General features: G+C 40.3%; 1 protein-coding gene across 1 annotated transcript; it reads left to right on the top strand.

Annotated features, from left to right (window-relative positions):
- The first annotated feature begins 16,188 nt into the window (after positions 1–16,188).
- Positions 16,189–59,685, top strand: IGSF10 (immunoglobulin superfamily member 10). The gene is made up of 7 exons (XM_060011423.1): positions 16,189–16,216; positions 17,719–17,913; positions 19,282–19,411; positions 22,181–22,571; positions 38,355–42,656; positions 43,129–44,026; positions 54,456–59,685. Exons 2-7 carry the CDS (start codon positions 17,720–17,722, stop codon positions 56,362–56,364), a joined length of 7,824 nt encoding a protein of 2,607 aa, XP_059867406.1. The 5' UTR covers positions 16,189–16,216; position 17,719; the 3' UTR covers positions 56,365–59,685.
- The last annotated feature ends 12,404 nt before the right edge of the window (positions 59,686–72,089 follow it).

Genomic DNA, 72,089 nt, shown 5'->3' with positions numbered 1-72,089 from the left:
AACTCTGAAGTCACTCCATAGATGTGTTTTCTGTATTCCCTGACATTGTTAAATTAAAAAAAATTTTTTTTTAATTTTATTTATTTTATTTTTGGCTGCATTGGGTCTCGTTGCCGTATGCGGGCTTTTCTTTAGTTGTGGAGGGGGGGGCTACTCTTTGTTGCAGTGCACGGGCTTCTCATTGTGGTGGCTTCTCTTGTTGTGGAGCACAGGCTCTAGGCACGCAGGCTTCGGTAGTTGTGGCACACGGACTCAGTAGTTGTGGCTCCTGGGCTCTAGAGTGCAGGCTCAGTAGATGTGGTACACGGGCTTAGTTGCTCTGTGGCATGTGGGATCTTCCCTGACTAGGGCTCGAACCAGTGTCCCCTGCATTGGCAGGCGGATTCTTAACCATTGTGCTTCCCTGGTGGCACAGTGGTTGAGAGTCCGCCTGCTGATGCAGGGGACACGGGTTCGTGCCCCAGTCCGGGAGGATCCCACATGCCGCGGAGTGGCTGGGCCCGTGAGCCATGGCCGCTGAGCCTACGTGTCCGGAGCCTGTGCTCCACAACGGGAGAGGCCACGGCAGTGAGAGGCCTGCGTACTGCAAAAAACAAAACAAACAAAAAAACCCAAAAACTCTTGGTCCTAACAAGGAAAGGTCTGTTCTATGCTTTTACTTTAGCAGAGGACATGTTTAAACACTGTGCTAACTGGTGAACTGTTCTGTGTTAGCCAGGAGTTTCTTATACTATATTATATCTATTAAGTGGAGGTTTTAACTTTAAATAGTGAGTAGTAAGTAGACAACTCAGTTATATTCCTTTGAGGGACAGGGCTAAAACTATAAAAGAGTAGAAAATAAAAATTAATTAAGACATTTAAACTTTGTTTTCACATTAACCAGAAAGAACAACTGGTTTAAATATATGCAGGAGTCACCCAGTTTCTAGCTATTTTCCCCATCAAGACTTGCGGTGAATCTATCCAAGCTTATGAGTGACCAACATCCTACTTTGCTTTCAGCATTGTATTTAAGTTTTATATAGGAAAAGAAAAGTTCATCTATGTGAACTCTTTCAACTTCAGCTCTTTCAACTCTTAGAACTGCTGCAACTAGGATTTCTTTGTTCTGGAGTACATGATGTGGAAATGTCTTGCTGCTCTATATTTGCAGACATGACTTTACTAACTTAAATCAGATTTAGCACAAAAATAAGACATATAAATTGTAAAGAGTATTTGCCTGAGAGCTCAGGTGTTAGGAGATTATAGCAAATTAAATACCGCTTTTTGAATATTTGATTAGTCTTTCCCTTGATATTTTTGGTTTAGGCTAATGTTTCCTGAGTGTATATCAATTTAATTTATTATGAAAGGGCTTTATTTTATGTCATCCAAAGCTGACTCTATGACTTCATTCTATTACTTAAACTTTTCCTCCCATATCACACTCTTTTGAAGTCCCTAAGGATGGGCCTTGGCTATCCTTTTATTTTTTAGGATTTGTCCTTCTTTTCAAATGCAAAATGGTTTCTTCTTATGGGGCACTGGAATTTGATTAAGTCTTCTTGTAATGGTCAGAAGTAAATTCTCCCTTTCCTAAATATAGAATTCCAAGAAGAAAAGGGGCATTTACTTGTGAACTGCAGAGTTTTAAATTATCTGTTTAGTTAGGCCTCATTTAAGCACTATGTCAAAATCTTGACAATGCTGGCATATGTCACTGCTGTATTCTGGCAAGATTATCACAGAATGTTGCATGAAGAAACTCCAAATTACAAAAGAGTTATGATCCATCCAGAAAGTGACTTTTGACTGCTGAAGATAAATCTCTTAAAGCATGTTTGGCCATTCAATCCTAGACTTCCTAGACTTTGAAGTGAAAGAAAGCCCCCAAACCCTTCCCTTTTGTATTTGATATGTTAGATCACATGTGACACTGAATGCCGGTGTTCAGATCACGTCTCCACCACAAAGGACCCAGTGGGAATGCTTAGCTCTAAAGCAGAAGTAGGCAAACTATGGTCAGATCCAGTCCCCTGCCTTTTTTTGTATGGTGTGCAAGTTAGGAATTCTTTTTTTATAGTTGTAAATGATCGAAACAAAATCAAAATAATAATATTCTGATATATTATTTTTTTACATCTTTATTAGAGTATAATTGCTTTACAATGGTGTGTTAGTTTCTGCTTTATAACAAAGTGAATCAGTTATACATATACATATGTTCCCATACCTCTTCCCTCTTGCGTCTCCCTCCCTCCCACCCTCCCTATCCCACCCCTCCAGCGGTCACATAGCACCGAGCTGATCTCCCTGTGCTATGCAGCTGCTTCCCACTAGCTATCTACCTTACGTTTGGTAGTGTATATATGTCCAGGCCTCTCTCTCACTTTGGCACAGCTTACCCTTCCCGCTCCCCATATCCTCAAGTCCATTCTCTAGTAGGTCTGTGTCTTTATTCCTGTCTTACCCCTAGGTTGTTCATGACATTTTTTTTGTTAAACTCCATATATATGTGTTTCTCTTTCTGACTTACTTCACTCTGTATGACACACTCTAGGTCTATCCACCTCATTACAAATAGCTCAATTTCGTTTCTTTTTATGGCTGAGTAATATTCCATTGTATATATGTGCCACATCTTTATCCATTCATCCGATGATGGACACTTAGGTTGTTTCCATCTCCGGGCTATGGTAAATAGAACTGCAATGAACATTTTTGTACATGACTTTTTTTGAATTATGGTTTTCTCAGGGTATATGCCCAGTAGTGGAATTGCTGGGTCATATGGTAGTTCTATTTGTAGTTCTTTAACGAACCTCCATACTGTTCTCCATAGTGGCTGTACCAATTCACATTCCCACCAGAAGGGCAAGAGTGTTCCCTTTTCTCCACACCCTCTCCAGCATTTATTGTTTCTAGATTTTTTGATGATGGCCATTCTGACTGGTGTGAGATGATATCTCATTGTAGTTTTGATTTGCATTTCTCTAATGATTAATGATGTTGAGCATTCTTTCATGTGTTTGCTGACAGTCTGTATATCTTCTTCGGAGAAATGTCTATTTGGGTCTTCTGCCCATTTTTGGATTGGGTTCTTTGTTTTTTGTTATGGAGCTACATGAGCTGCTTATAAATTTTGGAGATTCACTCTTTGTCAGTTGCTTCATTTGCAAATATTTTCTCCCATTCTGAGAGTTGTCTTCTGGTCTTGTTTATGGTTTCCTTTGCTGTGCAAAAGCTTTGAAGTTTCATTAGGTCCCATTTGTTTATTTTTGTTTTTATTTCCATTTCTCTAGGAGGTGGGTCAAAAAGGATCTTGCTGTGATTTATGTCATAGAATGTTCTGCCTATGTTTTCCTCTAAGAGTTTGATAGTTTCTGGCTTTACATTTAGGTCTTTAATCCATTTTGAGCTTCTTTTTGTGTATGGTGTTAGGGAGTGATCTAATCTCATACTTTGACATGTACCTGTCCAGTTTACACAGCACCACTTATTGAAGAGGCTGTCCTTTCTCCACTGTACATTCCTGCCTCCTTTATCAAAGATTAGGTAACCATATGTGCCTGGGTTTATCTCTGGGCTCTCTATCCTGTTCCATTGATCTATCTTTCTGTTTTTGTACCAGTACAATACTGTCTTAATTACTGTAGCTTTGTAGTATAGTCTGAAGTCAGGGAGCCTGATTCCTCCAGCTCCATTTTTCGTTCTCAAGATTGCTTTGGCTTTTCGGGGTGTTTTGTGTTTCCATACAAATTGTGAAATTTTTTGTTCTAGTTCTGTGAAAAATACCGGTGGTAGTTTGATAGGGATTGCATTGAATCTGTAGATTGCTTTGGGTAGTAGAGTCATTTTCACAATGTTGATTCTTCCAATCTAAGAACATGGTATATCTCTCCATCTCTTTGTATCATCTTTAATTTCTTTCATCAGTGTCTTATAATTTTCTACATACAGGTCTTTTGTCTCCTTAGGTAGGTTCATTCCTAGATATTTTATTCTTTTTGTTGCCATGGTAAATGGGAGTGTTTTCTTGATTTCACTTTCAGATTTTTCATCATTAGTGTATAGGAATGCCAGAGATTTCTGTGCATTAATTTTGTATCCTGCTACTTTACCAAATTCATTGATTAGCTCTAGTAGTTTTCTGGTAGCATCTTTAGGATTCTCTATGTATAGTTTCATGTCATCTGCAAACAGTGACAGCTTTACTTCTTCTTTTCCGATTTGGATTCCTTTTATTTCCTTTTCTTCTCTGATTGCTGTGGCTAAAACTTCCAAAATTATGTTGAATAAGAGTGGTGAGAGTGGGCAACCTTGTCTTGTTCCTGATCTTAGTGGAAATGCTTTCAGTTTTTCACCATTGAGGACGATGTTGGCTGTGGGTTTGTCATATATGGCCTTTATTATGTTGAGGAAAGTTCCCTCTATGCCTACTTTCTGCAGGGTTTTTATCATAAATGGGTGTTGAATTTTGTTGAAAGCTTTCTCTGCATCTATTGAGATGATCATATGGTTTTTCTCCTTCACTTTGTTAATATGGTTTATCACATTGATTGATTTGCATATACTGAAGAATCCTTGCATTCCTGGAATAAACCCTACTTGATCATGGTGTATGATCCTTTTAATGTGCTGTTGGATTCTGTTTGCTAGTATTTTGTTGAGGATTTTTGCATCTATGTTCATCAGTGATATTTGCCTGTAGTTTTCTTTCTTTGTGACATCCTCGCCTGGTTTTGGCATCAGGGTGATGGTGGCCTCGTAGAATGAGTTTGGGAGTGCTACTCCCTCTGCTATATTTTGGAAGAGTTTGAGAAGGATAGGTGATAGCTCTTCTCTAAATGTTTGGTAGAATTCTCCTGTGAAGCCATCTGGTCCTGGGCTTTTGTTTGTTGGAAGATTTTTAATCACAGTTTCAATTTCAGTGCTTGTGATTGGTCTGTTCATATTTTCTATTTCTTCCTGATTCAGTCTTGGCAGGTGGTGCATTTCTAAGAATTTGTCCATTTCTTCCAGGTTGTCCATTTTATTGGCACAGAGTTGCTTGTAGTAATCTCTCATGATCTTTTGTATTTCTGCATTGTCAGTTGTTACTTCTCCTTTTTCATTTCTAATTCTATTGATTTGAGTCTTCTCCCTTTTTTCTTGATGAGTCTGGCTAATGGTTTATCAATTTTGTTTATCTTCTAAAAGAATCAGCTTTTAGTTTTACTGATCTTTGCTATTGTTTCCTTCATGTCTTTTTCATTTATTTCTGATCTGATGTATATGATTTCTTTCCTTCAGCTAACTCTGTTGTTTTTTTGTTCTTCTTTCTCTAAGTGTTTTAAGTGCAAGTTTAGGTTGTTTATTCGAGATGTTTCCTGTTTCTTAAGGTAGGATTGTATTGCTATAAACTTCCCTCTCAGAACTGCTCTTGCTGCATCCCGTTGGTTTTGGGTCATCGTGTCTCCATTGTCATTTGTTTCTAGGTATGTTTTTATTTCCCCTTTGATTTCTTCAGTGATCACTTCATTATTAAGTAGTGTATTGTTTTGCCTCCCTGTGTTTGTATTTTTTACAGATATTTTCCTGTAATTGATATCTAGTCTCATAGCATTGTGGTCGGAAAAGATACTTGATAGAATTTCAGTTTTCTGTAATTTACCAAGGCTTGATTTGTGACCCAAGATATGATCTATCCTGGAGAATGTTCCATGAACACTTGAGAAAAATGTGTATTCTGTTGTTTTTGGATGGAATGTCCTATGAATATCAATTAAGTCCATCTTTTTTAATGTATCATTTAAAGATTGTGTTACCTTATTTATTTTCATTTTGGATTATCTGTCCATTGGTGAAAGTGGGGTGTTATAGTCCCCTGCTATGAATGTTTTACTGTCGAGTTCCCCTTTTATTGCTGTTAGTATTTGCCTTATGTATTGAGATGCCTCTATGTTGGGTGCATAAATATTTACAATTGTTATATCTTCTTCTTGGATTGATCCCTTGATTATTATGTAGTGTCCTTTTTTGTCTCTTGTAATAGTCTTTATTTTAAAGTCTATTTTGTCTGATATGAGAATTGCTACTCCAGCTTTCTTTTGGTTTCCATTTGCTTGGGATATCTTTTTCTATCCCCTTACTTTCAGTCTGTATGTGTCTCTAGGTCTGAAATGGGTCTCTTGTAGACACCATATATATAGGTCTTGTTTTTGTATCCATTCAGCCAATCTGTGTCTTTTGGTGGGAGCATTTAGTCCATTTACATTTAAGGTAATTATTGAGATGTATGTTCCTATTCCCGTTTTCTTAATTGTTTTGGGTTCGTTATTGTAGGTCTTTTCCTTCTCTTGTGTTTCTTGCCTAGAGAAGATCCTTTAGCATTTGTTGTAAAGCTGGTTTGGTGGTGCTGAACTCTCTCAGCTTTTGCTTGTCTGTAAAGCTTTTAATTTCTCCGTCAAATGTGAATGAGATCCTTGCTGGGTAGACTAATCTTGGTTGCAGGTTTTTCTCCTTCATCACTTTAAATATGTCCTGCCAGTCCCTTCTGGCTTGCAGAGTTTCTGCTGAAAGATCAGCTGTTAACCTTATGGGGATTCCCTTGTGTGTTATTGGTTGTTTTTCCCTTGCTGCTTTTAATATGTTTTCTTTGTATTTAATTTTTGACAGTTTGATTCATATGTGTTTTGGCATATTTCTCCTTGGATTTATCCTGTATGGGACTCTCTGTGCTTCCTGGACTTGATTAACTATTTCCTTTCCCATATTAGGGAAGTTTTCAAGTATAATCTCTTCAAATATTTTCTCAATCCCTTTCTTTTTCTCTATAATTCGAATGGAATTATAATTCGAATCCCTATAATTCGAATGTTGGTGCGTTTAATGTTGTCCCAGAAGTCTCTGAGACTGTCCTCAGTTCTTTTCATTCTTCTTTCTTTATTCTGCTCTGCAGTAGTTATTTCCACTATTTTATCTTCCAGGTCACTTATCTGTTCTTCTGCCTCAGTTATTCTGCTATTGATCCCTTGTAGAGTATTTTTAATTTCATTTATTGTGTTGTTCATTGTTGTTTGTTTCATCTTTAGTTCTTCTAGGTCCTTGTTAAATGTTTCTTGCATTTTGTTTGTTCTATTTCCAGGATTTTATATCATCTTTACTATCATTATTCTGAATTCTTTTTCAAGTAGACTGCCTATTTCCTCTTCATTTGTTAGGTCTGGTGGGTGTTTATCTTGGTCCTTCATCTGCTGTGTGTTTTTCTGTCTTCTCATTTTGCTTATCTTACTGTGTTTGGGGTCTCCTCTTTGCAGGCTTCACTTTCATAGTTCCCGTTATTTTTGTTGTCTGCCCCCAGTGGGTGAGGTTGGTTTAGTGGCCTGTGTAGGCTTCCTGGTGGAGGGGACTGATGCCTGTGTTCTGGTGGGTGGGACTGTATCTTGTCCTTCTGGTGTGCAGGGCCCTGTCCAGTGCTGTGTTTTGGAGTGTCTGTGAGCTTAGCATGACTTTAGGCTGCCTCTCTGCTAATGGGTGGGGTTGTGTTCCTGTCTCGCTAGTTGTTTGGCATAGGATGTCCAGCACTGTAGCTTGCTGGTCGTTGAGTGAAGCTGGGTGCTGGTGTTGAGATGGAGATGTCTGGGAGATTTTCGCCGTTTGATATTATGTGGAGCTGCAAGGTCTCTTGTGGACCAGTGTCCTGAAGTTGTCTCTCCCACCTCAGAGGCACAGCACTGACTGCTCGCTGCAGCACCAAGAGCCTTGCATGCACACGGCTCAGAATAAAAGAGAGAAAGTTGAAAGAAAGAATTAGTAGAAGAAGAAAGAGAGAAAGAACAAAAGCAAGAAAGAAAGTAGGGAGGGAGGCAGGGAGGGAGGAAGGAAGGAGGGAAGGAAGGAAAAAAGAAAGAAAGAAAATAAAGTAAAATAAAGTAAGATAAAATATAATAAAGTTATTAAAATAAAAAATAATTATTAAGAAAAAAAATTAAAATCAAAACAACAACAACAAAAAAGGATGGATAGAACCCTAGGACAAATGGTGGAAGCAAAGCTATACAGACAAAATCTCACACAGAAGCATACACATACACACTCACAAAAAGAGGAAAAGGGGAAAAAATAATATATCTTGCTTCCAAAGCCCACCTCCTCAATTTGGGATGATTCGTTGTCTATTCATGTATTCCACAGATGCAGGGTACATCAAGTTGATTGTGGAGCTTTAATCCGCTGCTCCTGAGGCTGCTGGGAGAGATTTCCCTTTCTCTTCTTTGTTCGCACAGCTCCCAGGGGCTCAGCTTTGGATTTGGCCCCGCCTCTGCGTGTAGGTCGCCGGATGGCGTCTGCTCTTCGCTCAGACAGGATGGGGTTAAAAGAGCCGCTGATTCGGGAGCTCTGGCGCACTCAGGCTGGGGGGGAGGGTGGGGCACGGAGGGCGGGGCGGGCCTGCGGCGGCCGAGGGCAGCATGACTTTGCGCCAGCCTGAGCCGCGCCGTGCGTTCTCCCGGGGGAGTTGTCCCTGGATCCCGGGACCCTGGCAGTGGCAGGCTGCACAGGCTCCCCGGAAGGGGGGTGTGGACAGTGACCTGTGCTCGCACACAGGCTTCCTAGTGGCGGCAGCAGCAGCCTTAGCGTCTCATGCGCGTCTCGCGCCGCAGCTCGCGCCCGTCTCTGGCGCAGCGCTCTTAATCCCCTCTCCTCGCGCACCAGGAAACAAAGAGGGAAGAAAAAGTCTCTTGCCTCTTCGGCAGGTCCAGACTTTTCCCTGACTCCCTTCCGGCTAGCCGTGGCGCACTAACCCCTTCAGGCTGTGTTCACGCCGCCAACCCCAGTCCTCTCCTTGGGATCCGACCGAAGCCCGAGCCTCAGGTCCCAGCCCCGCCAGCCCTGGCAGGTGAGCAGACAAGCCTCTCGGGCTGGTGAGTGCCGGTCGGCCCTGACCCTCTGTGCGGGAATCTCTCTGCTTTGCCATCCGCACCCCTGTGGCTGCGCTCTCCCCCTCCGCCACCTGCAGTCTCCGCCCGCGAAGGGGCTCCTAGTGTGTGGAAACCTTTCCTCCTTCACAGCTCCCTCCCATGGTGCAGGTCCCGTCCCTATTTTTTGGTCTCTGCTTTTTCTTTTTTCTTTTGCCCTACCCAGGTACGTGGGGACTTTCTTGCCTTTTGGGAGGTCTGAGGTCTTTTGCCAGCGTTCAGTAGGTGTTCTGTAGGAGTTGTTCCACATGTAGATGTATTTCTGGTGTATTTCAGTTATCTGTGGGCTTCTTCAGGTTGTCCAGGTAACCGTTCCTCATACTATGTAAGTCAATTGCAGGGGAACTGTACATCTCCAAACTCCGGAGCTCCGCACTCCGGAGGTGCCCCTTTCCACGTGCTGCCTCTCCCGTTCTGCACAGGTCCTAAGCCGATATATTATTATATATATTAAAATGATATGAAATTTAAATTTCAGTGATTATAAATAAAATTTTATTGGAACACAGCCATGCTCATTCATTTATATATTGTCTGTGGTTGCTTTCTCTACAATGATAGGATTGAGTAGTTGTAATAGAAATCCTATAACCCATAAAACCTAACATATTCACTACTTGCCCTTTGCAGATAAAGTTTTCTGACCCTGCTCTAAAACCATAGACTTTCCTCTGCATTGTTCCATGGCTGTTCTCAGAGTGTGTTAATTACAGCCTCTATTAGGAGAAGTGGAAAAACAGAGTAATTTCTCTGTGATGATTGTGGTCTTTGGAATCTTTATTGAATCTTTCCACATAACTCTTTGTTCTTTCATAATGTCCTAACATGTCTCTAGCTTATTCCAAGAGAATGTCTAATATATTTTACAACTATGTTCAGTGACTTAAAATAACAATGAAGAATAAAAAGGAAAACTTCTATTTTTTTGTGATTATGATATATGTAAAACAAATCCTAATATTCTAAGACACTGCACTGCTAAGAAACTCCACTTATCCTATCTATGTTTAATGCTGTAAAGTACTTGAAAATGCAGCCGTGTGTGTGTGTGTGTGTGTGTGTGTGTGTGTGTACACACGCATATGTCTTTATTACTTTTCCCTATCATCAAAGAGACTGGATCTGGAAAATATTGCATTTGTTATCTGTGAAGAAAGGGCAAGTTTCTAATAAAACAGAATTAAGTCAAAGACTCAAACTGACCTAAGAGAACAGTAGAAGGGAGAGATAAGAATGTAAGTAGTAATTTACAAAATAGCCAGGACATGGAACCAACCTAAATGTAATTTACAAAATAGTGTAATTTACAAAATAGCCAGGACATGGAACCAACCTAAATGTCCATCGACAGATGAATGTAATTTACAAAATAGCCAGGACATGGAACCAACCTAAATGTCCATCGACAGATGAATGGATAGAGAAGATGTGGCACATATATACAATGGAATATTACTCAGCCATAAAAAGAAACGAAACTGAGTTATTTGGAGTGAGGTGGATGGACCTACAGTCTGTCATACAGAGTGAAGTAAGTCAGAAAGAGAAAAACAAATACCGTATGCTAACACATATATATGGAATCTAAAAAAAAAATGGTCATGAAGAACCTAGTTGCAGGGCAGGAATAAAGATGTAGACATAGAGAATGGACTTGAGGACACAGGGTGAGAGGGGGAAGCTGGGGTGAAGTGAGAGTAGCATCGACATATATACACTACGGAATGTAAAATGACTAGTGGGAAGCAGCAGCATGGCACAGGGAGATAAAAGCTCGGTGTTTTGTGATGACCTAGAGGGGTGGGATAGGGAGGGTGGGAGGGAAGCAGACGCAAGAGGGAGGGGATATGGGGACATATGTATGCATATGGCTGATTGACTTTGGTGTACAATAGAAACTAACACAGTATTGTGAAGCAATTATACTCCAATAAAGTTCTATTTAAAGAAAAAAACCAAGAATGTAAGTAGTGTAGTTGTTGGCTTAAAAAAAATAATTTTTCAAGGCATCATCTGACAAGGATGTGATTCTCTAGAACTCACCCCTTCCAAAATTCCTACCATGTGTGTCAGGACAACAAAAGGATCCCTACTCCAAAACTCAGAATACCTCAGTGTTATGGAAAGCTTCATACAGTGGCCAACAGCTTAACCAGACATTGTGTATGATCTACCCCTAATTATAGTTTTGGATTCCTCACTCCTCTTTCCAGTGGCTGACCTCAGAAACCACCTCGAAGTTGTTCCTCCTCGAAAATCAACTTCTAGGGTTGTTAGTGTGGTTGACTATAGTGCCCTTGAGTTTTCCCTATGTACCAGCTCACACTCTGTTTGCTCTTAGAAAATGCTCATGAAATTCTACCAACATTGTACAACTACCACATTGTACCATCCCCTTTTCACGCATAGGACATTCACCTTCGGACAACCTCTGAGATTTCATCTCATAGATCTGAGAATCCTTAGATGTATCTCCTGCCCGTGCTTAAGAAATCATGACGAATTCCGTACATATCCACCAATGATGGCCTTTGATACAGCACCTGTTAGAAAAGCAACATGTAGCGTTTACAGGGACCAGTGTACAGTGTTACAGTCAGCAAGGGTGCCCTCTAGACATCTCGCAGTCTTGACAGCTGTGGATGCTTGGTTATTATAGCGCTGCTTCTGCCTTGATCTTTTCTCAGGTCTGCATCTATGTGGACTTCTCACTTTTATCTGCTTCCGCCCTATTTTTCCCAGGATCCTTGGAAGTCACTGACGAGAAACGTTAAGATTCATGCATCATTTCTCTTTTATTTCTCCTTGATTCCCCAAATACATTTTTAACAATTCTGGTTCCTACATGCCTCTTCTACCTAACATCTTTCTTTACTCTCCCAACCACCAACTTAGCTTGTCATTTTGAGGCTGTACTGTTACAATTGCCTCCTAAGTAGTTTGTCTATTTCCTATAATCTGGAGCCTATGAACCCATAGGAGAACTATGCATCGGCTTCAAAATGGCTCTAAATCTTCCGAAGTTGTACCTATACATAGCATTCTGAATGACTGAAGGATTAAGAGTGTGGAATATTAATTGTTCATTGAAAAATAAGTGCCTTAGGGTCTGCAGCTTGACTTCCGTGGGCTGAGATGCAATTCTATTGGATCAGGGCTGATACTGACTGATTTTGATACCCTTTTTCTGCACTATTTCTCTTCATGGCACTTATCACTTGCGCCAGTAGGCTGTAACTTCAAAAACAAAAAAAAGTGGCCAGGATTTTAGGTCTACTTCACTGCTGTTGTATTCACTAAGCAGGTGACTTGATTGTTTGGTTAATCAATTAATAAGAAAATTGTGGGGCTGGGAGCTAGTAATGATTGGTCCTGATGAATAGATATGTAACGATTTTAGCATTTGTTTATCGTTGATATGCATATGAATGAGTTTCAAAATACATGAGCTCAGCAGTTCACTTGGTGGCCTAATGGTTAGGATTCCAGACTTTCACTGCCATGGCCTGGGGTTCAATCCCTGGTCGGGGAACTGAGATCTTGCGAGCCACAGGGAGTGGCCAAAAAACAACAAAAACGAAACCTGAGTTGTTATGATTGTCAGGTGATGTATGATGTAAAATCTTAGACTGGATTTATCGGTGTTTATTGCTCTGACTTAGGAGTGAAGTGAACACCAAAAAGGGTAACGAGCCATGTCAATGACAGAGATGGGGGAGATGTAAATTCCCAGGTGTGATGTAAAGGGTAAAAAAGATGTGTGTATATATATATATATATATATATATATATATATATTTTTTTTTTTTTGCGGTACGCAGGCCTCTCACTGTTGTGGCCTCTCCCGTTGCGGAGCACAGGCTCCGAACGCGCAGGCTCAGCGGCCATGGCTCACGGGCCCAGCCGTTGCGCGGCATGTGGGATCTTCCTGGTCCGGGGCACGAACCCGTGTCCCCTGCATCGGCAGGCGGACTCTCAACCACTGCGCCACCAGGGAAGCCCAAAAAGATGTATATTTATTGTCATGTTTACTAGAAAAAAATATCAAACCTGTGAATTTACTGATATTGTTTAGGGAAAGACTTAGAAAAAAGAAGGGAGGAGTGATTTAAAGAAAAATATTAGGTAAACTATAGTGAGAGGTAATTAAAATGGCAAACCGTCCTGAAGGCGTAGGTGAAACACAGTTTATAGTCCAGGAAGCACAGGGTTAGGAGTTCAGGTTAACTCCAGATGTGAGTTTGGCAATTCATATACATAGTCAACCTCAGCTTCTTCTATAAAATAGAATTATTATCATTGAGTTTTACTTATTTCTTGTAAACATTAAATGAAGCCATATTCAAACATGAAAGTGATTTGTACACTGTAAGAATCTATAGAAACAAATTGCATTATTAAGTATGGTTAGAAAGGAGACTGGTCAAACTTTAATCCTTGATATGCTGTGGAGCCTCCAAATTTTACAACAGTGTAAATGTAAACAGAAGTGGAGGAGGCTGGGAAAGGTAGGGCTTAAGAACAGGGGCCTTAGAGGTTTAAAATTAACTCAGTATTGTATTCTGGCTCTTAATTATTTCAGAGTATCACCTGAAAAATGGGTATAATTTTAGTGCCTACCTCATAAGGATATGTCCGAGAATTAAGCAACACATATAACGCTTCTGGCACATATATGCTCTGACTACAATACAGTGATTATTATTACTATTATTATTATTAAATAGGGCAAGTTGAACTAGAATTAGTCCCAACATGCCTTTCGAGTTTCTAATAATTCTGGCAGATTAAATAAAAAGTGGAAAATACAGAGAGAACTCTGACACAAAGCAGTTCTAGAAATATCTCTCATTAAAACCCTTAAAACAAGCAAACATTCCTAACAGGAGTTCTTTTTGAAACTGACAGCAAAAAAAATGACCCCATGTAACCATCCTGGGAAAAAAAAAAAGGAGCATAACATGCTACGGTCATCTTTCTGTGATTCATCCTAGCAAGGGTCTGGGAGTCCAGACCTTGGTTAGAAATTGACAAGAGTATGAAGCCATGAGGTTGATCACCAAGGAGCTTTGGAAGAAAAACTGTGGATGTGAAGAATCCACAAATATGCCGTGTTTCCCAAGCAAGCTTCTAAGTCTAGAGATCCCATGTGAATTTTTAACTTAAAGAACCATGTCAGCTCTGCAGAACTAAAGACCGTGTTCTCATCACACATACTTCTAGAGTTACTTCTGGGTCCCTGATTCTAGAATTCGACCATGGTCACTGACCCACTTATTACTAACTATAAATCACTTGAATGTTTAGCTACTGGATATGGGACATTCCTGATGTTTGGCTGAGCGAGGCAGCTGCAGCTTTGTGGCGAAACATTCAGGCTGGAGAGCCAGGTGCCTGGGTTTGAATCAACTTCGGTTTCTCTGCTTACAAGCTGGCAATGACCTGTGGTGAGTCACTTACCTTTATGTGCCTAACCTGAAAAATGAAAATGACACAAACATTTTCCTTTTAGGTTTTTTGGTGTTTTGGGTGAGGTTTAAATGAGTCAATATTCGTAAAATGCTTAGAGTAGTATTGCCACAGGGTAAACCCCATTGTCATTATAAGAAGTTATTTCCTTAAACCAGCAATCCTCAAAATTTGCTGCATGGGAATCATCTGGAAGACTTGTTAACACGCAGACGCCAGGCCTCATCCCTGCAGTTTCTGATTCTGTGGGTCTGGGATGGAGCCTGAGAATTTGTGTTTTTTAACAAGGTCCAGTGTAATGCCGACGCTGCTGAGCCCAGAACCACAGCCTGAGAATCACTGCTCAAAAACGTTCATATCAAACTTTCATCAAAAGTTTAAACGCAGTGTAACTAAAGTGAAAAGGGTCATTTAGTTATACTAAGTGTTTATGAGTCAAGATATTGGGGGCCCTGTCTCCAGTGCAGGCACTCTTAAATGAGGTCTGAGTTGCTAGGGGCAATTCTGGAGGCTATCTTCATGGATGGCGGGGGTGGAGGTGAGAGAGGGGGATGCAACTCAAACAGAAAAAATAAGAAAAAAAAAAAGTATTTAAACCCAGTGCTCTGGTAATCCCGGAGAGATTTCTCCAGTTGGGTCAAACAGAAAATTCAAACTGCAGGTATCATAGGTTATCATGGCTACCTCTCAGCCTTCAGACAGAACTTTGATGAACCTCAGAACTGAGAACAGCTCGTGGTGATTCAAGCAAGTCCTTAAACCAAAAGATTTACCCATCACCTGTCAACAGGTGGAGGAGGTAAACGTGGGAGTAAAGGCCCCGCGGCTGAAACTGACCTGCCCACCAGCCAGAACGCGCCTGAGAAATACAGGGAATCGGAGAAAGAGGAGGAAATAAGACAGAAGGCGAGCAGACATCCGCGCGTTCTGCAAAATGAAGAGGAGTCTAGTGGTCGTTTATAATCCGCGTGCGATGGAGCCTCGGCGCAGTCCCCAGACACATAAATCAACGTCGCCCCGCCTCGCCTTCCCTCCCTCAGCTCTGGGCGGTCCCTGCGCCCGGGGCAGCTGAGCCCAGCACACGCCGGCGGCGGGAGCCCATTGGTCACCTGCGCTGAGAGGTGAGCGGCTCTGGCAGTCCTTCCCGGGGAAGGGGACAGGACCCATGCCCGGGCCAGGGGCAGCGGAGAGGGGGCTTGGCGTGGGAATGCAGCTAGTCCTGGGGCCCGAGCCAGGGCAGGGCCAACAGAGCACGCGCCGAAGAGGGGGAAGGATTACAGCAAAAATGAGAAGGTCGCTTCTTCGGTGACTGATGCCAAGCAAAAGACAAACTCTGAGCAAAGATTCACCAGTAGGTGGAGACCCTTATTGTGGGCACTTCTGACAGATTTGCCCAAAAAGGATAAGGGAGGAGAAGCTCCTGGGACTTGGGGGCAAAAGGGAGTGATATTAATACATATATTTAAATGACAACTTCAGGGGGAATTTAAGCACACCGTTGAGGGAGGAGAAAGGACATTTTAAAACCTCCACTTTGCTTTCTGTTTCCGTAGCAACAGTTATAAAGGCACGCTGCTGATTCATGTGAGCTCCGGTTATCTAGCTGCGGCTCGGGGGGTGCCTCCAGGTCTCTCTCCAGAGTAATACCCCTGAGCTGCAAGCCAGAAAGACCAAGCCACTGGCTTCACTTTGGAGCAGAGAATTTTTCCTTACTCAGGTTTGGATATGATCTTCCATTTCTTGGGAAGATTTTCAGTCTCTGCCTATGTCAGGAGAGGATTTAGGACCAGGACAGAAGAGCTCAGGTATTGTCAATTTCTATCTATTTCATTATACACATTTTCAGGTTTAAGTTTGTGGGAATCCACTATCCACGTGTTCTTTTAGACTTTTGATTCTCTTTTCAGTAACTCTCAAGTGGGCATACCCGTAACTTCTATTTTTCTAGCTGGATGAGAGAACTACCTGCATCCTATTGTTTCTTTCTTTGCTTACCTAATGATAAGAAGGTGGAAATGCTGTCTCCGATCATACGAAGTTTATTTAAAATGTTTGTAACCAGACGGTTACAATGACAAAATTTGTCATGTGATTAATCCTATAGTAAATTTTAATTTGGCTATATTCTAATAATTCCATTATCTTTCTATCTATATGGAGATACAAGCGATTCAGCATTCATGTTATTTTAAATGTGGTTTATAGCTAAAGGATGGTTGCTGGTAGAATCTAAAAGAAACCATTCTATGAAGGTCACTTTTCTTAGAGAAGCATAACAAAGACGTTATTACAATCTTTGTATATTCTGAATTTCAGGCAAAAACTAGGTTTGGATCCTTGGGCTTCACCCCCATGTGGGTAACAGATACCATTTTTCCAACAAGCTGAGCATATTTCTTCCCTGGTTATGCTCCCCCACCCCCATAGCAGAGGAGAAGGGACCAAGAAAAGAGGCAGAGGGATGTTCTAAGTAGAGCAAAAGCAGACGGCATAATGCCTGCGAGGGGTCAGTGTGGCGCAGGTGCAAGGCTCAAGCCCTCTCAGCCGGTCAGTTACGATTACTTACGGTCATCGTTTGGCAGTGACATGTACAATGTGTCTTTTTTGTCAAGGACTTGAGGACATGTTAGAAAGAGATTTATTCGTCCTTTCAGTGGATTATTACGGCTCTTAAAAATGTTTTTGAAGAAGGTTTGATAAAATGAAAAAACAAACATATGTTCAATGATAAAAATGTGTTATGAAATTTCATTTGATCATATATATGCAGTAACATCCAACCCAATATGTAAAAGGCTGGAAGGAGTACGGCAAAATGTCATTGATTATATCTGGGTGGTGGGAAGTATGAGTGATTTTATTTTCTTTTTTCTTCTTATTTACAGCTTCTAAATTTTCTGTTGCACATGTATTAGTTTTATAATCAGTTTTTTTAAAGTCTAAAAAACTAAAGCATAAACAGGAAACTAAGCCTTATGTACTTCAGTTGTCACAATATCTCCATTATGGTTTCCACTTTTCTTTTCTAATGAATCTCTAAGTAATAGGGATTGCCGCTTTTCGTTAAGAAGTGAAAAGCTGTAAAGGAATTTCACAACCATAAATATCCTGCTTGATCACAAGGATCTATATGAGGCCAGCATACACTATGGCTTTGTGAAGAGTAAGCTTTACCATAAAAGTTGTGAATGAAATTGGCCCCTTACGACCTTTTAGGAAGGTCTCCCAGATTACCAGTTACTGTGTGTGGTCTACTGGAACTTTGCTCAAACCATATTTATAACTCCGAGGTATGATGTTTTTTCAGGATGAAGGTGAAAAGCAGGGGAAGCACCAGCTTACTGGTCTCCTTCGCTGCAGTCTGCCTGGTGGTCTTCCCCGGGGGCAGGGCCTGTCCTCGCCGCTGTGCCTGTTACGTGCCTACAGAGGTGCACTGCACGTTTCGGTACCTGACCTCCATCCCACACAGCATCCCGCCCAACGTGGAACGTATCAATCTAGGGTGCGCAGGGGCCCTTGTCTTGCTTCCTTCTCAAGGAGGGATTGATGACACTGCTGATTTGTCCTCAAAACACTTGTGACTTTGGGAGATTAACCACAATTCTTTTAACAATATTTCTCTTCTGAAATGAATACATGAGGATCTTAAGCTTGCTGGGGCAATAAAAAATTTTTTTCTGTTAAACTTTTACTAAGAGAAAGTTCTTCTAGAACCCATAGTCCCTCATGGTAGGCTGAGAGGCCCATGATTATAGAAAAGCTGCATTCTGGCTACATTTTTGCTGGATAATAATATGGCTCTTTTTAAGAATTAGTGTTATGATATATCAGTAAGAGGTAACAGGACAACTGGAAGCGTCCTCTTACACATAAAAGATATATATGAAAACTCAACTAGATCTTTTTTTAAGGCCCTTGGATTTTTTCTCCATAGAAACCGACTTATTTAAAAGGCTTTAAAAATGTGTAAATTAAATCTGCTAAAAGGCAACTGTATTTTAAAAGTTGATGAAAAACTGTGTGTGTGAATGCACATACAAGCAGACTTAACATCATTTATTGGACATTAGTGGGCGCCTACTGTGGGCCAAACACAATGATGGTACCAGGGATACAATGATGAACAAGATATATTATTCATTTCTAGAAACCATAGTTAAAGGGAGAAGACAGTTGTATAATTAGTACAATTTAATAAGAACTATAATAGAGCATACAAAGTGCCTTGGGACACAATCACTAACACTGTGTCCTGGCATTGAGCTAAGCACTCTTCATGTACGCATTCATTTAATCCTCATAACCCGTTTGAAGTAGGTTCTATTATTTGCATTTTATAGACGAGGAAACTGAGGCACAGAAAGGTTACTGATTTAACCCAGGGTCAGCCCTACTCCCAGGTACCTGAGTTTATACTCATACCCAAAACATTTGGCTTCAGAGCCCAGGTTTCTTAACCATTACTTCATAATGATGAATTACACCTGGGAGAACAAGGGGGCCATGTTATTAGAGAATGGGCTGGGTCTTAACAGTGTTCACAAATAGGGCTAGAGTCAAAGGCATTCCAACCTGCAGGAACAGCATATGTACAAAGGTTTGAAAATGAGAAGGGATGTGGCATTTTCCAGGAATCTGAGTAGGATAATTGTAACTGAGACTGCAAGGGCTGGGTTGGAGGGGCTGACCTTCTGTGGCGTCTGATGAATTTCAACAATATTTCAAGCATTGGATTATCTCCTTAGAGCACAAGAAATAACAAGGGGGCGGGGAGTGAAATTCAGTTCTATGTGTGTGTTTGTTGGGTTTTGCTTTGACATTTGAACTTCAGTTGACTTAGCTTATGCCCAGAATTATGTTTTTCTTTCAGGTACAACAGTTTGGTGAGATTGACAGAAACGGATTTTTCTGGCCTAAACAAGTTGGAGTTACTAATGCTACACAGCAATGGCATTCACACAATCCCTCCTAAGACCTTCTCAGATTTGCAGGCCTTGCAGGTGAGACTGATGTGGGGAAGGGGCAGGTTAATGCTGTGAGATGTGCCTCCAAAAGCTACCTGTTCCTGGAGAACCCCCCAAATCGACACTGTAAATTAGATGTAGACATCAAGGGAAAAGGTCAAATAACTGATTTCTTTTTAAAGGCAACTGTATGTGGAAATTAGAATAAGAAAATTCTGATTTTCTCATACCTCAGGCTCATAGAAAGAAAAAAATTATCAATGCCCAAGGATTACTAAACCTTTAAAATTTAATCCTAAAAGGCCACTTCTAGTCATGTTCATCTGGGAATTGAATAGTTTCTAAAAATAATTGCAGTCTTTACATAGAAGTTAGCTTCACTTTACTTATGCACTGCCTTATTCAAAAACTTTTTTACAGTTACGGGGACTTCCAAGAATGCATCGAATATTGTAAGAATTACCACCCCAGTAGGAAAGAAAGCAAAAGGTAGAAGAAATCTTAGGAACAAGAACAAAGGGAATGCGGGGAACTGCAGGCATAAAGATCAGTATGTCTGCTGTAAGTAGGACTTGAGGCTTTTGAGAAGCTAACTCAATTTTTCAGTTAATTAAAAAATAAAACTACTGTTCAGGAAAAGTACAACCACATCTGATTTTAAATTAGAAAAAAAAATGTTTCCCAAAGCTCCTCATAGAAGAGATACAGTGCAATAAAATAAAGTCAGTTCTATCCTTAGAAAAGATAAAATGCCAGTGGGCAGTGTGAGCCTTTGTACATCACACTAAGCCTCTGTAAAACCATAGATTTAAGTCTAGGTATGTGATTCTGTTGGTTTGGCTTAATCAGGCTTTATTTGGAATATATATCTTCAGAGGATTAGATGGAATACATTTCATTCATGGAATTCACACATATTTGTTTTCTTGACCAGGTTTTCCATAGATATTGATGAACATTGAGTTTGATAATACTTGGGGCAAAGCCGTTCCATGTTGTCAATTTCAATTTTCTTTGCTTATTAGGGAACTTGGCATTCCAGAAAAACATTCTCAACAGAGATGACAGATTAGGTCAAATTAGGATAATATGATGATAAATCATTGTTTTTGCTAGCATTTCTTTTTCTTTTCTTTTTGGGAGAAGGAGCGTGTTCAGTTGGTAACTGGAGAAGGAATTGGAGAATACCCACACACTACTGAAATATTGAAAAACTTTTAATTTCAATTCAAAATCAATTAAAAATCATATTACTCATAATAAAAAATAAAAAGCACCCAAATGTCCATTGACTCATAAATGGATAAACAAAATATATTACATGTATACAGTGGGATACAACTCAGTAATAAGAAGGCATGAAGGACCGATATGTGCTACAACCGGGGTGGGTCTTGGAAATATTATGCTAATTGGAAAAAGCCAGACACAAAATACCACATATTGTATCATCCATTATTTAAAATGTTGACAATAGGCAAATCCACAGAAACAAAGTAAATTAGTGGTTTTCTAGGGCTAGGAGGAGGGGGAGAATGCCTGCTAATGGATATCAGTTTTTATTTTGGGGTGATGAAAATGTTCTAAAATTAGATAGTGGCGATGGTTGCACAACCTTGTGAGTATACTAAAAGCCACTGAATTGTACAGTTTAAAAAGGTGGATTTTGGGGACTTCCCTGGCGGTCCAGTGGTTAAGACTTGACCTTGCAATGCAGGGGGTGGTGCAGGTTTGATCCCTGGTCAGGGAGCTAAGAGCCCACATGCCTTGTGGCCAAAAAACCAAGACAGAAAACAGAAGCAATATTGTAACAAATTCAATAAAGACTTTAAAAATGGTCCACATAAAAAAAATCTTTTAAAAAAATAAATAAAAAGGTGGATTTTTATGGCATGTGAATTATATCTCAGTAAAGCCATTTTATTTATTTATTTTTAAATTTATTTATTTATTTATTTTTGGCTGCGTTGGGTCTTTGTTGCAGTGCACAGGCTTCTCATTGTGGTGGCTTCTCTTACTGCGGAGCATGGGCTCTAGGTGCATGGGCTTCAGCAGTTGTGGCTCGCGGGCTCTAGAGCACAGGTTCAGTAGTTGTGGCGCACGGGCTTAGTTGCTCCGCAGCATGTGGGATCTTCCCGGACCAGGAATCAAACCCATGTCCCCTGCATTGGCAGGCAGATTCTTAACCACTGTGCCACCGGGGAAGTCCAAAGGTGTTTTAAATGTGAAAGATAAAATCATATTTCTTATGAAAAATTCAGGTTCAAGAAATCTTAAGTTTACTTGAAATGTCAAGATACTTTTGTATATGGTTGAAAATTTCCATAATACGTTTTTAAAAAAGTATACCATATACAAAAATAGAATAATATAATGATCCCCAATGCGGCATCACCCAGCTTCAGTAGTTATCAACACATAACAGATCTTGTTTCACCTGTACCTCACCCACTACTTTTCTACTTCATTGCATTGTTTTGAAACAAATCTGAGATATCGTTAGGTTTCATCTATAAGTACTTCAATACATATGTCAAAGTTATGGAATCTTTTAAAATGAACCATAATATCAGTATTATACCTTAAAATTATAGCAGTAATTCCTCAATATCATAAACTGTTCAAGAATATTCTAATTACCCTGATGTTCTCATACTTGATTTGCAACTCGTTTGTTTGAATTAGGATCCAAACAAGGTACACACACTGCATTGGATTAATCTCAACGTATGTTTTACTATGGATATGATTTTCCTTTTTGTGATAATTCCTTTGACAAAATAAGTGTGTTCTTTTTACTCTTAGGTCTTAAAAATGAGCTATAACAAAGTTCGAAAACTTCAGAAGGACACTTTCTATGGTCTCAGGAGCTTGACACGGTTGCATATGGACCACAACAATATCGAGTTTATAAACCCAGAGGTTTTTTATGGACTCACCTCTCTCCGACTGGTGCACTTGGAAGGGAACCAGCTCACTAAGCTTCATCCAGATACATTTGTCTCCTTGTGCTACCTCCGGATATTTAAAACATCTTTCATTAAGTACCTATACTTGTCTGATAACTTTCTGAGCTCCATCCCTCAAGAGATGGTCACCTATATGCCTGATCTGGAAAGCCTTTATCTTCATGGGAATCCCTGGACCTGTGATTGTCATTTGAAATGGTTGTCTGACTGGATACGGGAGAAGCCAGGTACCTGGACTGTTTCTTTCTTTTTTTTTCTTTATTGGAGTATAATTGCTTTACAATGGTATGTTAGTTTCTGTTTTATAACAAAATGAATCAGTTATACATATACATATGTTCCCATATCTCTTTCCTCTTGCGTCTCCCTCCCTCCCACCCTCCCTATCCCACCCCTCTAGGTGGTCACAAAGCACTGAGCTAATCTCCCTGTGCTATGCAGCTGCTTCCCACTAGCTATCTATTTTACGTTTGGTAGTGTATATATGTCCATGCCACTCTCTCACTTTGCCATAGCTTACCCTTCCCCCTCCCCATATCCTCAAGTCCGTTCTCTAGTAGGTCTGTGTCTTTATTCCTGTCTTACCCCTAGGTTCTTCATGACATTTTTTTTTCTTAAATTCCATATATATGTGTTAGCATACGGTATTTGTCTTTCTCTTTCTGACTTACTTCACTCTGTATGACAGACTCTAGGTCTATCCACCTCATTACAAATAGCTTCGTTTCTTTTTATGGCTGAGTAATATTCCATTGTATATATGTGCCACATCTTCTTTATCCATTCATCCGATGATGGACACTTAGGTTGTTTCCATCTGTGGGCTATTGTAAATAGAGCTGCAATGAACATTTTGGTACATGACTCTTTTTGAATTATGGTTTTCTCAGGGTATATGCCCAGTAGTGGGATTGCTGGGTCATATGGTAGTTCTATTTGTAGTTTTTTAAGGAACCTGCATACTGTTCTCCGCAGTGGCTGTATCAATTTACATTCCCACCAACAGTGCAAGAGTGTTCCCTTTTCTCCACACCCTCTCCAGCATTTATTGTTTCTAGATTTTTTGATGATGGCCATTCTGACTGGTGTGAGATGGTATCTAATCTGCCTGGAGGTGTTTCCCCAGTAAGTAGGGAGTGCCAAGGTAATTTAGCTGGAAAGAAAATGAAAGCTCAATAATAATTCAATGAGAATGAACTCTCTTAATTCATTAATGAATAATCTTTCATTAATTCAGGTCAACTATCCAATCATCACTCTTGGCTTTTAGCAAGATTGGGAAATAAGAATGTATTGTGTGTTACTCTCTTCCCTACTTACCACAAGGCATAAAAGCCCTTCCCTCTTCTTATCCTCCCTTCAGTCATTCGATCAATACATATGTTTTGGAGTTCTATTCAAGGCCCTGTGCTCAGTGATGCAACTACCAAGAGCACTGTCTCTGCTCTAACTACACTGCTGGTGGGATACAGATAAGCAGACAATCAGAGTGTAAAACATGCTTTGATGGGGAAAGTAGAATTTACCAAGAAGAGGGCAAGATCCATTCAGTCCCTTAGTTATTGTAAACTTATTATGTACAAGAGGCCAGAGACAACATAGGGATCCCAAAGTGAACAGAACTGATGAAGGTCCCTGCCTTCATGGAGCTTACATTCTTGTTGGGGAAAATGGACAGACAACTAATTGCACTATCGTTAAAATCTGATGAATCATTTCAGTTAATCAGGTCCTTAGGTAGTGACTGAAAGGAGTCCATTGATTTTGGCATCAAAGGGGTGGCTGGTTACTTTGGAAAGATCGATGAGAGCTGGATTGCTGTGCAGGTGGGAGGGGGAGGCAGGGCCACAGTTGACTCTGGAGAGGTTTGGCTTGAGGTGAGGGAGGAATGGTGGCCGCCAGCTGGAAATGTGCCATCGTTCAGGACTCCGAGCATCAGAGAGACGTGAGCATGTTTAAGGTGAGACGAGATTGTTGAGCAGGAGAAGGTAGCAACATTGCAGAAGGAGCATATCATCAATGGAGCAAGTCCCCCGAGATGACTGGAGGGCAAGAGACCCAGCCATAGGGGAGGGATTTTCCGTAGGAGGTAGGAGGGAAAGGACTAGATTGGCACAGAGGCGAGTTGCTGGGTGTAGTGGAGGAGAGTAAGAAAGTTCTTATCTGATGGCTTTTCCTCTTTCGTGACGTTGTAGGAGAGGTGACTGAGGAGGGTGCTAGGAAGGGGTCAAGGTCGGAAGCTTGAGAAAAGTGGGAAAATTTGAAGTTGCTGTGGTAAAATATATATATATTGTGTGTGTGTATATATATATATAGATACACAATTGTATGTATATATGTATGTATATATATGTAGTCAGTCAAAATAATTAGTCAAAAAGTGAACTACTTTAGGCCAGTAGACACCACCTTTGCTCTTCAAGAGTTTGCAGTCTTGTAGGTAAGCATGATGAACACATAAAAAGATAATAAGGCTATGGGTGAAAAACATCAAAATGTTTATATTGAAGATTTAGTTCTATAGGAGCCAGAGTCAGTAAGTTACTTCTGCCTTGACTAAAATGGAGGAAAACTGTGCTGGGGCACAAAAGATATACCGAAAGGACAGGAAGGAATAATAGGGAGCGAGCAGAAAGGTAACATATACTCAGTTTGTGTTTGACATTGTGCTCGATGCTTTCTATTTAATCCTCACAAGAATCCTCAATTTACAGATGAAGAAACTGAGGCTTAGAAAAGCTGGGTATCTTGAGCTAGTCATTTAGACTCTTTTATGCATCAGTTTTCTCACCTGTAACATAGGGATAATAATAATTGGAAAAAATAATTAAAATAATACATATGAAGTGCTTAGCACAGCATATGACACAAAGTAAGCACTCAACACACATGAAGTATTATCATGATTTTCATTGCTACCCAGCTCACACAGCTAGAAAGTAGAAAAGTAGAAACTGAAAAGTCCAGACCTTTTTCTATAATGTATTTGGGATGGAGAAACTGCTTTGTACCTAAAACCAGATAGGATAAGTCTCATGAAGAGGGCAGTGAACAGCCCAATTTGCCTGGCATGGAGTCAGTAGAGACTGGCAAGGTATTCTGGTTTTTTTAAATTGAAGTAGAGTTGATTTGAATTGTTGTGTTAGTTTCTGGTGTACAGCAAGTGATTCAGATTATATATATATATATATATATATATATATATCCTTTTTCATATTTTCTATTAGAGTTTATTACAAGATATTGAATATTGTTCCCTGTGCTATACGGTAGGACATTGTTGTTTATTTTATATGTAGTATTGTATCTGTTAATCCCAAACACCTAATTTATATACCTCCTTTCCCCTTTGGTAACCATAAGTTTTCTAAGTCTGTGGGTCTGCTTCTGTTTTGTAAATAAGTTCATTTGTGTCATATTTTAGATTATCCACATATAAGTGATATCATATGGTATTTGTCTTTCTCTGAGTTACTTTGCTTAGTATAATCTCTAGGCCCATCCATGTTGTTGCAAATGGCATTATTTCATTCTTTCTTATGGCTGAATAATATTCCATTGTGTATATATATTTACCACATCTTCTTTATCCATTCATCTGTCAACGGACATGTCTTGGCTATTGTAAGAAGTGCTGCTATGAACATTGGGGTGCACATACCTTTTTGAATTAAGAGTTTTCTCCAGATATATGCTCAGGAGTGGGATTGCTGTATCATATGGTAACTGTTTTAAGTTTTTTTAAGGAATCTCCAGTATGTTTTCCATACTGGCTGCACCAATTACAACAGTGTAGGAGGGTTCCCTTTTCTCTTCACTCTCTCTAGCATTTATTATTTATAGATGGTTTTGAACCCAACTGTGGGGAGTGCTGAATGCCAGACTAAATTTTAAAACTTTATCCTATTGACAAAAGGAAGATTTTACAGTGGAAGATTTGAACGCAGGGTTTCCCAGTGAAATGCTTTGTAGGGATGGCCAATCTGTGAGCAGTGGAGAGGATGGACCTGGGGAAGGGGGTGAAGTGGGAACCCAACTAGGAAGTGCTCATGGTGTTTCATGTCTGGGGAATGAGAAATTGAATTATGAGGTGACCACACCTGAAAGTAGCTTCACAGATACCTAACAGGCAGTAGGGACTGAGCGGGGTTTTCCCAATACTTTCTAATGCTATGGAGAAATAAAGGAGAATGAGGAATGAGAAAGAACTGCTGGATTTTCATGCAGTTGCTAGCTGGACTACAGGGAGAGAATGGTGAGCAAATGGGGAAACTCATCTGAGAAAGGTAGAAGTGAAAGAAGAAATAAGATTTTGCCCATAGGGAGAAGTGATTCTGTGCTCAGTTCCTACAAAGTGTTAAACCTACTTGCCATTTTGCTAGTTACATGCTCTGGTAGTAAAATCAGGCTAATATATATGGTTAGCAGCTAACATTTCATCAGGTGGAGTATGCCACTGACTGTTAGATATCCAGTTATTTTACATACTAAAGAATTTTTTAAATGACCTAATAGAGCCCGGGAATTGCCAAACTAGAGCCCACAGGCCAATTCCAGCCCTGTACAAGCTTTCGTAAGTAGAGTTTTATTGGAACACAGTCATGCCCAGTTCTTTACATATCATCTACGGCTGCCTTGGTGCTATGGTGGCATAGTCGAGCCATTTTGTCAGAGACCTCTGGTCCACAAAACATAAAATCTTCGCTGTCTGGCCCTTTACATAAAAAGTTTGCTGACCCTGGCCTAGAGAACAAAGCCCAAGCTCGTTGGCCCATCACGCCAGGTGTTCCCAGCACGCTCCTTGCTGGGTCTCAGCCTCATCTCCTTCCTTCCAGCTCTCATCCCAGACACACCGCACACTGTTTTACCACCTCATACCTGCTCCTTCCCTGTCTGGAGCACTTTTCTGCCTGATGGGCTCCCAGCCACAAACTGCTCAGCACTCATCCCTACTAGGAAGGGGTGTTGCCTTTCCTATGTCTCATTTATCTACCTCTGTCCCCTAGAAAGTGCCTAGAACATAGTACTCAGTTTTTGTTAAGATTTTATCAATTAAATAGCCATTTGGCTGGTGAATACAAATGAGTCCACCAGCCACCTATGGTCTTTTTTTTAATTGGGCTATAGTTGTTTTACAATGTTGTGTTAATTTCAAGTGTACAGCAAAGTGATTCAGTTATATGTATACATATACCTATTCTTTTTCAAATGCTTTTCCCATTTAGGTTATTACAGAATATTCAGCATAGTTCCCTGTGCTACACAGTAGGTCCTTGTTGGTTATGTAGTTTATATACAGTAGTATGTATATGTCAATCCCAATCTCCCAATTTATCTCTCCACCCCACTTTGGTAACCGTAAGTTTGTTTTCTATGTCTGTGGATCTGTTTCTGTTTTGTAAATAAGTTCATTTGTATCATTTTTTTAGATTCTGCATATAAATGATAACATGATATTTGTCTTTCTCTGTCTGACTTACTTCACTTAGTATTATACTCTCCATGTACATCCATCTTGCTGCAAATGGCATTATTTCATTCTTTTCAATGGCTGAGTATTATTCCACTGTATATATGTACCACATATTCTTTATCCATTCATCTGTCAATGGATATTTAGGTTGCTTCCATGTCTTGCCTATTGTAATGAACATTGGGATGCATGTATCCTTTCTAACCATAGTTTTCTCTGGATATATGCCCGGGAGTGGGATTGCTGGATCATATGGTAGCTCTATTTTTAGTTTTTTAAGGAACCTCCATACTGTTTTCCATAGTGACTACCAATTTATATTCCCACCAACAATGTAGGAGTGTTCCCTTTTCTCCACACCCTCTCTGGCATTTATTGTTTGTAGACTTTTTGATGATGGCCATTCTGACTAGTGTGAGGTAGTTTTGTAGTTTCAAGTGTACAGCACTCTCATTGTAGTTTTGATTTGCATTTCTCTAATAATTAACGATATTGAGCATCTTTTCATGTGCCTCTTGGCCATCTATATGTCTTCTTTGGGGAAATGTCTATTTAGGTCTTCTGCCCATTTTTTGTTTCATTGGGTTTGTTTTTTTGATATTGAGCTACATGAGCTGTTTGTAAATTTTGTAAAGATTAACCCCTTATCAGTCTCATCATTTGCAAATATTTTCTCTCATTCTGTGGGTTGTTTTTTTGTTTATGGTTTCCTTTGCTGTGCAAAAGCTTTTGAGTGTAATTAGGTCCCATTTTAAAATTTTTGTTTTTATTTTCATTACTCTAGGAGATGGATCCAAAAAGATATTGCTGTGATTTATGTCAGAGTGTTCTGCCTATGTTTTCCTCTATTGAGTGTTATAGAACCCAGTCTTATGTTTAGGTCTTTAATCCACTTCATTTTTGTGTATGGTGTTAGAGTGTTCTAATTTCATTCTTTTACATGTACTTGTCCAGTTTTTCCAGAACCATTTATTGAAGAGACTGTCTTTTCTTCATTGTATAGTCTTGCCTCCTTTGTCATAGATTAATTGACCACAGGTGCATGGGTTTATTTCTGGGCTTTCTATCCTGTTCCATTGATGTATATTTTTATGTTCTGTGCCAGTACCATACTGTTTTGATGACTGTGGCTTTGCAGTATGGTCTGAAGTCAGGGATCCTAGTTCCTCCAGCTGTTTTTCTTCCTCAAGATTGCTTTGGCTATTTGGAGTCTTTTGTGTCTCCATACAAACTTTGAACTTTTTTTGTTCTAGTTCTGTGAAAAATGCCATTGGTAATTTAATAGGGATTGTAATTTAATAGGGATTGCATTGAATCCATAGATTGGCTTGGGTAGTATAGTCATTTTGACAATACAGTAAGTCCCCTACATACGAACCTTCAAGTTGTGAACTTTCAAAGATTCGAACGTGCATTGAAGGCCTGATGGAATTGGAGGACCAGAGAAAGGATGAAGAGAGACAAGAGGAAGAAGAAGGAACTGAAGAACCAAAGAGATTCACAGTGCAGGAGATGGCAAGGGGATTTTATTTATTTGAGGAGGCACTGTTAGTTTTTGAGACACAGGATCTGAATGTAGAATGGTACACGAAGGTTGCAGCAGCCATTCAGGATGTAATCCAGTGCTACCATTATCATCTATGATGAGAAAAAAAGAGCTACTACCCAGACATCACTGGATCATTTTTTTCAATAGGGTAGATAGAACTGAATCCAGCAAGGAACCAGAACCTGTCCCATCAATGTCAAGCATGAGTGAAATTGCAGCTTGCCCTCTATACTGTTGCTGATGATCCTTCAGCTCTACCGTCTCCCACCTCCTCTTCCTCCTCCAGTCAGTAACTCTTCTTGCCTATTCACTCAATGCCAGCCCCCGTATGCCAGCTGTTGTACTATACTATTGTGCTTTTCAAGGTACTGTACTGTAAGATTAAAAATGTTTTATTTTTTGTGTTTGTTTTTTAGGTATTATTTGTGTGAAAAGTATTATAAACCTATTACAGTACAGTACTATATAGATAATTGTGTCAGTTGGGTACCTAGGCTAACTTCGTTGGACTTACGAACTGGATTTATGAACACGCTCTTGGAATGGAACTCATTTGTGTGTAGGGGAACTACTGTATTGATTCTTCCAATCCAAGAACACGGTATACTTTTCCAACTGTTTGTGCCATCTTCCATTTCTTTCATCAGCATCTTATAGTTTTTGGAGTACAGTTCTTTTGCCTCCTTAGGTAGGTTTATCCCTAGGTATTTTATTCTTCTTGATGCAATCGTAAATCGGATTGTTTCTTTAATTTTTCTTTCTGATTTTTCATTGTTAGTGTATAGAAGTGCAACAGATTTCTGAGTATTAATTTTGTATCCTGCAACTTTACTGAATTCATTGATGAGCTCTAGTGTTTTCTGGTATCACCTTTAGGATTTTCTATGTATAGTATCAAGTCATCAGCAAACAGTGACAGTTTTAACTTTTCCAATTTGAATTCCTTTTATTTATTTTTCTTCTCTGATTGCCGTGGCTAGGACTTCCAAAACTATGTTGAATAAAAGTGGCGAGAGTGGACATCCTTGTCTTGTTCCTGATCTTAGAGAAAATGCTTTCAGCTTTTCACCATTGAGTATGATGTTGGCTGTAGGTCTGTTATATATGGCCTTTATTATGTTGAGGTATGTTCCCTCTATGCCCACTTTCTAAAGAGTTCTCCCCCATAAATCAGTGTTCAATTTTGTCAAAAGCTTTTTCTGAATCTATTGAGATGATCATATGGTTTTTATTCTTCAATTTGTTAATGTGATGTATCACACTGATTGATTTGCAGATATTGAAAAAAATCCTTGCATCCCTGGGATATATCCCACTTGATCGTGGTGTATGATCCTTTTAATGTATTGTAGGATTCAGTTTGCTAACATTTTGTTGAGGATTTTTCCATCTATGCTCATCAGTGATATTGGTCTGTAATTTTCTTTCTTTCTTTCTTTCTTTTTTTTGTGGTATCCTTGTATGATTCAGGGTGATGGGGGCCTCATAGAATGAGTTTGGGAGTTTCCGATCCTATGCGATTTTTTGGAAGAGTTTGAAAAGGATAGGTGTTAACTCTTCTCTAAATGTTAGATAGAATTTGCCTGTGAAGCCATCTGGTCATGGACTTTTGTTTGTTGGGAATTTTAAAATTACAGTTTCAATTTTAGTACTTGTGATTGGTCTGTTCATATTTTCTATTTCTTCCTGGTCAGTCTTGGGAGATTGTATCCTTCTAAGAATTTGTCCATTTCTTCTAGGTTGTCCATTTTATTGGCATATAGTTGCTTGTATTGATAGTAGTCTGTTAGGAGCCTTTGCATTTCTGTGGTGTCCATTGTAACTTCTCGCTTTTCATTTCTAATTTTATTAATTTGAGTCCTCTCCCTTTTTTTCTTGATGAGTCTGGCTAAAGGTTTATCAATTTTGTCTATCTTTTCAAAGAACTGAATTTGTTCCATTGATCTTTTCTATTTTCTTCATCTCCATTTCATTTATTTCTGCTCTGATCTTTTTTTTTTTTAAATTTACTAGTGTTGGGTTTTTTTTGAATTTTATTTATTTTTTTTATACAGCAGGTTCTTACTAGTCATCCATTTTATACACGTCAGTGTATACATGTCAATCCCAATCTCCCAATTCATCACACCACCCCCCCACCTCTTTCCCCCCTTGGTGGCTATACGTTTGTTCTCTACATCTCTGTCTCAATTTCTGCCCTGCAAACTGGTTCATCTGTACCATTTTTCTAGGTTCCACATATATGTGTTAATGTACGATATTTGTTTTTCTCTTTCTGACTTACTTCACTCTGTATGACATTCTCTAGATCCATCCATGTCTCTACAAATGACCCAGTTTTGTTCCTTTTACGGCTGAGTAATATTCCATTGTATATATGTACCACATCTTCTTTATCCATTTCTCTGTCGATGGGCATTTAGGTTGCTTCCATGACCTGGCTATTGTAAATAGTGCTGGAATGAACATTAGGGTGCATGTGTCTTTTTGAATTATGGTTTTCTCTGGGTATATGCCCAGTAGTGGGATTGCTGGGTCATATGGTAATTATATTTTTAGTTTTTTAAGGAATCTCCATACTGTTCTCCATAATGGCTGTATCAATTTACATTCCCACCAACAGTGCAAGAGGGTTCCCTTTTCTCCACACCCTCTCTAGCATTTGCTGTTTGTAGATTTTCTGATGATGCCCATTCTAACTGGTGTGAGGTGATAGTCCAGCCATGGCTAGCACTTCCAAAACTACATTGAATAATAGTTGTAAGAGTGGACATCCTTGTCTTGTTCCTGATCTTAGAGGAAATGCTTTCAGTTTTTCACCATTGAGAATGATGTTTGCTGTGGGTTTGTCGTATATGGCCTTTATTATGTTGAGGTAGGACCCTCTATGCCCACTTTCTGGAGAGTTTTTTATCATAAATGGGTGTTCAATTTTGTCAAAAGATTTTTCTGCATCTTTTGAGATGATCATATGGTTTTTATTCTTCAGTTTGTTAATATGGTGTATCATATCGATTGATTTGCATATATTGAAGAATCCTTGCATCCCTGGGATGAATCCCACTTGATCATGGTGTATGATCCTTTTAATGTGTTGTTGGATTCTGTTTACTAGTATTTTGTTAAGGATTTTTGCATCTATATTCATCACTGATTTTGGTCTGTAATTTTCTTTTTTTGTAGTATCTTTGTCTGGTTTTGGTATTAGGGTGATGGTGGCCTCATAGAATGAATTTGGGAGTGTTCCTTCCTCTGCAATTTTTTGGAAGAGTTTGAGAAGGATGGGTGTTAGCTCTTCTCTAAATGTTTGATAGAATTCACCTGTGAAGCCATCTGGTCCTGACCTTTTGTTTGTTGGAAGATTTTTAATCACAGTTTCAACTTCATTACTTGTGATTGGTCTGTTCATATTTTCTATTTCTTCCTGGTTCAGTCTTGGAAGGTTATATGTTTCTAAGAATTTGTCCATTTCTTCCAGGTTGTCCATTTTATTGGCATAGAGTTGCTTGTAGTAGTCTCTTAGGATGCTTTGTATTTCTGCAGTGTCTGTTGTAACTTTTCCTTTTTCATTTCTAATTTTATTGATTTCAGTCCTCTCCCTCTTGATGAGTCTGGTTAATGGTTTATCAATTTTGTTTATCTTCTCAAAGAACCAGCTTTTAGTTTTACTGATCTTTGCTTTTGTATTCTTTGTTTCCATTTCATTTATTTCTGCTCTGATCTTTATGATTTCTTTCCTTCTGCTAACTATGGCTTGTGTTTGTTCTTCTTTTTCTAGTTCCTTTAGGTTTAAGGTTAGATTGTTTGAGATTTTTCTTGTTTCTTGAGGTAGGCTTGTATAGCTATAAACTTCCCTCTTAGAACTGCTTTTGCTGCATCCCATAGGTTTTGGATAGTCGTGTTTTCATTGTCATTTGTCTCTAGGTATTTTTTGATTTCCTCTTTGATTTCTTCAGTGATCTCTTGGTTATTTAGTAACGTATTGGTTAGGTTCCATGTGTTTGTGTTTTTTACGTTTTTTTTCCCTGAAATTGATTTCTAATCTTATAGCGTTATGGTCAGAAAAGATGCTTGATATGATTTCAGTTTTCTTAAATTAACTGAGGCTAGACTTGTGACCCAAGATATGATCTGTCCTGGAGAATGTTCCATGCGCACTTGAGAGGAAAGTGTAATCTGCTGTTTTTGGATGGAATGTCTTATAAATATCAATTAAATCTATCTCATCTATTGTGTCATTTAAAGCTGTGTTTCTTTATTAATTTTCTATTTGGATAACCTGTTGATTGGTGTAAGTGAGGTGTTAAAGTCCCCCACTATTATTGTTTTACTGTTGATTTCCTCTTTTAGAGCTGTTAGCAATTGCCTTATGTATTGAGGTGCTCCTGTGTTGGGTGCATATATATTTATAATTGTTATATCTTCTTCTTGGATTGATCCCTTGATCATTATGTACTGTCCTTCCTTGTCTCTTGTAACATTCTTTATTTTAAATACTATTTTATCTAATATGAGTATTGCTACTCCAGCTTTCTTTTGATTTCCATTTGCATGGAATATCTTTTTCCATTCCCTCACTTTCAGTCTGTATGTGTCCCTAGGTATGAAGTGGGTCTCTTGTAGACAGCATATATATGGGTCTTTTTTTTGTATCCATTCAGCAAGCCTGTGTCTTTTGGTTGGAGCATTTAATCCATTCACCTTTAAGGTAATTAGTGATATGTATGTTCCTATTACCATTTTCTTAATTGTTTTGGGTTTGTTTTTGTAGGTTCTCTTCTTCTCTTGTGTTTCCCACTTAGAGAAGTTCCTTTAGCATTTGTTGTAGAGCTGGTTTGGTGGTGCTGAATTCCCTTAGCTTTTGCTTGTCTGTAAAGCTTTTGATTTCTCCATCGAATCTCAGTGAGATCCTTGCTGGGTAGAGTAATCTTGGCTGTAGGTTCTTCTCTTTCATCACTTTAAGTATATCATGCCACTCCCTTCTGGCTTGTAGAGTTTCTGCTGAGAATCCAGCTGTTAACCTTATGGGAGTTCCCTTGTATGTTATTTGTGATTTTTCCCTTGCTGCTTTCAATAATTTTTCTTTGTGTTTAATTTTTGCCAAATTGATTACTATGTTTCTTGGCCTGTTTCTCCTTGGGTTTATCCTGTATGGGACTCTCTGCACTTCCTGGACTTAGGTGGCTATTTCCTTTCCTATGTTTGGGAAGTTTTCGACTATAATCTCTTCAAATATTTTCTCGGGTCCTTTCTCTCTCTCTTCTCCTTCTGGGACCCCTATAATGTGAATGTTGTTGCGTTTAATGTTGTCCCGGGGTCTCTTAGGCTGTCTTCATTTCTTTTCATTCTTTTTTCTTTATTCTGTTTTGTGGCAGTGATTTTCACCATTCTGTCTTCCAGGTCACTTATCCGTTCTTCTGCCTCAGTTATCCTGCTATTGATTCCTTCTAGTGTTTTTTTCATTTCAGTTACTGTATTGTTCATCTCTGTTTGTTTGTTCTTTAATTCTTCTAGGTCTTTGTTAAACATTTCTTGCATCTTCTCGATCTTTGCCTCTGTTCTTTATCCGAGGTCCTGGATCATCTTCACTATCATTCTGAATTCTTTTTCTGGAAGGTGGCCTATCTCCACTTCATTTAGTTGTTTTTCTGGGGTTTTATTTTGTTCTCTGGTACATAGCCCTCTGCCTTTTCATCTCGTCTGTCTTTCTGTGAATGTGCTTTTTTTCCCACAGGCTGCAGGATTGTAGTTCTTCTTGCTTCTGCTGTCTGCCCTCTCTGCTCTGCTCTTTATGATTTCTTTCCTTCTACTCACTTTGGGTTTTGTTTGTTCTTCTTTCTTTAGTTGCTTTAGGTGTAAGGTTAGGTTTTTTATTTGGGATTTTTCTTGTTTCCTAAGATTGTATTGCTATAAACGTCCCTCTTAGAACTGCTTTTTCTGCATCCTATAGATTTTGGATCGTTGTACTTTTGTTTTCATTTGTCTCTAGGTATTTTTGATTTCCGCTTTGATTTCTTCAGTGATCCATTGGTTGTTTAGTAGCATATTGTTCAGCCTCCAGCTGTTTGTGTTTTTTACAGTTTTTTCTTGTCATCAATTTGTAATCTCATAGTGTTGTGGGTGGAAAAGATACTTGATACTGTTTCAATTTTCTTAAATGTACCAAGGCTTGCTTTGTGGCCCAGCATGTGATCAGTCCTGGAGAATGTTCCGTGTGCACTTGAGAGGAATGTGTAGACTGCTGTTTTTGGATGGAATGCTCTGTAAATATCAGTTAAGTCCATCTGGTCTAATGTGTCATTTAAGGCCTGTGTTTCCTTACTGATTTTCTGTCTGAATGATCTGTCCATTGATGAAAGTAGGGTGTTAAATTCCCCCACTGTTATTATGTTATATATATTCATTCATTATATATAATTAGCCAAACCCATTAGTGCTAACATTTCTTTGTCGTGTCTAAACAATCAAGTGTTCTCCTTTGACTGAGATGCCTTAATGATCATTCTGTGAGACTCATGAATCAGTCACATCAACTTCTGCTTTGACCTTTTTTCCATCTATTCTAAGAGACTGACAGTTTCTCATACCTTCAGTTGCCTCACTTGGCAGTCCTTTTGCACATATCTCAGTAGTTAAATGTAACACAGCTTCATCTATTTTTGGGTGTCCTCCATTCTTAGGTTCCAAAAAGCTCTAGGTGTTGCTTTTCTATGAAATATGGGTTTGTGGCCATTTTTCTGACAAACACTTATTTCACAAATATTAAAGTTATGTCCTGCTTCTGTTTCCAGGCCTTTCTATACGCATAATAACTTCCTATTGTAATGCGAAGCATAGTGTTATCTTAATAGAAACATTTTAAGTGGCAAACAATATATGTAATACCAACAGTGCATGTAACTCAATTGAAGAGAAAACAATATATGTAAATATCAACAGCTGTAACAGTATTTGTGTGTGTGCAAGCAGTGGTAGCTATATCAAGACGGCTAGCTGGTCAGCCGCTACTGTAAAGCACCTTCAGTTGTAAGACACATCTCAATTTATAAGCTAAAATGTGGAAGAAATGTGGTCTTAGAATTAGGCTGCCCTTCCTTACTTCCTGTAATCTTTCCTGACCGTCCCTTTGCCAGGGTTGGGACACATAGATCAACAAGTAATGGGCTTACAGTCTTGTGGGAAAACAGACAACTAGACAAGTCTTTCTACTAGTGGGCAATAAGGGCTATGATAGGAGAAGTGGAAGGTACCAGGAGAACAAAAAGAAGAGAGCCCACCCAGAAGTAGCACTCTTCTGGCTGGGTAATGAAGGAGGTAAGTAGTTAGGCAGTGATGGAAGAGGGCTTGTCAGACGGCAAGTGTACTGGAAGGTAGGAGGAACAACATATGCCTGAGCTTGATTGGGCATGGCAGAGTTGAGGAATGGAAAGTGGTTCTGTGTGAATAGAACTGAGTGTGGTGGAGAGAATGTAAATGACATGATCAGATTTGCAACTGAGGTAAAATACCTGATGTCCAGGGCCGAGCAATAATCAAACCAAGATGGGATCATAATTCTGTGATGAGGTTTAATTAAGCCAGAAGTCTCCCATGTTTTTTGCTATAGCAGGGTTTGAGTCCAGGGTACTGGGAAGTACGTAAAAGGTCACAGCTGTTGGTAAGTGGGTGGTTGAGAAGAGCCTCTTATGAGTGCTCAAAGAGGTTTGCAGGCTTGCCAGCTACTTCCTCTGTGTAAGTTGGGACTTTAAATTTTGCTGAAGAATGCTGAGTAGCCAGATATATGTGGCATTGCCTGTAACATTGAAGTACACACTGAAGGGTTTGGAGTCATTGGTCAAAGAGATTTTCTCAAGCCTTTGAGAGGAATCATGCACACATGGGAAGGTGATTTGACCCTGTCCGGCCACTCTGTCAAGTGATATCTTCTAAGAAGTACAATGTTTCTTTTAAATGCTGTGTCTAATGCATGATATGGAACAGCATGGAAGTCCCTGGCTGTATTTTGTAGGAGGTAAAACTCCATACCTCTTATCAAGTATTGCAGTGACCAGCCATTTTAAATAGGCTCACCAGAGCTGTATTTTTAAATGACCAGGTACGTGATATGTGAATACCTGAAAGAGGAGATTTCTATGATTCGCAAAGGCTTAGGGTGGTCCAAGAGCTATAAGATTTTTCAGGCTTCTGACTTCACCAAAGTGTCAGTCCTTTAATGGGCTGCTCCGTTGCTTGGGCACAATGTTCCTCTTTCCCCATTAAACTTGATCCTCCTCCATTGAGTCTACCTCTGTTACCAAAGTCATACTGTGTCTTCCTTCACTCTTCTTCTTAATCACCCTCTCTGTTCAACCACATCCTCACCTCTTATTGATTGGTTCTACCGACTTCATTATCTCCTGCAACCATCTTGTTGTCTCCATTCCTACTGCGGCCAAGCTAGACCACACCAAGGTACCTTGTAATTCACTCATTGTTCTTTTTGGTAATGGACAGAAACTTGGGTTCTTAATGATATCCAAGGGCTTATAAATGGTAATTTATCAAACAGGTTATCATTTAAAAGACAGTGAAGGTCTCTGAGTCTTAAAACATTAAAATGGGGAAACAGAACTAAATAATACATAAGTTAATAAAAAGCGACAAACATAAGCATAGCATTTTGTTTCCCTAGATAAGGAAACTATTTATTCAACTAATATTTATGGAGTACCAAATATATGTATCAGGTACTTTATAGGCATGGGAAATATAGCAGTGAACAAGACAGACAAAATCCTTGTGCCTATAGATATGATATTGTGGCAGGGTATATAGACAATTTGTTTTCAGAAATCAATCCAAAGACCAAAAAAAACACAAAAAGGATGAGACACTAAAATTTCTAAATTGTTGTTTTAAATTCTAGCAAAAGCTACTTATTCAAAATGTTTAAATGTTAATTCATAAAGAAGCCACAACTGGCAATAATTCAATTGTCATTTTTTCTAGATATAATAAAATGCAAAAGAGACAGAAGTCCCTCCAGTCCTCAGCAATGTCCACGTTGCATGAACCCCAGGACCTCTAAAGGCAGGCCCTTAGTTATGGTCCCAGCTGCAGCTTTCCTGTGTGCCAAGCCAACCATTGACCCCTCCCTGAAATTGAAGAGCCTGACTATTCTGGAAGATAGTGTTTCTGTGTCCATCTCTCCCCAAGATTTCATGGCACCCTTCGGCTCCCTGACTTTGAATATGACAGACCAGTCTGGAAATGAAGCTAACATGATCTGCAGTATCCAAAAGCCCTCAATAACATCATCCACTGCATTCACTGCAGAAAATGACTATATCATGCTAAACGCATCATTTTCAACATTTCTGGTGTGTAACATAGATTACAGTCACATTCAGCCAGTGTGGAAAGTGCTGGCTTTGTACAGTGACTCTCCTCTGATCCTAGAAAGGAGCCACTTGCTCACTGAAACACCACAACTCTGCTACAAATATAAACAGGTGGTACTGAAGCCTGAAGACATCTTTACCAACATCGAGGCTGATCTCAGAGCAGATCCCTCTTGGTTAATGCAAGACCAAATTTCCTTGCAGCTAAACAGAACTGCCACCACACTCAGTACACTGCAGATCCAGTACTCCAGCGATGCCCAAGTCACTTTACCAAGGGCAGAGAAGAAGCCAGAGAAACACAAATGGACCATGATTTCCAGGGATAACAATACTAAGCAGGAACGCACTGTTTTGGTCGGTGGGACCATTGACCTAGATTGCCCCAGCCAAGGAGACCCTCCCCCACAACTGGAGTGGCTTCTAGCTGATGGAAGTAAAGTGAGAGCCCCTTACGTTAGTGAGGATGGACGAATCCTGATAGACAAAAGTGGAAAACTGGAACTCCAAATGGCTGATAGTTTTGACACAGGCATATACCACTGCATAAGCACCAATTACGATGATGCAGATATTCTCACCTATAGGATTACGGTGGTAGAGCCCTACATAGAAGCTTATCAGGAAAATGGAGCTCGTCATGTAGTTTCCATTGGTGAAACACTTGACCTTCCATGCCATTCTACGGGTATCCCAGATGCCTCTGTCAGCTGGGTTCTTCCAGGAAACACTGTGCTCTATCAGTCCTCAAGAGATAAGCAAATTCTTAACAATGGCACATTAAGAATATTACAGGCGACTCAAAAAGACCAGGGTCATTATCGTTGTGTAGCAGCCAACCCATCAGGGATCGATTTGTTAATTAACAAAGTTTCAGTCAAAATAAAAGGGCAACAGCCAGTGGAGCATAATGTAGAAACAGATGGATCTGGGTTTGATGAGCCCAATGCCATTGCTCAGCTTAAGGACCCACCAGCTGCACAACTCCCCACATCTGCTCCAGTGAGGGCTGAGGCTGGAAAACAAGTCTCAATCACAAGTAAGAATCCTAAGCATGGGGTGTTAATAGCCCAGCGGCGTGGAGATGCAACCAACCGACGTTTCGGAGAGCACAGGAGGCAGTTCCCTCCCTCTGCCCGGAGAATTGACCCCCAACACTGGGCAGCACTACTGGAGAAAGCTAAAAAGAATATTGTGCCTGAGAAGCGAGAAAATACCATAACAAAGCCACCTCTACCGGTCACCCAACTCCTGGAAATACCTGGTGAGGAAGTAGACTCATCAGGCATGCTCCCTCCAGATGAGGAATTTATGGTCCTGGTGACTAAAGCTCCCAGTGTTCTGGCAAGGACAGTGACTGCTGATTCCAGAAAATCATCTGATAGCCCTGTGACAAGTATAACTGCTGGCACCCAAGTCTCCCCAATTGTGAGTCCACAGATACTACTGCCTGAAAAACCAAGAGGTTTCAAACCATCTACTACTATTAAAACTAAAGCCATGTCAAAGAATATGAACACAACCACATCAAGCAAAATGCAAGGCACAACCAACCGAAATTTATCTACTATCTTTCCTCTACTACCTGAAGCAAGTCAATTTCAGGATACTGACGACATGGAGAGAAAAAGAGAGCATTTGCAAAGTGCACCCCCAGTAACAGTGGGGGCTACTACAATCAAAGATGTCCGTATCAAAATTCTGGGCAGTGCTAACAGTAAAGCTGATGTATTTTTAGGATCAGTAAATGCCACGAAGAGTCATCAGACGTCTGTAATAGGAGTCAGCGAACCCTGGAGCCATCATTCCCATTCTCACGTTACTCAAAAACCTAACACCTCTAAGCTCCCTTCAGACCCATACACTGGTGCTCATTCTCAGTTACACATTCCTAGAAATAGTACAATTAACACTCCACTGTCCAGACACTTTGGAAGGCGGAGGAAAATTTGGAGCAGGGGGCGAACTCCAATTTTCCGACAGCATGGATACAACTTTGTGGGGCCAACACTCAGAGGTTCTTCTGTAGAAAGAACCACTGCATTTTTAGCCACAGAGCACAATGTGGAGTGCCCATCCTGTTCTCCCAGAGAAAGACTCACCACTGCTGCAGCAGCATTGCCTTTTCCAAGGACTTCCCCCATCAACCTCCCTGAAGCTAAAATTGCCAGAGTCATAGCAGAAGAATCTACAACTCTAGTCCACAATCCATCATTACTATTTGAGAAAAAACCAAATGTAGATGTTGAGAAAACAACACAGGCAATAAAATGTTTCAGTGCTGAAAGTACCCAAGTGACTCCAACTTGTGCAGTTATGACTCATGCAACAAATATTAGTTACCCAAGCATGTCTAAAGTCAGTGAAGCTAAAAGAGATTCAGTGATTGTATCGCCACTTCCAGGTCCCACCATCAAGCCACCTATGCCTACTACTATAGCCATTACAAGACTTTCAAGAAGGAAAATTCCCTGGCATCATATCTTTGTAAATAACCATATCCAAAAAGAAAAGCTAAAGAATCAGCAAAAATTTGGTTCACAAAAAAGCACAGACTTGGTTCTTCCTAAAATATCTCCTGCTTTACCCACAGATAAAGTTTCCCCCTTCCATTTCACAACACTCTCAGCAAGTGTGATGCAAATTCCATCCGTAACATCAGCTACAACTCACCACAGTACCACTAGAACACACAGTCGTATAAGTCTCCCAACAGTGAAGGAGCTGCCCTTCCCACCTGTTTACCCTACACCTCCTAGTAGCTCAAGCAAAGAATCAAGTACAGATTTCATATCACTGCAAACAGCCATGCTGACAACTACTCCTACTGCCCCTGCATCTATCATTATCAACAAAGCCCAAATAGCCAGACCCAGGGCACGAAAAGTACAAAGAATAAAGGAGCCTCAAAAGAATAGGAATGACCCAAATAACTCTCCCAGCCAGATTTCTGGCTTCATTACACCCACCACTGTGACACTTCCTGTTCTAACAGCAGCTGAAACTTCAACCAAACCCAGTGTGTCTGTTCTCACTCATTCTCTTCTAGAAAACATAAAAGAAATTTCAAGCACAATTGGTCTTCATCCAAGAACCTTTCATCTGACAGATGTGCTTGAAGAACCACCCCAGAAGAGCAGTCAGACTTTGAAGAGAACAGCTGCTTCTGAAACCACTTTGTCCAGCAAACGACACCAGAGTACCACCACTAGGAACACAATCCTTAGACGCTCAACTGTGCCACCCTTCCTGAGCGCCAGTGCCACTCCAATGCCAATTCCCACCTCCCCTCCCTTGAGTAGCCAAAATGCAGTTGCTGACAATATGGCAACTCCCATTTTCAGGACGATGACAAGTACAATGGTCAAGTCACATGAATCCTCAAAGCACAATGCTCATCCACGGCAATTAGCAGTAACACCTCCCCAAACTCACCCAAATGCCAAGTTCACAATTGGAATCACCCACTTTATCTACTCCAATCTGTTACATTCTACTTCTATGCCAGCACTAATAACAGCTAAATCACAGACTTCTAAGTTGACTCCCTCTCCCTGGTCAGAAAACCATTTTTGGCACAAGTCACACCCAGAAATGGCTGAAAAGGTCAAAAAGCCAGTAGTGAGCATACTGCCCACTCCAGATCTGCCAGAGGACACCACTCATGCTTCAAATTGGGATACACAGAAGAATGCAAAGAAAAGTAGCTTCGATAAGACACCAATTCAAAAAATAACAACTTCCAAATTCCTTCCCTTTGATTCTTTATCTAGGAATATATTGGAAAGGCCCAGAATAGTTGGAGGAAGAGCGGCAAGTTTTACTGTTCCAGCTAACTCAGATGCCTTTCTTCCTTGTGAAGCTGTTGGGAATCCCATGCCCACTATCCACTGGACCAGAGTCTCATCAGGTATTTGAAACGGTTTCTTTACGCTTCATCTTCTTTAGTTACAAAACAAGGAAAACACTGTGTTATGTTTTGGGGTTATGTAGCCAAATAATCAACATCAACCTCAGATTTCTCCAAGACTCAAACAATTAATATCCTTATTTGATATATACATGGCTTTTTGCTCATTAGAAGGTTTTAAAACATATGTTAAGACCATTTTTTTGAAATGCTTTGAAAGCAGATCCAAAGAAATTGTGAGTGGTCACTGTGTTGAAGCATCTGGCTTTTACATTAAAATTAGTTTTATTTAAAAAAAAAATCCAGAAATAACTTTACTACTCTGAAGACTAGGTGTCTTAATTTTAAATATATTTTTTCCCAGTAGCCTAATAAAAAGATAGCGTTCCTCTTGAGACTTCCATGTGAGCAATTTATGTTTACTACCTAAACTTTGATGACCTATGGCTATAAATTTCTTTCTTCTTATCAGGACTTGATTTGTCTAAAAGGAAACAGAATAGCAGGTTCCAGGTGCTCCCCAATGGCACCCTGTCCATACAGAGGGTGGACCTTCAGGACCGTGGACAGTACCTGTGCTCAGCATCCAATCCATTTGGCACGGACCGCCTTCATGTCACCTTGTCCGTGGTTTCCTATCCCCCCAGGATCCTGGAGAGACATACTAAGGAGATCACAGTCCATTCCGGAAGCACAGTGGAACTGAAGTGCAGAGCTGAAGGCAGGCCCAGCCCTACAATTTCCTGGCTTCTTGCAAACCAAACAGTGGTCTCTGAATCATCCGAGGGGAACAGGCAGGCCCTGGTGACATCTGACGGGACGCTGGTCATCCACAATCTCAGCGTTTATGACAGGGGCTTTTACAAATGCGTGGCCAGCAACCCAGTGGGCCAGGACGCACTGCTGGTTAAAATACAAGTTATTGCGGCGCCACCTGTTATTCTAGAACAAAAGAGGCAAGTTATTGCAGGGACTTGGGGTCAAAGTTTGAAACTGCCCTGTACTGCCAAAGGAACTCCTCAGCCCGGTGTTCACTGGGTCCTCTCTGATGGCAGCGAAGTGAAACCATTACAGTTCATCAATTCCAAGTTCTTATTTTCAAATGGAACTCTGTTTATAAGAAACATAGCCTCTTCAGACCGGGGCACTTATGAATGCATTGCTACCAGCTCCACTGGCTCAGAGAGAAGGGTGGTAATTCTTACAGTGGAAGAACGAGAGACGATCCCCAGGATAGAATTTGCATCCCAGAAATGGACGGAGGTGAATCTGGGGGACAAACTACTACTGAACTGCTCAGCCACTGGGGAGCCGAAACCGAAAATAATCTGGAGGCTACCATCCAAGGCTGTCGTCGACCAGCAGCACAGGTAAACCATACCTTTCTGTTGAGATTATCTTATTTAGCCGTACAACTTCGGAAGTGGTCAAAGGGGTAGAGCGAGAGTAGCAGCAGTGTTAGCACACAGACTCTACACAGAAAAGTAACTCGCTCTAAAGAAAACCTAATCATTTTGAGACTAACACAAAATAATACAAATTATATAAAAACCAAGTTTCTTACATGCCATACTCTAAGGGCCAGCTTCTTCCTGAGTTTATATAGTTAAAAAGGATAAAAAATCTCATTTGCTTCCATACTTGTGACAGTTTTAAAATGGTACCTGTGTAAATGTATTTATAATTTTTCTATCCAAAAATAAGAGGGAATGTTGTAAAGCAATCAAGTTCTGGAGAGATGCACTTCATTATTTCACTCTTCAGAATCTCCTAGTAAAGCATTTTCAATTTTAGTGCAATCTGTACTTAATTTATGCTACCCTAAAACTGCAAAGCACTTTATGAAAGTCACAACATTAAGGCCTTCACAAAGTGAAATGTATTCAGGACCTCCAATCACTCTGACGGTGTCGGACACATATGTACACATACACACTTTCTCTAATATCTCCTGTTACAGGCATATTAATAGTGATTTTTAACTGTTTTCTATACAGATTAAATCTCTTTGAAGAATAAGTTTGAGTATTAATTTTTGCCATTTACATGACTTCATACAATGATGTTTCATAATATGACAGAAAAGATGGGGATGAACATTTCCCTTTTATATGTTTGTTTGTTTATTTTTAATACATCCTTATTGGAGTATAACTGCTTCACAATACTGTGTTAGTTTCTGTTGCACAACAAGGCGAATGAGCCACATGCATACACATGTCCCCTCCCTCTTGAGCCTCCCTCCCACCCTCCCTATCCCACCCCTCTAGGCATCACAAAGCACCCAGCCGATCGCCCTGTGCTATGCTGCTGCTTCCCACCAGCCAACTATTTTAGGTTCGGTAGTGAATATATGTTAATGTTGCTCTCACTTCGCCCCAGCTTCATGCTCCCACCCCATGTCCTCAAGTCCATTTTCTATGTCTGTCTCTTTATTCTTGCCCTGCAACTAGGTTCATCAGTACCATTTTTTTTTATTCCATATATATGTGTTAGCATACGGTATTTGTTTTTCTCCTCCTGACTTACTTCACTCTGTATGACAGACTCTAGGTCCATCCACCTCACTCCAAATAACTCAGTTTTGTTTCTTTTTATGGCTGAGTAATATTCCATTGTATATAGTTGTCACATCTTCTTTATCCATTCATCTGTCGATAGACATTGAGGTTGGTTCCATGTCCTGGCTATTGTAAATAGTGCTGCAATGAACATTGTGGTACTGTCTCTTTTTGAATTATGGTTTTCTCAGGGTATATGCCCAGTAGTGGGATTGCTGGGTCGTATGGTAGTTCTATTTTTAGTTTTTTAAGGAACCTCCATACTGTTTTCCATAGTGGTTTTATCAATTTATATTCCCACCAACAGCACAGGAGGGTCCCCTTTTCACCACACCCTTTCCAGCATTTCTTGTTTGTACATTTTTTTGATGACGGCCATTCTGACTGGTGTGAGGTGATACCTCCTTGTAGTTTTGATTTGCATTTCTCTAATAATTAGTGATGTTGAGCATCTTTTCACGTGCCTCTTGGCCATCTGTATGTCTTCCTTGGTGAAATGTCTATTTAGGTCTTCTGCCCATTTTTTAACTGGATTTTTTTGATATTGAGCTCCATGAGCTGTTTGTGTATTTTGGAGATTAAGTCTTTGTTTATTGTTTCATTTGCAAATATTTTCTCCCATTCTCAGGGTTGTCTTTTTGTCTTGTTTATGGTTTCCTTTGCTGTGCAAAAGCTTTTAAGTTTAATTAAGTCCCATTTGTTTATTTTTGTTATTTCTGTTACTCTAGCAGGTGGGTCAAAAAAGATCTTGCCATGGTTTATGTCAAAGAGTGTTTTTCCTGTTTTCCTCTAAGAGTTTTATAGTGTCTGGTCTTACATTTAAGTCTTTAATCCATTTGGGGTTTATTTTTGTGTATGGTGTTAGGTAGTATTCTAATTTCATTCTTTTACATGTAGCTGTCCACTTTTCCCAGCACCATGTATCAAAGAGGCTGTCTTTTCTCCATTGTATATTCTTGCCTCCTTTGTCATAGATTAGGGGTCTATAGGTGCGTGGGTTTACCTCTGGACTTTCTATCCTGTTCCATTGACCTATATTTATGTTTTTGTGCTAGCACCATACTGTCTTGATTACTGTAGCTTTTTGGTATAGTTTGAAGTCAGGGAGCCTGATTCCTCCCACTCCGTTTTTCTTTCTAAAGATTGCTTTGGCTATTCAGGGTCTTTTGTATTTCCATACAAATTGTAAATTTTTTGGTTCTAATTCTGTGAAGAATGCCATTGGTAGTTTGATAGGGGTTGCACTGCATCTGTAGATTGCTTTGGGTAGTATACTCATTTTCACAATATCAATTCTTCCAATCCAAGAACGTGGTATATTTCTCCATCTGTTTATATCGTCTGTGATTTCTTTCATCAGTGTTTTACAGTTTTCTGAGTACAAGTCTTTTGCCTCCTTAGGCAGGTTTATTCCTAGGTATTTTATCCTTTTTGTTGCAATGGTAAATGGGAGTGTTTGCTGAATTTCTCTTTCTGATTTTTCGTTGTTGTTGTATAGGAATGCCAGAGATTTCTGTGCATTAATTTTGTACCCTGTTACTTTTACCAAATTCATTGATTAGCTCTGGTAGTTTTCTGGTGGCATCTTTAGGATTTTCTATGTATAGTATCATGTCATCAGAAAACAGTGACAGATTTACTTCTTTTCCGATTTGGATTCCTTTTATTTCTTTTTCTTCTCTGATCGCTGCGGCCAGGACTTCCAAAACTATGTTGAATAAGAGTGGCGAGAGTGGACATCCTTGTTTTGTTCCTGATCCTAGTGGAAATGCTTTCAGTTTTTCACTGTTGAGTATGATGCTTGCTGTGGGTTTGTCATAAATGGCCTTTATTATGTTGAGGTAGTTTCCCTCTATGCCCATTTTCCAGAGAGTTTTTATGATAAATGGGTCTTGAATTTTGTCAAAAGCTTTTTCTGCATCTATTAAGATGATCATATGGTTTTTATCCCTTAATTGGTTAATGTGGTGTATCACATTGATTAATTTGCATATATTGAAGAATCCTTGCATCCCTGGGATAAATCCCACTTGATCATGGGGTATGATCCTTTTAATGTGCTGTTGGATTCTGTTTGCTAGCATTTTGTTCAGGATTTTTGCACCTATGTTCATCAGTGATATTGGCCTGTAGTCTTCTTTTTTTGTGATATCTTTTTCTGATTTTGGTGTCAAGGTGATGGTGGCTTTGTAGAATGAATTTGCGAGTGTTTCTCCCGCTGCAATTTTTTGGAAGAGTTTGCGAAGGATCGGTGTTAGCTCTTCTCTAAATGTTTGATAGAATTGGCCTGTGAAGCCAACTGGTCCTGGACTTTTGTTTGTTGGAAGATTTGAAATTACAGTTTCAATTTCATTACTTGTGATAGGTCTGTTTATAGTTTCTAATTCTTCCTGGTTCAGTCTTGGAAAATTGTACCTTTCCAAGAATTTGTCCATTTCTTCGTGGTTATCCATTTTATTGGTATATCGTTGTTTGTAGTAGTCACTTATAATGCTTTGTATTTCTGCAGTGTCAGTTGTGATTTCTCCTTTTTCATTTCTAATTCTATTGATTTGAGTTTTCTCCCTTTTTTTCTTGATGAGTCTGGCTAAAGGTTTATCAATTTTGTTTATCTTCTCAAAGAACCAGCTTTTAGTTTTATTGATCTTTGCTATTGTTCTCTTTGTTTCTATTTCCTTATTTCTGCTCTGATCTTTATGATTTCTTTCCTTCTGCTAACTCTGGGTTTTGTTTGTTCTTCTTTCTGTAGTTCCTTTAGGTGTAAGGTTAGATTTAGTTGAGATTTTTCTTGTTTCTTGAGGTAGGCTTGTATAGCTATAAACTTCTCTCTTAAAACTGCTTTTGCTGCACCCCATAGGTTTTGGATCGTGTTTTCCTTGTCATTTGTCTCTAGGTATTTTTTAATTTCCCTTTGATTTCTTCAGTGATCTCTTGGTTACTTAGTAACGTATTGTTTAGCCTCCATGTGTTGTGTTTTTTATGTTTTTTTCCTGTAATTCATTTCCAATCTCATAGCATTGTGGTCAGAAAAGATGCTTGATACGATTTCAATTTTCTTAAATTTTCCAAGGCTTGATATGTGACCCAAGATGTGATCTGTCCTGGAGAATGTTCCACGTGCACTTGAGAAGAAAGTGTATTCTGCCACTTTTGGGTGGAATGTTCTATAAATATCAATTAGACCTATCTGGTCTCTTGTGTCATTTTTTTTTTCTTTCCAGTACGTGGGCCTCTCACCGCTGTGGCCTCTTCCGCTGTGGAGCACAGGCTCCAGAAGCACAGGCCCAGCGGCCACGGCCCACGGGCCCAGCCACTCTGCGGCATGCGGGATCCTCCTGGACCGGCGCACGAACCCGCGTCCGCTGCATTGGCAGGCGGACTCTCAACCACTGCACCACCAGGGGAGCCCTCTTGTGTCATTTAAAGCTTGTGTTTCCTTATTTATTTTCTGTTTGGATGATCTGTCCATTGGTGTAAATGGGGTGTTAAACTTCCCTACTATTATTGTGTTACTGTCGATTTCCCCTTTTATGGCTGTTAGCATTTTCCTTATGTATTGAGGTGCTCCTATGTTGGGTGCATAAACATTTATAATTGTTATATCTTCTTCTTGGAGTTATCCTTTGATCATTATGTAGTGTCCCTCCTTATCTCTTGTAACAGTCTTTATTTTAAAGTCTATTTTATCTGATACAAGTATTGCTGCTCCAGCTTTCTTTTGATTTCCATTTGCATGGAATATCTTATTCCATCCCTTCACTTTCAGTCTGTACATGTCCCTGAAGTGGTCTGACTTGTGTCTCTTATAGACAGCATATAGGTGGGTCTTGTTTTTGTATCCATTCAGCCAGTTTGTGTCTTTTGGTTGGGGCATTTAATCCATTTACATTCAAGGTTATTATTGATATATATGTTCCTATTACCATTTGCTTAATTGTTTTGGGTTTGTTTTTGTGGGTCTTTTTCTTGTCTTGTGTCTCCTGCTTAAAGAAGTTTCTATAGCATTTGTTGTAAAGCTGGTTTGGTGGTGCTGAATTCTCTTAGCTGTTGCTTGTCTGAAAAGCTTTTGAGTTCTCCATCGAATCTGAATGAGATCCTTGCTGGGTAGAGTAATCTTGGTTGTAGGTTTTTCTTTCATCACTTTAAGTACGTCCTGCTACTCCCTTCTGGCCTGCAGAGTTTCCACTGAAAAATCAGCTGATAACCTTATAGGGATTCCTTTGTATGTTATGTTTGGTTTTTCCCTTGCTGTTTTCAATATTTTTTCTTTTAATTTTTGTTAGTTTGATTAATATGTGTCTTGGTGTGTTTTTCCTAGGGTTTATCCTGTATGGGATTCTCTGTGCTTCCTGGACTTGGGTGACTATTTCCTTTCCCATGTTAGGGAAGTTTTCAACTATAATCTCTTCAAGTGTTTTCTCAGACTCTTTCTTTTCCTCTTCTTCTTCTGGGACCCCCTATAATGAGAATGTTGGTGCATTTTGTGTTGTCCCAGAAGTCTCTGAGATTGTCTTCAATTCTTTTCATTCTTTTTTTCTTTATTCTGCTCCTCAGCCATTATTTCCACTATTTTGTTTTCCAGCTCACTTATTCGTTCTTCTGCTTCAGTTATTCTGTTATTGATTCCTTCTAGTGTATTTTTCATTTCAGTTATTACATTGTTCACCTCTGTTTATTTGTTCTTTAGTTCTTCTAGATCTTTGTTAAACATTTCTTGTATTTTCTCAATCTGTGCCTCCATTCTATTTCTGAGATTCTGGATCATCTTTACTATCATTACTCTGAATTCTTTTTCAGGTAGATTGCCTATTTCCTCTTCATTTATTTGGTCTTGTAGGTTTTTGCCTTGCTCCTTCATCTGTGACATATTTTTTTGCCATCTCATTGTTTTTTTTTTATGAGTGGGATTGTATTCCTCTCTTACTGGTCGTTTGGCCTGAGGCTTCCAACAGCTTTGTAGGCTTTGTAGGCTACTGTGTAGAGCTGGGTCTTGGTGCTGAGATGAAGAACTCTGTAGGAACTCACTCCATTGAATATTCCCTGGGGTCTGAGGTTTTGTAGGCTACTGTGTAGAGCTTTGTAGGCTACTGTGTAGAGCTGGGTCTTGGTGCTGAGATGAAGAACTCTGTAGGAACTCACTCCATTGAATATTCCCTGGGGTCTGAGGTTCTCTGTTAGTCCAGTGGTTCAGACTCACAGCTCCCACTGCAGGAGCTTTGGCCCACTCGTAGGCCCGTGAACCAAGATCCTGTAAGCCACCTGGGGTGGCAAAAAAAAGAAAAAAACCCCACAATAACAAAGTAAAAAATTAGACTAGGAAACTAACAGATATGTTAGGAATATAAAAATAAAAATATAGATCTATCAACAACCAGAAGGTACAACAGTACCACAATAGTGAAAAAGAGGAGGAGGGGAAAAAAAAAAAGGCTGGAAATAGGCCTTGGCTGTGGAGGGCAGGGTCTAAGCAAGGGTGAGGTTTGGGTGGTGGGTGGGGCCAATGGTCAGGACCATGACAGGGCTGGAAAAGGCCTTGGGGGCTCTTGGGGGGGTGGGACTTAGGCTCAAGGAACAGAAGGGGCCCAGGCATGCCCCACACCCCTGCTCTCAGAGGGCAGGGGACCTCACCTGGGAGCCCAGCAGGCTTTCTGGGCTCAAACGCCCTCTGCTCCTCTCCCACTCCTCCCAGAGGGACCCTCCCACCTGCCTCTCCTGATCTCCCCAGCCTCAGGGTCACTGATCCTGTCTGGCCTCCACTTCACCTCCCCCTCTTAGTCCCCCTATGTCCTACCGGTTCACTTTGGGGTTCCTCCCGTCTCCTTGGGTGTCAGAGTCCCCTACCAGCGGCCAGTTGGTACCATAGTTGTGGGGAAACGCTAACTCTGCATCTTCCCATGCTGCCATCTTGACTCTGCCTCCATGTTTATTAATAGAAAATATCCATGCAAGAGAAATTATACATGAGTTTATGCTTAAAAGAATAGATTTTTTTCTAGTGTCAAACTATAAGTTGGTAACGGATATAGTTAAGGAAGTTAATTTGTGATCTTTAACTCCAAAGTAAATGTTAATTTTCAAATAAGTCATGAAAATTACCTAAATTTTAAATTGAAATTTAGGTTTAAAATTTAAAAATGCTGGGTTACGAAATGTAAACTTCACAACTCACATGTTTATGCTTGTTATCTACTATATGTATACCCATTTGTAGCATCAAATATTTTCAGTAGTTTACCAGTTTTTGTATATAATAATATTGGTATGTCTGTTTAATCACCCTGCAGCACATGAGGGTGAGTCTCATTTACCCAGAGACTGCTCATTATTCTGCGTAATTCTGAATACAATTTTACTACCCATGCAGAAACCAATGCAAGAAGTGTAGAAGGCATTATACTTGTGATGGGAATAACAGATAAATTTCTAATTTTAGGTTGTAAAAACAATGTCTAAAATGTTTACTGGGCATTAGGTCAATTTTTAAGAATGGAAGAGGTGTGAAAAAATGTAAGGGAATGTCTTAAAAAGTTAATCCAAAGGAATGTCTAAAACACATTAAGCATCTTAGAATAAATCTCGACCAATAAATCTCGCCCTAGGTAGTCCAACAAATCTTTCAGAGTTTGATAGCAAAGATATTAGGTAGGCTGTTTATATTTTGTTTTGGGAAAGCACTTACAAAACACAGAAAGATTGTTCATATTTTGGAAGAGGCAACAGAGTGTGTAAGATCAGAGATGCTATCACAGGCCCACTAGAGGTACTGTCATTCTTTTCTTTCATAATGAACTACAACTTGTTTGCTAACTGAACACTTCAGTGATTATTCTGCAACTAACCCACTCAGAAAGGCAAGAATACTCTTTACTTAGATGCTTTAGATGTCAAGAGAAATTAAAAGGGCACTTCTGCTGGAAAAAAAAAAAAGTCCTTCCTGTTGCCACTTCTTGGCTCTGTAAGTCTGAATTTATTTTAGATTCTAAAAATTAAAATTTTCATCATAACTATGCTCATCCAAGTCTATTCCACCATCAACAAAATAAGCAAAACGTTTTACTTTTTTAAAGCCTAGTTGTCAGGTGAACGTTGCCTTTTCTGAATTTTTTTTTTAACCATCTCAGACTTAACAGCACCACTGGTCTACCTCCATGACTTTAAATATGACTTACGTGACCTATGTTTCAGGACAGAATTGTGTTTCCTCTTCTTTGGAACCTTGCTTCTCATGACCTGGGGGCTTGTTACAAGAACAGAAACTCAGGCCCCATCCCAGATGGGCAGAATCAGAATCTGCATTTTAAAAAGATCCCCAGGTGAATCACATGCGCAATAAGGTCCAAGAAACACTGCTCTAAAAGACTGCAGATGCTTGCCTGTGCATTAATTTTCATAAAGAATTCCCTTTCTTTTACTCAGGGAAAACTTCCACTTTCAAAAGTAAATTTTCCCTTAAAAATATCAGTTTATAAAAGGAAACAGTTACAGTTCTCTTTTTATATATTACAACTTCCAGATGCATCAGATTTGGGAGTGAGGAAAGGTCATTTTGAGTCATTGGTTTTCAAAGGGTTGTCCTCCTACCAAGAGCGTTAGCATCGCCTGAGAACTTGAGTCCGATTCTGTGTTTTGACATGCAATCTGTGTTCTTAAAAGCTGTCCAGATGATTACAGCGCACACTCAAATTTGAGACTGTTTCGCAAACTTTAATGTTCATAAAGTCACCCGGGAAGTTCGTCAAACACTGGGTTCCCGGATCCCTGGCTAGATCTATTGGATCAGAATCTCTGAACAGTGAAACCAGGAAATATGCATCTTAAATTAGACCCCATGTAATTCCAATGCAGGTAATGAGGGAACTGCATTAAATACCAAGATTTAGAGCAGTGGTTCTTAGACTTTGCTGCACATGAGAGTCATTTGGAAAACTGAGTCCTGAGGCCAAGGTCACATTCCACACCAATTAAGTCAGAAATTCTGGAGGTGGGACCCAGGCAACAGCACTATTTTATACAAATGATTTTAATGTGCACCCGAGTTTGAGAAACAGAGCTCTTAGAAAGCATTAGGAAAGAATGATAGCAGGTGGCAGTGTAGCATGGTGAAAAGGGCAAGTTACTACGTCTGTCTAAGTATCTTTTTTTTTTTTTGGCTGTATAGTGGGGAACTACCTAAAGATTAAAAAATGAATGCAAAGACCCTTGTAGTTTCCATTCCTTTTTCTAAGTGCATCCATTATGATGACCTTCCTTTGGTTTATATTCAAGACAAGTTCTTTCCAGGCTTGAGGGAGAAAAAAAAAAAAAAAGAATATCAGCACTTGTAAGTTGTCCTACAACAAATACTCTTCCTACTTATGGTATGTTTTCTTGAAGGTAAAAAATGACTTGAGGCTGTTTGACTGGCTTAGCAGTTATGCTATGAAAGGCCATCCACGCTTTTCTCTCTCGTTTCTCCCACCTGCTTAGCTCATGTTGCCAAAGAACTAGGAAGAAAAACTTGTACGGAGATTTCCACCTATGGGTGTTTTTGATTGCGTTTTTAGCAGTTACTCAGTTTCCACTGGTCTTTTTGAAAAACTAGATTTGGTTTTACCAGGAAAGATCTGCCACCTGATGGTTCAGTGTGGTAATAGCAGGCTGTGTAGTGGCTTCAGAGAGAAAAATGGTCTTCACGGAGTTCAACATAATGCAGAGAGAGACCAGAGTCACGGTACAGCTGCCTGCAGAGACGGATGCTTTAGTAAGCTTCTAATGTGTCTTACCTTGGCATTTTCTCTCTTTATAAAAAAAAGTAAAACTCATTTTCTAACCAAATAACTGATTACTAATATCTATCTCTTTAAAAAGGAAAACCTGGTATCTTTTCTGAGCAAGTAAATTTGTATGAAAGTTGTTCTTTACTGACGTATATCACAAAATGATCATTTGATGTGTAAAGTGGTCAAGACCGTCATGGGTCTAGGAAACTGGTATTTCTAATATTCTCGTCACCATGAAAATTCTTGTTAATTGAAATGCAGAGGAGATTCATTTGAAGTCCATCTAAGACATAGTGCTTGTCTGAACTAAATCATATCTGTTCAGCTAATTTCATCTTTCAGAATAGCTTAAAAGACAGTGATTTTAATTCCATTGCAACAGTTTAAGAAAATGTCCATAAAGCTAATCCTGTGTAAGTAAGTCTCCCACCCCTTGTTAGTACCTGCACACTCAATCCGTCTCTCTCTTCTTTCCTCAGAATGGGCAGCCGCATCCAAGTCTACCCAAATGGATCCCTGTTTATCGGATCAGTAACAGAAAAAGACGGTGGAGACTACTTGTGTGTGGCGAGAAACAAGATGGGGGATGATCTGACCCTGATGCACGTCAGCCTAAGACGGAAACCTGCCAAAATTGACCACAAGCAACATTTTAAAAGGCAGGTTTTTCACGGGAAAGACTTCCAAGTCGATTGCATGGCTTCCGGCTCACCAGTGCCCGAGATATCCTGGAGTCTGCCTGATGGGACGATGATAAATAACGCCATGCAGGCCGACGACAGTGGCCACGGCACCAGGAGGTTCACCCTCTTCGACAATGGAACGTTATACTTCAACAGAGTCGGGATGGCAGAGGAAGGAGATTACACTTGCCATGCCCAGAACACTCTAGGGAAGGATGAAATGAAAGTCCACCTAACAGTCATAACAGCCGCCCCACGGATCCGGCAGGGTTACAAGACCAACGCGAGAGTCAAGGCTGGAGACACAGCCGTCCTTGACTGTGAGGTCACTGGGGAACCCAAGCCAAAAGTATTTTGGTTGCTGCCTTCCAACGACATGATTTCATTCTCTAAGGACAGGTACGCATTTCATGCCAACGGGTCTTTGTCTATCAACAGAGTGAAACTGCTCGATTCCGGAGAGTACGTATGTGTGGCACGAAATCCCAGTGGGGATGACACCAAAATGTACAAACTGGACGTTGTCTCCAAACCTCCATTAATCAATGGTCTGTATGCAGATAAAACCACCATTAAAGCCACGGCGGTGAGGCATTCCAAAAAACACTTCGACTGCAGAGCCGCAGGGACACCATCTCCTCACATCATGTGGATCATGCCAGACAATATTTTCCTCACAGTTCCGTACTACGGAAGCAGAATCACAGTCTATAAAAATGGAACCCTGGAAATCAGGAATGTGAGGCTTTCAGATGCAGCCAATTTTACCTGTGTGGCTCGGAATGAAGGAGGAGAGAGTGTGCTGGTGGTACAGTTAGAAGTCCTGGAAATGCTGAGAAGACCGACATTCAGAAATCCACATAATGAAAAAACCGTTGCCCAGCTTGGAAAGTCCACAGCATTGCATTGCTCTGTTGATGGAAACCCACCACCTGAAATAATCTGGATTTTACCAAATGGCACACAATTTCCCAATGGACAAAACAATTCTCAGTATCTAATAGCAAGTAACGGCTCTTTTATCATTTCTAAAATGACTCGGGACGCTACAGGAAAATATCGGTGTGCAGCAAGAAATAAAGTTGGCTATATTGAGAAATTAATTGTATTAGAAATTGGCCAAAAGCCAGTGATTGTCACTTATGCGCGAGGAACAGTTTACAGTATCAGTGGAGACACTCTATCGTTGCACTGTGTCTCTGATGGAAGCCCTAAGCCACGTATCAAATGGACTGTGCCAAGTGGTTACGTAATAGACGGGCCTCAGATCAGTGGAAAATACATACTGCATGAAAACGGCACCTTGGTCATCAAAGAGGCAACAGCTTACGACAGAGGAAGCTACGTTTGTAAGGCTCAAAACAGTATTGGCCACGCACTGATTACTGTTCCAGTAATGGTTGTGGCCTACCCTCCCCGAATTACAAATCGCCTACCCAGGAATGTCCTCGCAAGGACAGGCGTGGCTGTTCAGCTCCGCTGTGTGGCCCTGGGAGTCCCCAAGCCAGAAATCACATGGGAGATGCCTGACCACTCCCTGTTCTCAGGGGCACACGAAGGGAGGACACGTGGAATTCAACGTTTTCACCCACAAGGTACCCTAGTCATTCAGAATCCTCAAACCTCAGATTCTGGGATATACAGATGCACAGCAAAGAATCCACTTGGAAGTGATTATGCAACAACTTACATCCAAGTAATCTGACAGAAAATAAAACTACCTGAACAAAGTCAACATCTGGACAGAATTTACTTTTTGGAAGAAGTTTAATCAAAGGCAGCCATAGGCATGTAAATGAATTTGAATACACTTACAATATTAAATTTATAATAGACATGCAAAAAAAAGGACTTGTAAATAAATGCATTATGAACTGATACTGATTTTTTTTATAATGGATCTCAAAACAAACTTTTAACTTAAGGCACTTTTATTTTGCCAACAAATAACAATGAACATGAAGAGAAAACGATCGACCATAAAATAACAAGTGGATAATGTACCTGAATTCTTCATTAAAGAATGGACTTTTTTCCTTTCATTACCATTTGCCTAGTGTCCACCTTCTATTAATCAATGTTACAAGCATGGCGCTGAGGACAGACACAATGGAAAAGATGATTAAATTTGCGGTCGATGTAAATTTGCCATCCTGATGTATAAATACTGTGGTCAGTTTATAAATATTTTACTAAAACCCACAGAAAATAAGCGCTGAACTGTTTTATGATTCACCATTTTGTGCACTGAAAATTTTCACTGATGGGGAATAGAAAAAAAAGTTTTAATAACTGCATTTAAAAATAAATGCAGGCTGAATTTCCACTTGTAAGAAAGCAACTTAACACCTGCACATCATAAAACGTGAAAAGGGGGTTGATTACATCTATCCCAAATAAAACCATTAAAAAGTTTTTAAAATACACAAACTTCTTTATAACTTCAAAATCTAGCTCAGGCACCCCCGGTTTGGAACTGTTTGTTTATAAGGAAAAATTTTCTTAGGAGGAATCATTGCTCTATGAGCGTCTATTCTATAAGGTGATAATCCTTTGTGACAGGGAAATGTTTGGGAAAATCTAGACCGAATACATATAATGGAGTTTCACTGTAGTTAAAATTTGATCAACCCTATACAAAATGTTGCTTTTTGTAATTCACTGAATTTATTTATATTACATGCTTAATTCAACCTGAATTAATTTAAGGGACAATATGATTCAGCTTTTCTAACTCTAGAGGCTAGGATTTTCCAGTGTAATTTCTCCAGCATCTATTCAAATACTTGCTTATTATTTAAGAAGACTTATAGGAGACTTAATAAATGAAAAAGAAGAAAATGCCATAGGTCTTGCTCAGATAGCTCAGCACACAAAACCGAGAACTACATTTTTCCCTGTCAATCAGTTGAGATGGGGGTGGGGGGGGACTCACTTCATTTTGTTTTCATCACACCAACTTTCAGCTTGCCCCACCTAAAGAGGTGACCTGATTCCTACGTTCTTTGATGTTGGTATCCTGTGGCCATAAGCGGTCAAGGGCTACTCGTTCTAACAGTGATCTCATTCTACTTCCGGACCAAGAGGAATTAAAAAAAAGAGGACAAATGTAACCCTACTAGGAAGAAGCCTACTATGTAAACAGGCATATCTAAGGGCTTCTTATGTCCAACTCCATTCTATTTCAAAGTCTTTAAGGGGAACTGGGGTCTCCATCTTATCCTAAGATAATTTCCTCTTTGTCTCACCAAGCAAATTACCAGGTTCTGCCGAAGGACAGGGCTTTCCTTTGTGATCATTTCAAGACAAATCAATGCATATTCTAAAAAAGAAAAAGAAAACTCTCAGGAGAGAGGATTAAATGGGAGGAAATATGATAAGAATAGATTGAAAATTCCAGTTTCTCTCTGTATAGGACACAGGGGAAAACCAGTTCTAGGTTTTTCCTCAACTCTCTGTAGAATCGTCGAATTATAGGGCCTTACCATATCTTAGCTTTCCCACCGGAAAAAAAAAGGAGACGACAGCAACAAAAAGCTATGTCCCACAGCTTTCAAGTGCAAAATGATTAATAAATTAATTTCACTAACTTCTGCAAAATATAAAGTGCATACAAATGCTATGCAATTATAACACTCATTCTTGAAACAGTCTTACTTCCGTTTGCAATACTGAGCTACAAATATATATGGTTCAAACTGAAAAGTGGCATTTTAAACACCAGTAATTCTTGAGAAGAAGTAAAACAACAATTAGGACAGAACATGACTGGTACTCACTAGGCACGACATTCACATTTCAGTTGTTTTGCCAAGGCAGTCATTATATGACAGATTACTTTGAAGAAAAAATAACTTCATGAGCTCTAAGTATGACTCTCAAGAGGGAAAAAAACCAAAAACCAAAAGAAAAACCCTGATATACAAAACCAGCTGAAATGTCAAGATTCATCTTCTGAAAGCAGATAGAACATGTTAATTTAGTGAAAAGAATGGTCTTTAATGTTTTGGCAAAGTCTTTTCCAGCCCAGAGTAAACATGAAATGAGCGGGCTGGAGCGAAATCGTTTCACAGTGTACAAAGCAGTTCACATGGATGCTGCCACAGCAAAGTAAGCGGACACGTATTTGAGGTCATTTGCATGAGTCAAATTTTGCAATGAGTAACTCACCTGGGAAGATATAAATTATTTATATAATGATTTGCAAAGGAAATGATCTACTAAAGTTGTACCAGCTACATTTAAAAAAAGTAGTTCTACATGGTTTGCTCATTATAGACAAATCTATTCACAGTATGCTCGACTACGTTACATGTAAATTCACATGGCAAAAGAAATTGAATTAACACAGAACATGGGAAAATATCCCCCACATGTGTTAAAATGCCCTGCAATTTTCACATTCAAAATTTTATGCATCTAAATCTAAAAAAATATTATATGGAATACTCTTAAGTTACACAAACTGATAATAATTTACTGTATTTTTCACTCTAATAGGAGCAAATTACCACATACTTGAACAAAGTTAAAATAGTTACTATTTCTTTATAATAAATTTGATGTATAATTTACTTTACTTGTGCTTTTTGCACCAATTTATAAATACAGTATATGCAATACACAACCAAGACAGACACCAACATTAATAGTTAAATTCAAAATAGCAAATACTTACCATACAAAATAAACAGCAAATACATCTCTTAGGAAAACCAGAGCCCCCCTCGACTTGGGGGCCAGATTCTCTGGAAACCATGTCAAGTTTGAGCACTGTGGAATCTCAGGCCAGCTGCGAGATTTTTTTCTCAAGTTGGCATAAGGTTCAGGAGAACCAAAACTGGACAGAGTCATTTTTGCCAAATCTGGCAAATAATTGGAACAATTCCACTGTGGTTCGTTCCGGCCTTTAGAATTTACATGTTGTACCTTCACAAAGACTCTGGTCAATGATCTCGCCACTGAAAACAAATTTAGTAGTACAGCTACTTCTAACAGGCTTCCACGTACCTTAGGGTGGCTCTCACAGAAGCCTTGGTTTAAGTTCTTGGTCTAAGAAGTTTAAGTACTAAGCAACAATCTGTTTCAGCACCTTTTGACCACAACAAAAGCAAAGAAAAATCCTACATAAATAAGAACAAAGTTCATAAAGTGCTTAAGAAATTACGAACATTTCAAATTAGAGCGATGCAAATAAATGTCCATTTTGTCACCAAAGGTGAATGCAGAATAAATGGGTCGCTTTCCTGTCAAGATCTGACATGCCTTTCAAATCAGTAGTTTGGTCCGGCACAGTGTGCAAAAAAAAAACCCAAAACAAAAAAAAACCCCAAAAAACCAAACTTCATCATTAATGAATACATAAATATTTAAAATCCACCATAATCCATTCTTTCTATAACTACGAGATTCAATAAAAGCACCAATTTCAAAAGGTCTGCTACCAAACTCTTCCTGGCGTAGGCCCCCATGATCCACATTTTTAAACCTACTTTCAAATTGAATGAAACAAAACCAAACCACACCTTTTCCTTTACATTTTGTTTAAACGCCTTTGTATGAAATGTAGCGTAAAACATAGGAAAACGCCAAAGAAATGAAAGAACAAAGGGACATTTCTAAAGGTGACTAATGCATTAAATGTGATTTTCTGTTTTTCAGTGCAAACAGAAAACTTCATGTCTTTGTCCTCTTCCAGACTCAGAAGTGTGAAGGATGCCCGTAGGGCGTCACTCCTTGCTGTGGCTGGTTACCTAATGAGAAAAAGAAAATCCAATAAAATTGCAGACGCAAAATTATGCCACAGATCGGTGGCACGCTCTTGTCACTGTTCCTCTATTCCTGAGGCTGGCACTGAAAGCAGACTGACTGGTCAGGAAGTATAACACTAGCCCAGACACCTGTGCGGCCAAGGTCTTTATACCACTGCTCGATTCATTCTGCAGAGGGGCCACCTCTACATCAGAGTCCCACAACGGCCAGCAAGAGGTCTTGGGAAGGTCATTGGCCCGTCAAAAGTCTGTATCCCTGAGCTAACAAACATCTCAATACGAACATAAAAAAGGACTGTAAGTATCATAAAACATGAAAAGTTCTGGAAACTTCATAAAAGCACCTCAGAGATTCTACTTTAACACTGATGTTATAATAGGTGAGAGAGAAGTAGCTTGAAAGGGGCAATTTTCTGCAAATGGCCATGGATAGATACATCAGAGAGAACCGTGCAAGAGTGTATGCCTGGGAGAGAGAGGCTGTGTGTGTGACGCGAGGGTGTGCCTGTGCACGTGTCTATGTGCACACCTGGACAAATAAAGAACAGTGAGTAGGTTCAAAACAATGACACAGGCTTAGAAATAGCTACTGCCTGCACAACTCTGGTGGGACTATTCAAATCCAAAGGCCCCGTTCACACGGATTATGGCAGAAATGCAGCCGGCTGGAGCTGTGCAGTGGGCAGCTCAGCTTAGCTGCCCTTATTCAACAGAGGAGGCCGGCATCACTGCTCATGTCAGGCATCAGACTATATGTTGTGGTTAAGAGGTGGGCTCTGGAAGGAGACAGTCCGAGTTTTAGCCCCAGCGGCTAGCCGAGTAACCTTGGGCAAACGGGAAAATGTCCCTGTTCTTAGTTGTTTCCTCATCTGTAATACGGGAAGAGCAATAATACCTCGGCGCATGAGGTGGTTTAGGAAATCAAGTGAATTAATACATGTAAAGTCATGGGTCCATGACTGGACCCATGGTCCAAGAAAGTGCTCCAGAAATGATGGCAACCCCCACCCCGCAAATAAAAACAACAAAAAAACCTGCGTTCTGTGAGCCCTTGGAAATAGGAACCAAGAGTATGCTCCCCAGATAGGTGCTACTCCATAAAAATCGTAGGTACATACCTCCAATCACTAGAAAAAATAAAATATAACATGTTGTCTCTACCTTAAAATTATATTCTCTTTAGCCATGCAAAAATATGAACTCTGGGGACTTCCCTGGTGGCACAGTGGTTAAGAATCCGCCTGCCAGTGCAGGGAACACGGGTTTGAGCCCCGGTCCGGGAAGATCCCACATGCCGCAGAGCAACTAAGCCCGTGTGCCACAACTACTGAAGCCTGCGTGCCTAGAGCCCGTGCACCACAACGAAGAGTAGCCCCCGCTCGCCGCAGCTAGAGAAACCCCGCGTGCAGCAGTGAAGACCCAGTGCAGCCAAATATGAAAAATAAAAAAAAATTAAAAATGTGAACTCTGGAGCTGATGAAACACAGTGAAATTTTAACCACACGTGTGTTTAACAGACCACACCGACTGAACAGTTCTTGGAAAAGACTGACATGACTTAACTGAGGGAAATATTTTTAAAGGAAAACAACAACAAGAACAACAACAGACCTTCGTTATGCCCTCGGAGAGACACAGGGCATAAGAGAGGTGTTCCCTCTGCCCAGGAAAACACATGGACAGCAGCAGGCAGGAAATTAAGACTAGAGCCAAGCTGCCCCTCCCTCCCAGTCATAAACTGACGCTTTTCCCTACAATCTTCCACCAGAGCCACACCACTGCCTTCAGAACTCGCTGCTCTTAGCTCTGTAGCTCAGAGGCACAGAACCGAGAAATTGCTAGTCTCCCTGCTTGCTGTATGGATGAAAAACTCCATGACCCAGATAACGGTGACAGAGTTGGCAGCAGAATTCAGGTCTCCTGACTTCCAGGCCAATATTCTTTGCATCACAGGGGCCTCGCTCCCATTTCTGAAAGAGTTTGCCCACCCCGTGACTCCAGCGCAGGGCGACTGGATTCATGGGAGCAGGCTGCTGGCACTGGGATGAGGTCCGATGAAATGGGCTGTCGGCATGCGCCCTAGAAAGGTAGCACGCCAGCACGGCAGCAAGATGAACTGGGGAGAAACACTGTCCTGCGATGCCGCCTGCCACGTTCCAGGTCTGGATTTCTCTTAGCCGCTATCAGGAAGGGCAGGGTGGTGCCGTGGTAAGAGCAGCCACGGCCCTAGTGACCAGGGGACGGGTCTGGTGCTGGCCTCTCCATATCCGAGTCTTGGGGGCAGGGGGGCACCTATCCCGTCCCATCGTACACTGGAGGGTATCAGCCGAGTTGCTCTCTGGGCCATCTAGCTTTATCAGAAAAGCACCTGCCGTCCCACCGGGCCCCCAGCTGTAAAGAAACATTCCCAGATTCCAAGAGAAGCAACAGGAAAACATCCTCGCTGAACTCAAGGAAAAGACTGGGGCTTTCCCGGAAAAGAAGCATTCAGACCAACACCAACAAAATGAGAACGGCCTGGACTTAAAACGAACACGAGAACGGCACCAAGGAAGACAGTTTCTGAGGAGCTGCCACCTGTGTTTTGCTCACTGGCTTGTTTTTCACGTCCTGGGAGCCATCTGTTCCTGACGGAGGGTACTTACTGGAAAGCTGCTTCTGGAGCTGCCGCACCAGAGCGGCCGTCTGCTGCTGTTGCTGGGTCTGCTGCAAGCCTTGCCTGGGAAACTGTAATCCAGAGAAAGGAGGGAACTCAGCGCTCAGCACAGACGAGAGCAGAAGGTCTGCAGTGCTCTTTGAAGCCCTGCGCAGGACCACGCCCAGTGCGCCGACACTGATCTTCAGCCAACCCTGGTCGACACCTGGGCATTACCTGAAAGTGCCCCATCCATTCCAAAACCCGTCTCCGGGGGGTGACCTAGCCTTTGCTGGGAGAGCCCTGAGGAAGGAGCCCAGCCGTGCCCAGTGGTTCACACGTTCTTGTTAGCTCAGCCTTCACCAGTTGGCTAGCTAGTATCACCATGTTACAAACCATTTGCATCAGCAAACTGAAAGCTGTCTGGCGGGAGGATTGGGTCAAGCACCACAGGCCTGGCCCTGGGCGAATGGAGACAAGAGCGTGGTGAGCAGCGCAGGGGCCTGGACTCATCTGGGACTGTGCCCTCCTGCCTGATGGAGGATGAAGGTCGGGCGGGGGCGAGCCCAGGGAGGCAGCAAGGACCACACGTTAAGGCGGTGCTGCCTTCCAGGGTCATACACGTGCCGGCATAATATGAGGGCCCAAGTGCCCTGGTTCTAGCCATTAAGTTGATGCAGGAAATCGAGGTGGTTACTCCAAAGAGGGGAAAAAGAACCTATTTGGCGGAAACAAAATTACCTTTGATTAAAATCATTCATGGTGCTGATTCACCTTTTCCTTGACCTTCAAATTGCAGACTGTCACTCTGTTCTTCCTTTTCGTTTTTCCTTTCTGTCCCTCCCCACCTTCTTTCCCCCTAGCTTATCACTGTCGTAGCAAAGGATGTGTTCTGATGCAAGGATATCTTAATCAGATACACATCGGAATGAATTAACTTACCTCCATAGGCCCATCCCCTACCCACCTGGGTATGGAGTGCCGGCCCCCTGGCCTCCTGGCCTCTAGTGAAGGCAGGGGCACTCCCAAGATTGCAGGACAGGAGCAGAGTGAAGTCGGGAGGGAGCAGAATAAAGTTTTGGGTTTGTTTTTTTTTTTGCCAATTTCCTTCCTACTGGGTCTGTGCTGGTGGAACGCATCTCACCCTGGGATGGCCATGGTGCCTGTCAGCGGCCCTCTCTGTTTCTTTCCTTCTTGCCCCTCTGGGACCTGGGGGTAGTAACTGCTTCCAGCCCCAGCTGTTTCGTCCTCCTTAGTGGCCTTTAACCCTGCCCATACCTCTATAAATAGTCTTCTTTTAAAAACTCAATTACCCAATATGAGTGCAATATCTATTTCCTACTCAGAGCTTGCCAATATGGTTGAAAATAGCCCAGGACCGTAGTTAGGGTTGCCAGATTTAGCAAATGAAAATACAGAGTGTCCTTAAATGTGAATTTCAGATAAACGATAAATAATTTTTTGGTTCTAAGTATGTCCCAAATATTGCGTAGGACAAATACTGCATTTAGTATAAGTATGTCCCATGCAATATTTGGTACATAATTCTACTAAAGAGTTAATCATTGTTCACCTGCACCTCAAACTAATTGTGAGTCCTGTATTTTATTTGGCAATCCTAAATTAGAAGGCATTGCCGGGTTAATTCTTTTAAAACCGAGTATTTGGCATGACCACTGGCTCTCAACTATTTCTCTCCCATTAGACTATGGGTGACTGTGGACAGACTTGGGCTTATTCCCTTATGTAGCCCTAGTATCCAGCTTTCCAGGCACATAGTAGGTGCTCAATAAAAATGAACAGAATCACAAATTCTAAAGTGCCTTCAATTTCCAAATAACAAGGAATGTACACTTCCACCAAAGTTACTATTTTCCCTGATACAAAGCAGGAAAATAGTACTTTTCCTTTTTTTTTTCCTATTGCCCAACTCAAAAGGAAAAAAGAAAACAAAAACTCATCTTTCATTGATGTGGAAATGTTAGTAAAATAAGAAGAGCTTTCTTTCCTATTCAGGGGTTTCCACACTTATTTGGAAATATCACCCTATTTTTTTTAACATCTTTATTGTAGTATAATTGCTTTACAATGGTGTGTTAGTCTCTGCTTTATAACAAAGTGAATCAGCTATACATATACATATATCCCCATATCTCCTCCCTCTTGCGTCTCCCTCCCACCCCTCTAGGCGGTCACAAAGCACCGAGCTGATCTCTTTGTGCTATGCAGCTACTTCCCACTAGCTATATCTATTTTACATCTGGTAGTGAATATATAAGTCCATGCCACTCTCTCACTTTGTCTGAGCTTACCCTTCCCCCTCCCCACGTCCTCAAGTCCATTCTCTACGTCTGTCTCTTTATTCCTGTCCTGCCCCTAGGTTCTTCATACCCATTTTTTTTCTTTTTTTCTTTTTTTTAGATTCTATATATATGTGTGTTAGCATACAGTATTTGTTTTTCTCTTTCTGACTTACTTCACTCTGTATGACAGACTCTGGGTCCATCCACCTCACTACAAATAACTCAATTTCGTTTCTTTTCATGGCTAATATTCCATTGTATATATGTGCCACATCTTCTTTATCCATTCATCTGCTGATGGACACTTAGGTTGCTACCATGTCCTGGCTATTGTAAATAGAGCTGCAATGAACATCGTGGTACATGTCTCTTTTTGAATTATGGTTTTCTCAGGGTATATGCCCAGTAGTGGGACTGCTGGGTCATATGGTAGTTCTATTTTTAGTTTTTTAAGGAACCTCCATACTGTTCTCCATAGTGGCTGAACCAATTCACATTCCCACCAGCAGGGCAAGAGTGTTCCCTTTTCTCCACACACTCTCCAGCATTTATTGTTTCTAGATTCTACTCAATCATTACTGAGGTAAAAATGCATCACTAACGAATAATTTCTATTTAAATAAATGTCACTGAATCTTTTTTGTCTCCGAATAGCTGACTTACGGGGGCTCATCCGTTTCAGCAGCAGAAGCAGACACTGACTAGATGATATCTCATTATCGTTTTGATTTGCATTTCTCTAATGATTAGTGATGTCGAGCATTCTTTCATGGGTTTGTTGGCAGTCTGTATGGAAATATCACCCTACTTATTTAACAAAACCTAATACGGTGCTAGGTACTAGGCAATGTTCTAGACATTATAGTTATACATTAGCCCATTTAATCCTGACGTGGTAAGACCCATCCTAAGTCTCTCATCTGAAGTCCTTGGGGCAGACGTGTTTTGGAATTCAGTGCCTATCTGACTTAACTATGAAACATTCATAATACACAGACTAATCAAGGTCTACAAAGTACTCCATAATCAAACATACTAATTTCTGCAGGAAAATACACAAATAGTCCGATCAGGTGAAATAAATGAAAAGAGCTTCAAGTCCATTCAGGTGAGCTTTTCCTACCAAAGGAATTCAGGTCAGGTTTGCCTGTTCCGTGAAATTTCAAAGAAAATTTCCATTTTTAGAGGTGTCTGAATTTCGGAAATAAATATAAGGGATCGTGAACCTTTACTGCTGTTATTCTCACTTTCAGATGAAGAAACCGAGGCTCTGAGGGCTTCTGTCACTTGCCCATGATCCCTGTTTTAAGTACTGGAGCTGGAATTCAGACAGCTTTCTGGACTCAGAGCTCAATAACCATGATCCAGTGCTATCCTTAGTTAGAACTTTTAGCTTCCAAATATTAATTTATTTGAAAATAATCAGATTTTCTAAATGGTTGGCTGCAAAGGCATCTAATCTTAATTTATCAGCTGATTAAAGGTACACAGTGCATAAATATTTAACATTTATTTATTCAACAAATACTTAGCTGCCTTCTTTATGTTCATTTAAAGTCTGCTTCAAACAGAGTAATTTATAGAATAGAACACTGTAGTGATCTTGTCAGATTCCTTATTTTGAGGAGTCAAGGTGGTAACTAGGTGTCCGGGGAAGCTTGTGTGTGTGTGTGATGGGGGGTGGCGAGGGGAGTGATGGGTGGTCTGCTGGATGGCCTTAAGACATAGTATGCCTGGGGGACCCCAAGAGTCTACTGGGGTATCTGCAAGGTCAAAACCATTTTCACAGTAATATTAAGGCAGTATTTACTTTTTTCACTTTCATTCTCTCGGTTGTATACAATGCAGTTTTCCAGCTGCTACACAGTGTGTGACGTTGCAACAAACTGAATGTCTTCTATTAACTCAGACGTCAAAGAAAGCTTCGAAAATGTAAAACAATGTCATTCTTCTAAGTTTTCATTTTGATAAATAGGCCTACTTTTCATAAAAATTTTATTTCTGTTAATATGTAATGAGTGGCTAAGGAATCATAAAGCCACCAGGGGAAATGTTAAGAGTCATCCTCCTAGGGTCCTCCAAGGCTGCTCCAGCACATTTGCCCCTGAATTAGAATTTCTGGGGCAAATGTGCTGGGAACCTGTATTTTTAAATGGTTCCCCCCCACTGGTCTGATGCTTGGCTAGATTCTGGAATCATCCCTGTTGTTGCAGTTGAAACTTTTAATTTACCAAAACAGGTCAATAAATAGGTCAATTGAGGTTTACTAGAGGCCCGAAAAAACACAGTCTGTGTATACTGAACCTTCGCCGCGTAAGTGTGATAAATGAAGAGGGAACGAGTTTTCTGGACCCTCTCCATACAGGAGATGGTCCCAGTTTCTCTTACCCCTGTACCTTTGCAGATGTTAATCCCTCCTCCTAGAATACTGTTCCTTCCCCTTAATCCTACCCTACCCACTCCTAAAAATCTTACTCCTTCAAAGATGAGCTTAAGCACTCAGTGACTCCCTCAGGCATCTGAAGAGTGAATCCCTGCACCCTCAGCACCGTGTAGATGCCTTTCTTATGAACTCTGGCATAACAGGACAATTGCCTCTCTCTCTCTAGGGTTCTGTGTTTTGAGCTTCTCGGAGGCAGGAGCTGTCCTGGGCCTCAGCTGCAAGCACAAAACACAGAGCTCAGTAACGTAAGTCACACACCAGCCAAGGTGGCACAGTCGCTCTCCAGCCAACCATTCTCTGCTGAACTGAAAAAGTAATTTAAAAATGTATTTGATGTATTTTGACCAGTCCCTGTTGTGACAACACATTTATTCAAGAACACTTAACTTTTCTACTCAATCATTACTGAGGTAAAAATGCATCACTAACGAATAATTTCTATTTAAATAAATGTCACTGAATCTTTTTTGTCTCCGAATAGCTGACTTACGGGGGCTCATCCGTTTCAGCAGCAGAAGCAGACACTGACTAATCATGACCAGCAGCAGCAGGGCTGATTCATTAGTGATGGACCTTGAGCTGCCTCAGAGCCCCTGTAGACATCTCACCCTCTGAACTGTGTTTTCCTTTGCGTATGGATAATGGGTGGGGTTTTTTTCCTTCACTGCCGTGACATCCAACAAACGAGTTATCCAAATCCAGGTACTTTTCCGGATTCCAGGGACACCAAAGTGAGTAAACACAGTCCTTGCCTCCTGCCGCTATGTCCTGACACCTGTGACTGCACCATCAGTAAGCAAAGGAACAAAGTACCAAGGCAACGTTTAGTTTAAACCCGCACTGCCGACTGACAGGATCCACAGACAGATCCGCCTTCCTCTGATGGACAGAACACAAATCTTCATCCGTATTGGCTTTAGCACAATAGACTGTAGCACTGCCCGGGCCCCTCCACTGGGGGCCTGGACAGAAGGACACGTGCTCCGGAGGGCACACTCAGAGGGGACCAGCAGCTGGTGCATTTCAGAGTATTTAGTATGCATTCATTTGCAAGTTAACTAGCAACTTCAACTGAGCCTTTTTTGATCTGCACATGGTATTTAGTGGGGGAAAAAAAAAAATTAAAAGTATCTGGCCTGTTACCACAAATCTCCCAAGAACGTCTTCCCCAACCTCCTTCCATAAATACTACTTCTCTTTTCTCTTCAAAAAAGAAAAAAAAAAATTCCAGATTCATGCAAAGGAAGGCAACCTGGCTTGATAAAGTTCTATGGACCGAATTTCTTCCATTTGCAAAGGAGAATAAGATTTTCTGGCTAATTCTGAATTCCAGAGGCATCCTGAAAAATTTCTCAATTTCTCTGACTGGAACATATGAATTCCTTGAGGAAGATTATATGACAATTCTACCCCACCTTTGACTAAAAGTTAATGCAATTATTTAAGTAACTACTGCTGCTAATTATGCAAATTTTTTAAAGTATATGTTCAATATAATATGATACTGACACAAGGATCAGTCAATTTAAAAAGCCAACTTTCTAAAGCTTTCTGTTAGCATGTTTTCCAGGTCACCCAACTAGGGCACCCTAAGTTTACGATGAAAAGGTATGACAGAGCAGGATGGTGTAAACATTATTTTCTTAAAAGCTGGAAGCAGCTTTAAAGAAAAAATCGTGGCCTGCTAACATAGTTGAGTCAATTTAATCATAACAACTCATGAGCTTTAAAAGTATTTTTCAAGTCAAGAACCATAATTTAGACCAAAGCTAAAGCTAGAGATGTCAAATATAATTCTCCAGCAAGGGCACCCATTCTCTTTCCAGATGCTCTTCCTTCACAGAAGATAAGTGACTTAAGTAAGCAAATGACAACTCCAGATTTAATTTGGAAGCACGAGCTTTTCTTACACTTCCTTTTTCTTCACAGAAAAGTTCTGTTTTCTTGATGACCCTTTCTGAAAAAGCACTAGCTTCTGTTCTAAGTTAGTTTTGTCACTTAGGATCACACTTTTCATAGCAGTGACCAACCTGCCTATAGGGGTGTTGATGACCACGGTCTCACAAGGCCCAGCTGCTGTTGTCAACAAGGAAACAGACTGACAAGGGACTAGTCAAAAACAGTGAATCAACTGCAAATGGCTTTCGAGGTCCCCTGCATTCAACCTCCTCCTCCAAAGCTTCCCAAACTTCTCATATTTCTCTTGACCTCTGTTACGTGTTAAATTATGTCCCCCCCTCAAAAAAAAAAAAAAGATATGTTGGTGTCCTAACCGTCAGTACCTCAGAAAGTGACTTTATTTGGAGATAGTCTTTACAGAGATAGTCAACTTAAAGTGAGGTCACTAGGGTGAGACCTGATGACTGGTGTGCTCATAAAAAAAGGGAAATTTGGACACAAACACATATACAGGGAGAATGTCAGGAGAGGATGATAGGAAAGATCCGGTGGTGTGTCTACGAGCTGAGGAGTGCCAGAGATTGCCAGTAAACCACCAGAAGCTAGGGGAGAGGTATGGCTCAGGGCTCTCAGAAGAAAGCAGCCCTGCCGACACCCAGATCTTGGACTTCCAGCCTCCACAACTGTGAGACCATACATTTCTGATTGTTTAAGCCACACACTTTGTGGGACCTCGTTACGGCAGCCCTGGCAAACAAATACAACCTCACTAATGCTTCTACTACTTTCCATCTGACAGCTTCCGATGATTCTAAGCCATCTGGTGGCAGGAAGCAAGCCTGGCATGTCATCGCTGTGCTCCATGACCTTGGGCAGAGGGCCAGCCTCCACTGTACATACTGAGTAAGCACTTGTCAACTTGTGGATGTCGCCAGACAGCAGGAGGGCAAGTCATGAGGAAGGTGGTGGCTGTGTTAGCACCATCCCTCCTCCCTTGAGACTTCAAGAAGGGCAGCTGTGAATGAATCAGAGCTGGCATCTCTTCAACAGCTGGCTCACCACTCCAGTCTCCAGCAAAGAAACAAACAGAGAAGGAAGAACACTGGCCAGTAACAAAAGCTGGATCTGCTGGAGATGTTTATAATAAATATATTTATAACATCTATAATAAATCTTAGAACTAATAAGAAAAGGAACAGTACCTAATGATAAAAAGAAATATAATACTTTTGTTAATATTGCTGAGGCTCTGTGGTATTGCTCTTCTGAAGATATACAATTAGAACTTTTTTCTTATACTTCTATTTTCTTTTATTGTGAGAAGACAGAAAAAAAAAAGAGCAACAGAATACATATCAAAATATCCCCAGCAGCACTATTTTTGCAACTGGAAACAATCTAAATGTTCAACAGTAGGTGGTGTGGTTAAACAAGTAATAGCAGAGCAAAAGACAATGGACTGACTTCACAGCTGTTCAAAATTACAAACATGTGGACTAAAAGGATATATAAATAAGTATGCTGTAATAAAAGTATGCACAAAAAAGAAGAATTATGATAATACAAAAATCCAAGATCACTGACCATCCCTATAACTTCTAATTCTGAAATTACCTGAAATCTATCACTCTAAGTGATAAATTAGCCCATCTTAAGACTTACGACATACAACATGCCTGCCTTTGTACAAATAGCTGCTGCCTAGATTATAATATATTGCTCTAATACAATCCTACCTTAAGAAACAGGAAACATCTCGAATAAACAACCTAACCTTGCACCTAAAGCAATTAGAGAAAGAAGAACAAAAAACCCCCAAAGTTAGCAGAAGGAAAGAAATCATAAAAATCAGATCAGAAATAAATGAAAAAGAAATGAAGGAAACGATAGCAAAGATCAATAAAACTAAAAGCTGGTTCTTTGAGAAGATAAACAAAATTGATAAACCATTAGCCAGACTCATCAAGAAAAAAAGGGAGAAGACTCAAATTAATAGAATTAGAAATGAAAAAGGAGAAGTAACAACTGACACTGCAGAAATACAAAGGATCATGAGAGATTACTACGAGCAACTCTATGCCAATAAAATGGACAACCTGGAAGAAATGGACAAATTCTTAGAAATGCACAACGTGCCAAGACTGAATCAGGAAGAAACAGAAAATATGAACAGACCAATCACAAGCACTGAAATTGAAACTGTGATTAAAAGTTTTCCAACAAACAAAAGCCCAGGACCAGATGGCTTCACAGGCGAATTCTACCAAACATTTAGAGAAGAGCTAACACCTATCCTTCTCAAACTCTTCCAAAATACAGCAGAGGGAGGAACACTCCCAAACTCATTCTATGAGGCCACCATCACCCTGATACCAAAAA

This window comes from Delphinus delphis, chromosome 4 (assembly GCF_949987515.2).
Source record: "Delphinus delphis chromosome 4, mDelDel1.2, whole genome shotgun sequence".
NCBI lineage: Eukaryota > Metazoa > Chordata > Mammalia > Artiodactyla > Delphinidae > Delphinus > Delphinus delphis.
The sequence above is the reverse complement of the archived record's forward strand: the minus strand, read 5'-3'. Positions and strand labels throughout refer to the sequence as shown.

What these genes read in the sequence shown, in the direction of transcription:
- IGSF10 (XM_060011423.1), top strand. Translation starts at nt 17,720, where the DNA reads ATGAAGGTGAAAAGCAGGGGAAGCACCAGCTTACTGGTCTCCTTCGCT. An exon ending in CTGGACCAGAGTCTCATCAG is followed by an intron (nt 42,657 to 43,128) that starts GTATTTGAAACG and finishes TCTTCTTATCAG; the next exon opens with GACTTGATTTGTCTAAAAGG. An exon ending in GTCGTCGACCAGCAGCACAG is followed by an intron (nt 44,027 to 54,455) that starts GTAAACCATACC and finishes TTCTTTCCTCAG; the next exon opens with AATGGGCAGCCGCATCCAAG.